The sequence below is a fragment of the Oratosquilla oratoria genome, chromosome 2 (assembly GCF_046742065.1).
Source record: "Oratosquilla oratoria isolate Oo_2021 chromosome 2, ASM4674206v1, whole genome shotgun sequence".
Classification (NCBI taxonomy): Eukaryota; Metazoa; Arthropoda; class Malacostraca; order Stomatopoda; family Squillidae; genus Oratosquilla; species Oratosquilla oratoria.
In genome coordinates this window covers 20,084,216-20,155,444 of record NC_134778.1, presented here as the reverse complement: position 1 = coordinate 20,155,444, position 71,229 = coordinate 20,084,216, and the positions used below count along the sequence as shown (strand labels likewise).

The 71,229-nt window shown below is 38.3% G+C and overlaps 1 protein-coding gene across 1 annotated transcript; it reads left to right on the top strand.

Moving 5' to 3' along the window:
• The first annotated feature begins 11,847 nt into the window (after positions 1 to 11,847).
• On the top strand, positions 11,848 to 67,619 carry LOC143034597 (uncharacterized). The gene is made up of 11 exons (XM_076200898.1): positions 11,848 to 12,220; positions 12,555 to 12,586; positions 19,227 to 19,391; positions 19,508 to 19,586; positions 19,936 to 20,088; positions 39,473 to 39,608; positions 40,107 to 40,234; positions 64,458 to 64,583; positions 65,200 to 65,364; positions 66,202 to 66,414; positions 66,847 to 67,619. The coding sequence occupies exons 1-11, from the start codon at positions 11,848 to 11,850 to the stop codon at positions 66,963 to 66,965; spliced, it is 1,689 nt and encodes a 562-aa protein (XP_076057013.1). The 3' UTR covers positions 66,966 to 67,619.
• The last annotated feature ends 3,610 nt before the right edge of the window (positions 67,620 to 71,229 follow it).

Sequence of the window (71,229 nt, the reverse complement as noted above, 5' to 3'; positions counted from 1 at the left end):
ATGCAAGATCAGGCAGAGACAAAGGCCACCGCTCAGCTCGTGTCATCGTCAGACAGCAGTGCTGAAGCCAGCGATCAAGGGAGGCGTCCCAACCCGACCGCCCCAAAGATGTCATGCTCTGCGAGGAACATTGTAACACCGAAACATATGCATGGATATGCATAAACACACACACGTGTGTGTGTGTGTGTGTGTGTGTGTGTGTGTGTGTGTGTGTGTGTGTGTGTGTGTGTGTGTGTGTGTGTGTGTGTGTGTGTGTGTGTGTGTGTGTGTGTGTGTGTGTGTGTGTGTGTGTGTGTGTGTGTGTGTGTGTGTGTGTGTTGGTGAAGGTGGGTAAGGAAGACATAAATCAGAATCCAAGTTTATTTCTGACTAGTTTCGCACAAATCTTATTCAGAGAAGCCTATTTGTGCGAAACTAGTCAGAAATAAACTTGGATTCTGATTTATGTCTCCCTCACCCACTTTTACCAACCTGTCATAATGCCTCAACATATATATATATATATATATATATATATATATATATATATATATATATATATGTATATATATATATATATATATATAAACATATTGCTGAAGTGGTTATTTGAATTCTCACCCTGAATTTCGTATTCCGAGGAACGATCTTCTACTTCCATGTGCAGAGGGAAACAAACAGAAGTGGTGAAGATGAAGATTACAAATGACGGGAAGGAGGGAAAGTAGTTGGAAAAGGAGGAAGTGAAAGTGACAGGGAAAGAGAATCATTAATGATTGTGAAACGCAAGAGAGGATCGTGTGGCAGCGTGATGTGGACCATTAGTAGAGATGAGGGAGTATAGTGCCGGAGTGATAAAGAAAGTAGGAAACGTAGAGGTGGGAAGAGTTATCAAAGATGCTGAAAGTAGAGGATAATGACAGAAACTGTTACTTCGTGTTTCACTGGCTGAAGACTACAATCCGATGATAGCTAGCAATGGCCCTACAATTGAAATTTTATATAAGATAAAACAAAATAAAATAAACTTAAAATAAGAAATAGATAAATGAACTGCTATCTGCGCTACACATGTGTGGATCTATTTTTAAAAGGAGAAAGAAGAGGAAGGAATGCTGTTGCCAACTGTCAACTCATTTCATAAGATTGGAGGAAAAACAATAAAAATTGACAAAGAGAAATGTTGGATTCAGTCCGGGGACCGAGTGTCATCCATTCTGGGGTGCACTTCCAGATAGAGGTATGTATTTTGATAGGATTTGGAGATGGTCTATGGAGAGATGGTTCTCTCTACCATTACCTTTAGAGAGGGCGTAATGTGTCCAAAGAGTTTTTGAAAGACACAAGAGAGGGGAGATGATTCCAGGTGACTGGAAGAACACAGGAGCAACACAAAACGCGGTAAGGGAAGCGAAGTGAGTGGGGGAAATCTACCGAGAAAAATCCATTGCGGAATCAGTCTGCCAAATATTCCATGGAATACACATAAAGATTACTAATTGAGAATATAATGAGAATTGGTTGTGGGGTGTTCAGAAAATGAATAGGAAGTGCTGGTGTTTGCTTTCATTGGCTACTTCATTTCTTCCTCTTTTCACTCTCTCTCTCTCTCTCTCTCTCTCTCTCTCTCTCTCTCTCTCTCTCTCTCTCTCTCTCTCTCTCTCTCTCTTTCTCTTTCTCTCTCTCTCTCTCCAATGACCTCATTATGTACCGAAAAGTCTTCTGTTCCATGGGAGCAAAGGAACATGAGATACAAAGGAGATGATGTTGTACGTCATATTTATGGACCTGGAAAAGACTTATGATACAGTGCTTGGGAGAGTTCTGTAAGCGCTGGGAGAAACACTGAAGTCAGAAGAGAGAAAATGTGAAGGGAACGAGAAGAGCACAATATATAAATAAGATGACATGGTGCTTCAAAACGGAGACGGTGTGTGTGTGTGTGTGTGTGTGTGTGTTTGTGTGTGTGTGTGTGTGTGTGTGTGTGTGTGTGTGTGTGTGTGTGTGTGTGTGTGTGTGTGTGTGTGTGTGTGTGTGTGTGTGTGTGTGTTTTTGCTTGTGTGTGTGTGTGTGTGTGTGTGTGTGTGTGTGTGTGTGTGTGTGTGTGTGTGTGTGTGTGTGTGTGTGTGTGTGTGTGTGTGTGTGTGTGTGTGTGTGTGTGTGTGTGTGCTTGTGTGTGTGGGGTGGGGGGTCGAAAAACGTCTGAATGATAAAACGAATTTTGGTGAATTTACAAACACTCTGAACACCAAATAAACAACTTCATACCCAGTTCAACAATCCTCTCAATGCCATAGACTTCAATAAATATTGTATCCTAAATGACATCCCCCTAGAAAATAGACAACTATATCTGAACTTGCATATTTTTGTATAAAACTCCTACGCACTTTTGGCCTTCACGGTAAATATTGTGATTATTTTCGGATAGATTTCCTTTTTTTCCTGTTAAGACGTGGGTGAAGGTGTACATTCAGTGATCCCTGGACCCTGGTTGCTGGTTCCACACCTGGACACCTCACGAGGGAGCAAGAGGTGTAACGCACAACCTGGGAGGGGTGAGATTGGCGGTGAAATTACTTTCACCCAATATGTTGGGGAAGCCAATGGGAAATGACCTTGTGTCAACATTGTTACGAAGCGAATTCAAAGTTCACATCAGGCAAAAAATAAAATAAATAAATAAATAAATAAATAAATAAATAAAAAAATGATAATAATAATAATAATAATAATAATAATAATAATAATAATAATGATAATAGTAATAATAATAATAATAATAATAAACATAAACATGATAATAATAATAATAATAATAATAATAATAATAATAATAATAATGATAATAGTAATAATAATAATAATAATAATAATAATGATAATAATAATAATGAAAATGAATTAAAGAGAAAAATTATTCTGGTTGTTACAGTGACATATGTTATGAAGCGGATTCAAAGTTCGTACGAGCCCAAAATAGGAAGAAAATAAATATATAAATAAATAGATAAATGAATAAACAAAATAATAAATAAATAAATAAAAATTAATAAATAAATAAAATAAATAAATAAGATAAATAAACAAATAAATTAATCAAAATAAATAAACAAATAAATAAATAAATAAAAAAGATAAATTTTATTATGTTTGTTGCTGTGACATATTCTATTCAATTACCCTAATGTCTCCCACCCAGCCCCCCCCCTACCCTTTCCACAACGTTTGTGCATGTGTACGTTACAAAGGATTACAAAGGAGGAGCATACTGACAGGAGACTTTTTGGTCCATAACTAGGTCAGATACGAAAAAATTATAATAACAATGAATAAATAAAAATAATAATATAAATGATAATAAATAGAACAAATAAGTACATAGATAAAGTTAAATAATAAACAAACACGTAAATAGTAAATAACAATAAATGGACAGATAGATAATATTAATAATCAAATAAATAATAATAAACAAACAGACAAATACACAAATAATATAAAATAAATGGCAGGCATTACAGCATCTTGCTTGGGTGTTTATCTAAACGAATCTTAAACCTTCGAACTGAACTACATTGCACTGCCTCTGCTGGAAGTTTATTCCATTTATTAACTACACGGTTGGCAAAGTTGTTTCTACCCACTTTCAAATTAAATCTATTTCTTGACAGTTTGAGACCATTATTTCTTGTCGGATTCTCATTCAGTAAAAATTTTGTCACTTTTGATGTTGCCAATTCCCTTTAAAATATTAAAGACCTGTATCAAGTCACCTCTGAGTCTACGCTTTTTTAGGGAAAATAGATACATATGTTTTAGTCGATTTTCGTATGATTTATTTTTGATATTTGGAATCAGTTTTGTGGCTCGCCGTTGTACTTCTAATCTGTTAATGTCTTTAATGAGATTCGGTGACCATACGGATACCGCATATTCCAATTTTGAACGAACTAGCTTGTTAATAAGAGATGGACTTTTGAAGTCAAAAGATCGCGCAATTGGCCCTAGAATCTTATTTGCTTTCTCAGAGGCTGAAATACACTACTTAGATGATTTGAGATCGTTACTGATGATTATACCGATATTCTTTTCACTATCCACTTTTGTTAACGAATTTCCAAATAAGTTGTAATCGTACTTACTGTTATTTATACCTACGTGCATAACCTTGCATTTACTTGTATTAAATTTCATTAGCTACCTTTCAGGTCATTGCTGTAGTTTGTGTAATTCAGTGGTTCTCAACCTTTTTTTCTATACCCACCTAATCACCTTTAAAATCCTGATGGCCCCCATGTGGTGATATACAATTCTTATCATTTGAAAATAAACTCCCCTTCAGCTGAAAAAGCATAAAACCTTGGTTTAAAACCACTTTAAAAGAACAAGGCATCAATGGAAAATAAAAAAACAAAAAAGACAGTTAATGTTTTTAACAAGAAATTAAAAAAAAAGAATCATATTGCTCGCCTGAAAAACTGAATTGCCCACCTGAAAAGTCGAATTGCCCACCTGTGGGGGCGTACGCCCCACGTTGAGAAACACTGGTCTAAATCTTCTTGAATATCTAATTGGTTTAAGTGACCATTTGCCATTCCGTACAATTTTGCATCATCAGCAAACTTGGAGACAATAAATTTCAGTTCGTGGTCTATATCATTTATATATACTATTAATAGAAGTGGGTCAAGAACGGAACCCTGAGGAACTCCACTCGTAATATTTTTCTATCTAGAAGTTTTGCCATTTAGAACAACTCTGTTTTCGATCGTTTAACCAATTACTAGTCCAACTTAGTAGGCTACTACTTATTCCATGTGAAGCTAATTTAGTAAGTAGCCTTTCGAGAGGGACGGCATCAAAAGCTTTTGTAGTCTAGATATATTAAAACATATTTTGTTTCTTTTGTCATAATTCGAGATGACTGTGTTGTAGAACTCGAGTACGTTTGTCATGCAAGAACGCTTCCGTCTGAATCCATGTTTGCTATCATTTATCGAACAGTTACTTTTTAAATAGTGTTCGAGAGCATCTCTGATGTGCGTGAATGCGTATGTATTTTCTGGTTGTATTTTTTTTGTGTCCATGACTGCGTATATTTATTTCATTGCATGTGTGTGTGTGTGTGTGTGTGTTAGGGTCGGGGGAATTTATACTTTTATTTTGTATATATACACAGTGGGAGCTCTTCTCGTCGTGAACGTGTGCAAACTGGAAACGAGTCTTTGATGTCAATGTGAACATGAGTACATTTCAACGACTTTATTATGGACGCATGACAATCATGCAAGCAAGGAGTCCATTGGCTATGAACGCTGACTCATTTACCCAATAATAAAAGAATAAACGCGCTCAGGCAAATGCGTACAAACGCGTTTAAGTGTACAAATGCGTGTAAGCGTGTGAACGCGTGGTCATGCGTGAGTGTAGACGAGTACGCAAACATAGGCGTGTGTGTCTGTGTATGTACTCATTCGCAATTGTGCCATCTCGTGAAAGTGAAAATTCGGGGAGGGAAAGACATCCTACTACGTAACTATAATTGCATGTATTATGTTTAATGGTGGTGTGGCTCACTGGCGCAAAGTTGGCTTTCGTTTACCAAGTCTCGGGTTCGCATCCCAGTCGATTCAGCTGGACGTGGAGGTAACGAGAAATGGTAAGATAATGAGAAGTGGTGAGGAGGCGATTATATCTCCACAAATACTGACAACTAATTGGGTACTAGAATGAGCCGCCTTGTCAGTCTCAGCGACTACTCTAACTGTCGTTATTGATAGGGACGCGCCGGGACGGCAGCCCGTCAGGTCACAAGGCCATCGCTGATTGGCATATGGGACTACCGCGTGATCCCGGAGCTCACTATATAAGCTATGTCTCTCACACAATAAAGCAAAATAGATGTGGAGAAGGCATTCGATACTGTCTGGCAGTAAGTACAAATTGTACCACAACTTTGACTTTGCCCTGCCCTTCACAAGGTTGCTCTGCAACTACCTGGACAACAGGACAATAAGAATAAAGTGGCGGGGCTGTCTGTCCAGACCGTTTGTTTGTACCGAAGGCTGGTCTACCGCAAGGGTGAGTCCTTGCCTCCACTCTGTTCAATCTATACACGAATGACCTGTCAGAGCCGGCTTACCCACACAACCGAGCTCTATTTCGTATGCGGACAACATTAATCACATTGGACAAAACGCTGCATGGAGCGTTACAAATAATGCAAAACATACTAGATGGGGCACACTCGTGGGAGTAACAGTGGCGCATTAAGACCAGTGCGTCGAAATACAAAGCTGTATACTTCCGCTGCAAGCACACCAACAGAACAATTACAAACACTCCTCTTAGAATAAACAACACAAACGTCTCAGTGAAAGATCATGCCTATGTGCTGAGTTTCAGACTGGATAGTGGCCTTACCTGGACCCCACATTTCCGCAGACAGGGAGCGAGATCTAAGACTGTATTGTGAAGGCTAAAGTGCTTCAAAACCGTAACACTGTTCACCAAACGTCGATTGTACCTAGCCCTAGTCATACCGATTCTATGCTAGTCCCCAGGATTGGACCAGCTGGCATGTCCCAATAACAACTACGACCATCAGAAGGTTCAGAATGTCGCAGTCAAGTTCATCACGAGTTCGCGATGGAGCGACTTCAGAACTGCCGAGTCCCTGCGGCGTTTCTAGCAGTCTGTGATGCATATATATGGGGAATAATCTGAACATGTATCAAAATACACAACAATTAACTACGTTTTTACCCAAGACCTAACAGAATTATTTACACCTTAGGTGAATGTTCTTACCTGTCACACTCATGGGTCTATTACAGCGACTGTGACGAGACTGCGCTGGCCTGAATGGTTTACCAGCGTTTTTGGCACTCCTTAGAGATCCTTTCCAGCCCAGGAAAGGACAAGTTGAGGTCATCTGCTATCTTCTGTCACTCCTGCTGTCTCTTCAATGCAGTGCAACCCGGTGTGGAGAGGGAGGGGGTCAACATCTCTTGGTTATCTCTGAAGAGGTGAACAAGCTGTGTCATCGTAGTGTCTGGGGTCCAATTGGCCTTCCTCGCTCTCTTGGGTACTTGATGTATGTTTTCCATAATTGTGGTAAAGTTTTGGGGAATCTGAGTGATGCTGTGCAGGTGGTCTGTAGTCAATTGTACCGCCAATTGTTTGTTTACAAAGCGTCGTTGTCATGACAACGCGTTAATTTTTTTTTTATAAAACAGAAATATTTATATCTAAATACAAACATTTCTTTAAAAATATCAACTGTGGAGTAGAAAAGTAAGAATAATGACTTAATATACGAAATATTACGTTTTTAATATTCCCTTGTTTTGACTTTTTTTTTCCCATACCGTATTCATGGTGACGACATAACTACTCGTATGTCGAGACATAGCTAGGTAAATATCATAGTTATGTCTCCACGCAATGATTACACCATAACTAAGAAGGGACTTATGTCTATAGATAGGATCTTTTATATATTCGGGCCCTGGTGCCCAAGACCAAGCCATGCAAGTGTTTAGACATGTTTAGACATGTTTATGGGACATTTTACGGTACAATGGAAAACCGTACCAACAAGAGATCAGTTGGTCCATATCAAGGTAATAATTGCTTAATTAAATAAGTAAATAGACGAATTGAAAATGTCGAATAAAAAAAAAATACTAGTGCGTTCATCTAAGTCCCCAAGAGGTTTCTCTCTATGCTGATGTTATCAAAATGAATAAATAAATAAATAAATAAATGGGTAAATGAATAAATAAATGAAAATAAATAAATGAAATAATAAGTATAAAAAAAAAATTAAAAAAAACTTTGGACTGTGGCGGTTTATCAAACTTGTTTTGATCCACCCAGATATCTCTCAATTAACGGAACAATTTCTCTTAGCATTAGGAAAAAGAGAAAAAGAAATAAAGAGAAAAGAAAAGGAGAGAAAGGGAGAAAGAGGAGAGAAAGATGGAGAAAAGAGAGATGGAGAGAGAGAGAGAGAGAGAGAGAGAGAGAGAGAGAGAGAGAGAGAGAGAGAGAGAGAGAGAGAGAGAGAGAGAGAGAGAGAGAGAGAGAGAGAGAAAGAGAGAGATTGCCCATTCTTCCTCTTGCTTGTTAGATTGTGTGAAGGCATGTGATTAAAGACACCTTGGAGGAAAGAAAAAAGAGAGAAAGGGAGAAAGAGAGGAGAAAGGCGGAGAGTAGAGAGAAAGAGGAGAAAGAGAAAGGAGAGAGAAAAGAAGAGGAAGAAAGAGAGATCGCTCATTCTTCTTCCTGCTAATTAGCTTGTGTGAGGGCGTGTGATTAAAGAGAGCTCGGAGGATACTCACGCCCACGGGGAGGAAGGGCGTGTTCCCTTCGGCAGGGCTACAGTGGGCGACCCGCGTGAACTCCTCCAGGTATACGCGCATGCGCAAACCCGGTCATCCAAGGGTTCCCTGTTTTTACTCGCTCGCTCAAAACAGTCCAATGTTTTCAGTTTTGAGTTCAAGTCACGTGACCAGTTCGTGTTCTTACACACACACAAACACACACACACAAACTCACACACATACACATACAAACACTCACGCACAAACACACATACAAACACTCACGCACAAACACACACACACACGCAAACAAACATACACACACGCGCGCGAACAAACATACACACATATACACACATTATTCAGCGATCTGAGTTCGATTCTCGCCCAGGGCAGAAATACAGTAATTTCAGCATTGCTACACTGCGAGCCGGCACTCCAATTCTCGTGGGCAAGGAGTTGTGTGTGTGTGTGTGTGTGTGTGTGTGTGTGTGTGTGTGTGTGTGTGTGTGTGTGTGTGTGTGTGTGTGTGTGTGTGTGTGTGTGTGTGTGCATATATATATATGTGTGTGTGTGTATATGCATGTGTGTGTATATTCATGTATGTGTATGCACGTGTGTGTGTGTGTGTGTAAGGTCACAGCATTACCCATAGATCGGGCATACATGAACTCTGAGTTCTTATCCGGAAGGGTAATATCTGCCGATCATGAGTCCAACACGTGATCTAAGACCATGGCGGTGAATCAAACACTCGGCTCGACGGTGCAGTGGCACTGTACTCTACCGATAATCCAGTGAAGTAAGTTCGAGTCCCACCCAAGGATGAATGAATTTCAGTATGACTGCACTACGAGCCGGCACTCCAACAACTCTAGTTAGCAAGGTCACAGCACTACCCATAAATCAGGCCATATATGAGCTCTGAGCTCTCACCCGGGAGGGTCAAAGCTGTCGATCACGAGTCCAGCACGTGTTCCAGGACCGTGATGAGTCACAGATGAATGCGAGCGCGGATCCGTACACGCTCGAACGGATGTCCGTCCGCGAACATAGTGAACAGTGCGGCGTGACTTGCACTGCCGCCGCCGCCGCGTTCTGTAACACGGGCGTGGATGGGTGACTGCCATCACTCACTTTCCCTACTTGTACTCTCAGCTGTTCTAATCCGTGCCCTTTCCCCCATTCCCCCCCTTCTCTTCCCCATCCGAGAGAGAGAGAGAGAGAGAGAGAGAGAGAGAGAGAGAGAGAGAGAGAGAGAGAGAGAGAGAGAGAGAGAGAGAGAGAGGCGGGGAAGGGGAGGAAGAGAGCGTGAAAGTGGAAGATGATTGTTTTTTCCTATCTATATTATAAGATTCAGCACTGATGTTACAGAAATCTTCCACTTGTTGGCGACTCTCACGTGGAGGGGTGAGGGGGGGGGCTGAGGCAAAAACATTGATTAACCTTGCGAACAGGAGTAAGTTGAATTCAAGTTTCGTTTCGAGTCCTGGTGCTAGTATCTCACCTCTTACAACAGCATACAGAACCCATGGACATTTCCTCCACCTAATGATCATGTCGAATCCCTTTTCTGTCATGGTCACAACGTGAGCTTTCCTCTGTTTCCTCCCGTCACTCTACAAAAGGCAAATGAGAGAGTAGGTAGAGGGAGAACAAGCGAAGATGAATTGCAAATCAATTTAATGTTATAACGTTTCAACCAACATGGTCTTCTTCAGAGAGCGGGTCTTCTTCATGGTCTTCTCCATAAGCGGGGTTCAACAATCCGTCAGGTTAAAGGACATAGGTAGCGGGCTTTTGTCCGACACTCTCCATCCTGTCCCACCATATCCAGGATCAGGACTATTTGCCACCCCTGACAGAGAAACACCCAAGACACCTTCTGTCATTATTAATGGTATTCTCATGTCCCTTTATATAAGCGACTTCAACCGTTTTTTGTTTGTTTGTTTTTTCGTTTTTCTCGTACAACAAATGGAAGTCACTTCCAACCCAGGGTATATCATACCTGGTTACTGCTCTTTCCATGTTCTGCGTGGTACACTGGTATCGCGTGGGGCTCATAGTCTATGAGAACCCAAACCAAATCTTCACGACAGCCGGGTTTGACTATTTGAAAGACTTCACTGTCACGAATAATTTGTTCCTTTATAGTTACAACAGCGAAGCGGATAAAAGCTTTTGCCATGTGCCATTGTACCACCCTGAAGGTGTAGGAAGCTGTGTAGATCGGGAGATATCGGACGGCAGATGGCAGTCACTTCCAAACCAGAGTATATGATCATAAATAGTTACGTCTCTTTTGATGCTCTGTGTGGTACATCGGTAGCGCGTGTGACTCGCAGACTGTGGACACCTGGATCGAAGCTTCGCGATGGACGGGTTTGATTATTTGAAAGATTTCACAGTAATGAGTGATTTGTTCCATAATATATATATATATATATATATATATATATATATATATATATATATATATATATATACACAGGCCGTTTTCCCCAATAGGCTTCTTCAGAGAAAGCTTAGGTTGAAAAAGGAAACACGAGCCTAGTTTCGGTTTCACCCTAAACTTCTTCCTCTGAAGAAGCTTATGGACGAAAACGGTCTCTGAACTAGACACGTGATTTCAAGTTATCACAATGTCTCAACATATACATGTATTTGTATATGATTTGTATCAAAGGTAGGTACACCCTTGTAGTTATTTAATCTATTCGTATTTCCTGCTTTTCTAATCATAATTCTTCCTTTTGAAGGGTGATAATCAACGAGTTCTCCGTATCCATCCATATACGCATGCATGTATGTATGTATGTATGTATGTATGTAGGTAGGTAGGTAGGTAGGTAGGTACGGATATATGTATTTTTGTGTGTATGTATATATATATATGTATATATGTGTGTATATATGTATGCATGTATATATGAATGTGTGTATATATGTATGCAAGCATATACTGTATATGTCTATCTATCTGTATGTATGTATATTTGTATGTATGTGCGTACGTATTCCTCCACTTTCCATTTCCTTATCTGAGGCTTAACGCCATGGCACGCTTTACACGACCACCTGAGAACCGCCCAGTTCCGAGCGACTTCTCTCGTACTCTCTCTTCGCCGACCCGAACTCGAAAACGACTACAACGGTCACTGGTGTCTACGCGCGCACCGCGAGAAGGTGTCTGCAGTAACCTTCTTTTTTCCCTACAACGCGGTGTGCCTGACGACTAAGTTAACGTGAAGGATGTTTAGAGAATAGGTTTAGTCAATTATCATATTTTTTCTGGAGTAGAATACAGAAACTACATTCGATAACCAAGCGTTGTTTTTCTGTTTTGTTTTGTTGTTTTTTCGGCGTTATTTTTGTTTGACCATTCCGGACAGTTGGAGAACGTGTGTGCTTGAACGGACGAGTGTAAAAATACCTTCCCAAGACAGAAAACCATTTACTGTGAGCCCAGTCCCCAGGTACGAGCTAATTTATAACCAGGCCAATAAGAAAATAAAGTAAAATAAAAATTAAAATGGCTTATTCGATCGCACTTCTCTTCGTCTGTCTCTTCGCCTTGGCGCTAGAGACATCAGGTGGACGAAGACGAGACCAGTCGTTCTATATAGACCGTTGGTCCAGCAGCCACAACATCCACGTCAACCATCTACCTCAACGTCCACCTCAATTCTCAACCACGCAACCCGGCACTGGAGTGACCTCCAGCTGGCCGGGAAGCTTGGCAAACGTAACAAGAGAGGAAATAGCTCTCCCGTTGGAGACCCATCGAAGCGTAGTTCTAGCCCAAGAGACAGCCCGCCAAACAGCGACCTCGCCTCCTTTGTCGACACAGGTGGCAGCTCCCTCGAACATGGTGGGCAATAGCACCAGTAGGCGGGATCCTCGATGTGAGTATATGTTTCATGTTTCACCTCCGTGTTTCTGTTTTCGAAAAGGTTCAGCCAGGACAGGCATTTACTAAATCATATGAGCAAAATAATTTGGAAGTAGAGATTAAAGATTAACCAGCCCATTACCACGAAGTGGGAAGTGAGAAACCTCTGGTAGGGCAAAGTCCTATCAGTTGCGGCAAGACGCCGTTTTTTTTTTGTTTTTTTTTATAGGCCGATGTTGTGTCACCTCCCCGCCTGGCCAGGGCTGTCGAGAAGGAAGTGGAAACATTACTTGTTATTGCAAACATGTTCTGTGTATAAATGTACATCAGAGTTATACTGTTCTCAGTATCCACAATGGCGACCACAACTAAATCTAAGGTAAAGCTCAATCAGACCTGAGTGGAAAGACTAAGGTAATTGATTTTTGTAATCAGCGGACAATTTCATTTGCCTGAGAGAAACTTCTGCCCCACGTGACCAGATCTTAAACATGAATGACATCTCGAGTTGTTCCTACCCGATTCCACCACCATCCCCACCCCCGCCTCCGCTCAGCCTTTAAGAACACCCAAAAATCATCTGGAAATGACGAAACTCCAGCAGAACGAAGACACTTGTCCTTTACCAACACAAGCAGATCCCCCCCCCCGCCTCCTTCCTCCCATTCACGATAGGGATGTACTGTACAGTCTTTATTCTAGCTGGCGACAGACGGTTCCCTTTAGCCTCGGGCAAGTGATCGTCGACATGAAGTTAACCTCAGCAAAGGGGTCTTTGACCCCTTTGCTATCATGACGTCCCAATAACTGAATAAAATCGTCTTGTACAAGTAAGATTAATCGATAAAGAAGGTCATCAACAGCAATGAGATAACCTTAACCTAACTTCATTCATATTTTTTATTCCGTCTGTCGCTAGACCGGCCATTTTATTCACCTTAGGGAAACTTCCAAATATGAAACGATAGAAAAATCAGCATTACTGCACTACGAGCCGGCACTCCAACGCTGGTGGACAAGGGGTTTTGTGTGTGTGTGTGTGTGTGTGTGTGTGTGTGTGTGTGTGTGTGTGTGTGTGTGTGTGTGTGTGTGTGTGTGTGTGTGTGTGTGTGTGTGTGTGTGTGTGTGTGTGTGATTCACCATGGTCTTGGATCACGTGTTGGACTCGTGATCGACAGCTATTACACTTCTAAATAACAGCTCAGAGCTCATATATGCCCGATCTATGGGTAACGCTGTGACATTACACATACACACTCAACTGCTTGCCCACGAGAGCTGGAGTGCCAACTCACAGTACATCAATGCTGAAATCATTTCAATCCTGGGCGGGAATCGAACTCGGACAGTTGGATTAGCTAGCAGTTGTGAACGGTTCCGTCGAGCCGTGTGTGTGTGTGTGTGTGTGTGTGTGTGTGTGTGTGTGTGTGTGTGTGTGTGTGTGTGTGTGTGTGTGTGTGCGTGCGTGCGTGTGTGTGTGTGTGTGTGTGTGTGTGTGTGTGCGTGCGTGTGTGTGTGTGTGTGTGTATGTGTGTGTGTGTGTGATTCAACATGGTCTTAGATCACGTGTTGGACTCGTGATCGACAGCTACTTCCCTCTCGGAAGAGAGCTCAGAGCTCATATATGACCTATCTTTGGGTAATGCTGTGACCTTACACGCACGCACACCACCAACTCCCCGCCCACGAGAGTTGAAGTGACGACCCGCTGGGCAGCGATACTGAAATTATTTCAGCCCTGGGCGGGATTTGAACCCGGACCACCGTAGTGGCAGCCAGGAACTCTACCACTGTGCCACGAGTTGTGTGTGTGTGTGTGTGTGTGTGTGTGTGTGTGTGTGTGTGTGTGTGTGTGTGTGTGTGTGTGTGTGTGTGTGTGTGTGTGTGTGTGTGTGATTCACCACCATTCACCATGGTCTTGGATCACGTGTTGGACTCGTGATCGACAGCTATTTCCCTCCCGGAAGAGAGCTCAGAGCTCGTATGACCGATCTATGGGTAATGCTGTGTGTGTGTGTGTGTGTGTGTGTGTGTGTGTGTGTGTGTGTGTGTGTGTGTGTGTGTGAGAGAGAGAGAGAGAGAGAGAGAGAGAGAGAGAGAGAGAGAGAGAGAGAGAGAGAGGTCACAGCTTTACCCATAGATCGGGCCACATATAAGTTGCGAGCTCTCATCTGGGAAAGTAATAGCAGTCGATCACTCGTCCGCCACGTGATCTAAGACCGTGGTAAGTCACGCGTGCACGTGAATGACTTGTCATACTTGTAGTATCGCTAACTAACGTACACCTTTCTAGACTACAGACCATGACACATGAGCCTTTGTATCAAAGTTGGCAGAAAATAATATTTCGAAAAAGCGCTTACCAGAAGCGAGCATGATTCCAAACACTATACGAACCAGCCCATCTAGCGGAATAATGCTATTCTTTAGCGCTCTTCAAGCCAATTGGTGTCGTAACGTTATCTGTCAGTAGCGTGGCTTACCGCTTGCCTGTGGATTTAGATATACACTTTCACCGCTTCCAGGTCTGTCTGTATATTATGATCCGACTGAACTTGTTGAAGAAAGATTGCGAGATCTGTTTCATAGCCCCATGAAAACTGACCAAAATAGAATGTCAAACCTAGAAACAGCACTATGTTTCGCAGTTCCAGTTTCTAATTATCATTGTGGATTGTCTAATACCACTGTACAACGACAATCTTCCTAACGCGAGCCCCTCCCTCCAGATGAATAAAATCGTCTGCCGTCAGCCTGAATCAAGATCAGTAAAGATCCGTTCATGGGTTCGAGTCTTGTATAGTGGTTGACTACTTCGTAGGATACAGATTCACCTTTGGGTCTTCTTCAGGTCAGATAGGCAGGGATAAGTGGCCACGACCGGTGGTTACCAGGAGGCACGAACTAATAACACCTTGTTCAACGAAGAAAGAGTATTAACGGATGCACAATCACCCACACATGTACATAGGGGGAGTCTGCGCGTGTCTTTGTTATAAGATTCTCTCTTAAGACTTCCTGGACCGCAAGCGATCTGCCCGTATACTCATTTAGTTACAGTTTTGTTACGCTGATCTATAGCGTATGTTCGCGTGTCAGACACAACCTGGCTCTACACAGACTCGATGTCCAGAAAGGGTGGTGTGTCGAAGGATGAGTGTATATCCTGAGCCCTATGAATTTTGGCGAGCTGCATAACACAGCACAAAGTATAGTTATCATATAGTGCACTAATTATACCCTTTCAAAATGGCGCCGTACTTCACATAATTTGTTCTAGATAAAAACGATTTTTTTCTGATGGGAAAGTAAATACTAATCTGAAAGTTGTCTAGATTGATGTACTCCCTCCACCTCCCTTCAGGCTAGATTTCATTCAGCTGGGTGGAGCACCCCCGACTCCTTAAAGGGGTTCGTGTTTGATAACACCATCCCCCACATCCATTCCTGCAACCACTGTCACTCTTCCCAGCCTTTCTAATTCCCTTAATTTCCACTTGTTCTCCCACCCATTCCACTTCGTTGGCGTCATCACACTTCAGATGCGCCTCCGTTAATGACGTTCCCTCAGGTATTCACGGCAATCGACGTAAATTTCAGTTTATTTCACACTTTCTCCCCTTCGTTACACGCACACTCCCACAAACTGCCTGCCACCAGATGCTAATGAGGAAAGAACTCCTGATGAACCCCTCTGATGACATCACGCGCGAATCGAAACATCTCATTGGACCTTGAGGTCCATTGGCTCCGCCCATCGCTTCAATGGAGACAGATGATTGGTCGGTCAACTGGGCAGAGGTTTTGGTCTGTAGCTAAACTTCCGTTGGATTTTGTCTCTGCCAACGAGATTCTCAAATTCTAACGGATACTACAATATCTCGCCCATTAATTAATTATCAGGCTGTTTTTACACATGCTTAGAGGCAACAACTCTCTATGCGTAGCATATACTCACAAGCATATCGCAAACAAAAACACGACTACATACACAAAACATCTACATAAACTTTTCCTTCTACTGAAATTATTTTCATTTCTAACACTCTCTCCTACTGCATCTCATATTAGTTTACCTACCGCTAAAACTCTTTCCAATTTTTTATCTTACCCTTCGACTAAGCCTCCTACTCATTTTCTAACTTTGTTGGATGAGGTTAAGATGAAAAGATATCCCTAAAGTTACCTCACAGTTACATATATTAATTTCAGCCTCCAGCCCACCTCTCCTAAGCCACGACCCCACGAAATAGATATCCCTATAATCGCTCGGTGGCAATGGCCCTCATTTATACACAAGTATTTCTTTTTATTTATTTTCATACATACATCTCTTCTACGAGTACAATAACCGATACCGCGCGAACGGTTGGTCTATCCAAAGTAGTTCATAGTCCATATCCTCTTAAGCGTCCTCTCGCGCTTTTCTTCTTCTTGTTTCCCCCTAGTTGTTAATTTATTAAGTACGATTCTTCCATCTTTGATGTACCAGATACAAAACTGTTGTATCAGATACAACCTTTTAAATTTTGTTTTATTGGTGGATCATGCTTGCCTTTGACAAGGTCAGTTATTTTGAACTCTTTGATAAACTCTTGGGCTGTAAGAATTTGTCCTATAGTGCCAACTGATTTGATATGATGAAAAATTTATATATGTTGGTTGAGGTTGTGGAAGATCTACACATTTCAGGATGGATAATGTATATCTATTTATTTAATCATGTGTAAGTTGTTTCATAATTGTCTAATTTGTACACAATATGTAGTATGCATTCGACCTGACCATTGCTTTATATCTGGTATATCTAAGATCGTTTATATGAGCATTTTGCTCTGTAAACATTCTCAAGGTTTCAAACCTCCATTTTACACCCGAGATGATTAAACTAGTTATTTGATACACTCATCATCCTCGGATAAATCATACCTTCGACTTCTAGGATGATGTTAAAAAAAAAAAGGTCGGGAAAAGCCCTGTCGGTTGCAGATATATATATATATATATATATATACATATATATGTGTGTGTGTGTGTGTGTGTGTGTGTGTGTGTGTGTGTGTGTGTGTGTGTGTGTGTGTGTGTGTGTGTGTGTGTGTGTGTATATATATATATATATATATATATATATATATATATATATATATATATATATATAAATATATATATATCCAACGCTTGTGCGTCCGTGACAATGTCCTTATCTGTAATTATCCATATATGTACAGGTATATGTGAAGTATAGTATGTACGTACTATATGTATATATGAATGCACGCATGTATTCCTTCACTCATAAATACTACAGTGACTGGTGACTCCTGTGGAGTTTTGTGAAACGTATTTTATCCGTAGGTCGTAGATCAACGACGTGAACGCGTCTTTTATGACCTTCTAGACATTATCGTAAAAAATCGACGTCGCAAAGTACGAGGCAATGGCAACTACCGTATAAATGATCATCGAAGCCAGTTGCATGTAAATTCTGTAGCATTTTCAAAATATTTTGTTATGAGTTATACTGTAATGCACTGTGACATTACAAGCTCGTAAATATGAACGAGAAAATTTGATAAATTGTTCAGGTCATCAATCTCTCACACATTTTCCTAACTTTGAACGTGAAACAAATAATTATTCTACGAACTGAATAAGACGAGAGCCTATAGTTTCAGGCACAGGTTGGAATAACGTAACTGATACCAATTAGACGGCGGGTGTGAGGTCTTGTGTTAGAGTGTGTGAAAGCCTCATATGTAACCCATTCAACTCCGATGACAAGATGTCTTGTCATTTGGTCAAATAAAACAAAAAATCATAAAACACCAAAATGTTTGATCAAACACCAGAAAAATATGACGTCAATCCTCGCTTCGCTCGCAGCGAAGCGAGGACTGACGTCATATTTTTCTGGTGTTTGATCAAACATTTTGGTGTTTTATGATTTTTTGTTTTATTTGACCAAATGACAAGACATCTTGTCATCGGAGTTGAATGGGGAACTACAACCACTAACTACAAGAGGAACCGTGCAGAGTGCAGACTGGCTGCCTCGTCGTGCAAGCGAGCTAGCAGCCTCAGAAGGAAAATACGTCGACATTCTTCGACTTGTCACGCACATGCGCGGTGAAATAGTCTTGGGCAATTGGCATCAACAAGAGTCCCCGGTAGCGCCATTGTTGACATGGCATCACGTGGTGCTCAGGTTTGATCAATCAGATTGAGACAGCAGTCAGGTAATGCCTGGATCAACTCTTGTAGCTTAGTTATTAGTATTATTACAATACAATTGAAGTGATTCTAATACCAAGTACTTGTCTAGTATATGACGAGAATCAAGATTTGTGTGTATGTCTGTATGGCGTAAAGTGAAATACAAATCATCCCAGGTTTGTCCGAAGATAGATTAAACATGGTATAACATCGTGAGAACGGGGTAAAGACGACTGGACAATTCCCATAATGTTTCGCTATGCTTAACCTATCTTCGGACAACCCTGGGAAGATATTTTTGTCTTTCACTGTATACACGTGAATATATATATCTATATAAATTCCGTTTGTTTTAGTTACACTGTTTCAATCAGTTTTGTATTTTACCTTTTTATGTATCTTTATATTTACAACTTTAGTATTTCAACTTTTGCACAGCATATGTACCTGTGAAACAGTTTTAAACACCTGCCAGCCAGTCTACCTACACCACTGTCTGTTTATATATATCCATAGCTGTCTACCTAATATCTACATGAAATTGTCTGGCGTTAGAAAGAACATGAAAAAACAACAATAGTTTTCAAAATCCCCTTAACGTACTAACTGCATGAAACTTGAACCTCCATCACACCTACGCGACTTGAGTGAGTTCGTTTGAGTAGAAACGACTTTGGTTACAATCTTTTATTTTTCGGATCTCCAAATGTCAAATCACCTTTGCGTCATATATTGAGAAGGTAAATGAGGAACCAAGAGAAGTTAAACCAATATGAATATTAGACACGTTTTCGAATTATCTTTAGGGAAGTTTAGAACACTTTGTAAGCGAAGTCGTCTTCCAGCTTTTCAAATTCACATTTGATGAGAATCTTGAAAGTGTGACCAGGATGCACACTGGGCTGAGACGAATGAAATTTATGATGGCAATTAAAGTAGAAATTAACACTGACTTCATCGAAGCAAAGAGGGTAAGCCAGGTATGCATTTGAATCCACTCACAAGTGTCGACCTCGTTTTCCAGTCATTGCACGATTGTTATCACCCGAACGATTCCAGTCACTCCTAAAAAGACGTAAAACCAGAGGTTCTCTACCTTTTGGCACCCGAAGTCATCAAGACCATCGACCCGTACCTCCATGAACCTGACACAAAATATAGAATATGTTAAGACTAATTAAATATACAATGGTACCGCAGTGGATATCAAATTCTAATGACTTAATTAATCAGTTATGTATTAACATAATAAAAAAAAAACAATGTACAGTGATACTACACATGCAGGAGTGAATCTTTCGCTAGTCATCCAAGTACACTTGTCAAGAGTGCCCCAAACCCCAGGTTGGGAACCCTACGTAAAACCAACCTCGACTGATACGTTTACGAATGTTGTTGTCATACACACGTACGGTACTCTTCTCGCGCCAAAACAATTTTATTCTGCTGATTAAAATAATAATAATAATAACAACGCTCATGGGAAAATAACCTTTGATTATCTCTTTATTCCAGTCTTCCCGCTCTTCGCTTTCGTCACCATCAACAACAACGCCTGCACGGCAGCGTCAGGCGACAATGGTACCTGTTACACTGCTTCCCAGTGTACTAGCCTAGGAGGTTCAGCATCCGGCAACTGCGCCAATGGATATGGCACCTGTTGTGTCTGTAAGTATTGCCATAGAAACGAGGGTTATGGCACCATCCCCTACCATACCACCTGGGCACCTCGTGATTCCTTTGGAGGGTAAAATGAGTCACGAGGGGAATATAGAAAACGTGACTTGTTCTTTTATCTTAACAAGCTCTGACATCTTCCATTCGGTGATGTATTCAAGATATTTCATTCTGGCTAACGCTGGACAGGTGTATTTGGGTCAAGGGACGAGAATCCCTCTCTATATCTCTTCGTCACGACGATGAGAACATAGACACTTCAGTCAACTTAATCCCATACAACTTCATTCGCTTGGGACAGACCACAAAAATCAGAGGGTTAAAGTCTGCGAACCAGTGTTACTACAGCCGAGTAAAATCGCCAGGAGACAGCTAGACATAATAAAAAGATGAACAGGATCTCAGAAGGTTCTGATTATTCACAGAATTATTTTTTGTAATGACGTGATCCAACTGACTTGTCTCTTGTTTATCTTTTCAATACAAGGCTGAATAAAATCACCTGACGTTGGGTTGAACAACATTGTAGAGTGCGTTATGACAGCAAAGATGATGAATCACATATTTTCATATAAACTTAATCACTATAGAATATCCATTGATTGTACAGCCATGTGCAAAAGTTTCAGTTCTCGCAACGTTAATATTCTCTTTCATCGAGTACGTGGAATATTTTTCCATTTAGTATTTAGCTTACAGTTGGGTAATTTTCTTGAACAGATAAAAAAAAAAGTCGGACAAATATTTTCATTTTTATCATGAAAAACTGTTTTTTTTTTTTTTTTTTTTTTTTTTTTTACACTTTGCGTGAGCTTCACTCAAAGGCACCAACATCTAAAGGTCGCTTAGGACCTCGTTCTTCTGCTCTTGTGTGATTCACCCCGGTTTTATAATCACGTGTTGGACTCGTGATCGACAGTTACTACCCCTGCGGATAAGAGCTCATAGCTCATATATGGACCGATTTATGATTAATGCTGTGACTTTACACACGCGCAACTACTTTGGTGCCGCCTTAGTGTCGTGATGTTTCTTCAGGCCTGGGCGGGGACTGAACTCCGATTGCAGAGTTAAAAGGGAAGCACGGTACCACTACACAAGCAAGCCGTGCGTTCATATTCGTGTGTCTGTGTGTTTACCTAATTGCAATATACAGAAAACGCTCGTGGAGTCTAGTCTCATCCTTTCCAATTAAAATTTTTACATTTGTCTGGAATGCTCCGCGTGAGTTCTTATATGTCTATGCGTCGGCCTTGAGTGTAGGTATGTGTCCATGTATGTACAGTATGTGCGAGGGGGCCCTGAAAATTTCCTGACTTTAAGAGTATCGTGAAAGGGTAGACCTGATACTTTTATAGGGGAGGTAGGACAACTATATAGAAGATAGGCAAAAAAAAAAAGCATGATGGTATACTGTCAATAGGGGGGTTCACACACAGGTTTATGACTGTATTAGAAAAAGGCGTGAGAGGTTGAAACACACGATAACACCAAGATGTGTCTTTATTGTAGATTAACACAGAGCACTATCCTAACAATATGAATATCACCAGTGTGATATCTACAGTCTACAAATTATATAAAAAATAATCATACACAAACCACCTTCCTCTGCTCTGCAGGCGTGAGGCCGATGTGTCCAATTCTCCTCGAGTAGGTCGATCTCCTCCTCGTGATCTCCTGCGTCCTGGTGCCCTCCCTCTGTAGAACTGGGAGGGGGGGGGGTCCGCCCTCAACGGCGAGCAGCCGTAAAGTACCAAGATTCTCCATGCCCTTCCTCTGCGGATCTGGGAGGGGGAGGGAGAATGGTAGAGGGGTCGATCTGCGCATGCGCGCAGCGGTGGTGACCGCGAATAGTTCGGCCTAGTTGGCAGCCCTGGGAAGTAGTGACCCCACGCTATGGTCAATTTCCCCCCGGTCCGGGTCAGGTGCTCACCGCGCCGACCGGATGCAAGCTCTATCTTGGGATCACGTGGTCAGCAGGCGAAATGTCCACGCTGGCATATACAATATATCTTTTTTCCTTTTTGCAGGTTCAACGCATGATGGTAACGCCTACAGTGGATTTTGGTAAAATTGAAGCACGGGCGGTCATGAAGTTCTTCTTCTTGCAAGGCAAAGGGGCGGCGGAAATCCATGGCGAGATGAAAGACGCCTTGAAGGATGACTGCCCATCATACTCTACAGTGAAAATGTGGGTTTCAAGGTTTCGGACTGGTCATTTCGAGGTCACAGATGAACCCCGGTCAGGACGGCCAACTTCCGCAACCACAGAGAAGGAAGCCGACGCTGTGCACGGCATGATTCTCGAGGACCGCCGGATTTCAGCGAAAAAGTTGGCCATATCATCCACAACATTCTGGACATGAGAAAGCTTTCCGCAAAATGGGTGCCGAAATTCTTGAGCGCAGATCAGAAGCGCATCAGAGTGATAACATCAAAGGCGATTTTGGACCGGTTTGCAGCGGGGAAAGCCGATTTTATGGCTCGTTTAGTCACTATGGATGAAACTTGGCTTCATCACTATGATCCCCTGACCAAGCAGCAATCAATGGAGTCGCGACGCAGCGGTTCACCGCATCCCAAGAAGTTTCGGACCCAGAGGTCAGCTGGAAAAGTACTGGCTTTTGTGTTCTTGGACAAAGATGGAGTACTCCTCATAGAATATCTGCCAAAGGGTCACACCATCAACGCAGAATACTACATGTCTATGTCGGACGAATTGTGTGAAGCTTTGAAGCAGAAACGCCGTGGAAAACTAAATCGTGGTGTCCTCTTTTTTGCAGGACAATGCACCAGCACACACAGCACATGAAACTCTACGGAAAATACGCGACTTTGGCTTCGAATTGGTAGACCACCCACCTTACTCCCCAGACACCTCTTTCCGCAACTGAAGAAACATCTCAAGGGAACGAAATTTCACTCCGATTCGGAAGTGACCACTGCTACATAGGCCTAGTTGGAGGCACAACCTTCCGAGTTCTTTTTTCAGGGCTTAGAAAATTGAAGGACCGTTGTAATAAGTGTGTGAATCTGAGAGGGGAATATGTTGAATAAAATCATAATTAACTGATCTTCCTGTATTTTCTTTCACCCAAAGCCAGGAACTTTTCTGCATCCCCTCGTATGTGTATGTCTATGTGCGCATGTATGCATGAATATATATATACATATATATATATATATATATATATATATATATATATATATATATATACATACATACATACATATGAGAGAGAATTGGGTGGAGAGGGGCAAACGAAGATATGTTGGGGATAGAGTTTATTGCCCTAACGTTGCGACCAAGTTGGTCTTTTTCATAGGACTCGCTGCTATACAATCAGATCGCAAGTCTTATACTCGTAGCTAGAGGGAACCCGTCAAGCTATGAGTGGATGGATGTGTCAAATTTTCCCTTTGGCTACCAATTTAATTATCAAGACATTTGCTGCTTTTGAGAGGCATGTAAAACCATCTCTGTTGTTGTTTTCCCTGATGACGATATGTGCAGCTTCCACATTTTTCTCATCTTCCCAAGTCCCTCGTGTAGAATTTCCACGCGACTCCAGTCAGGTAGATGTCCGCATTGGTCTAGGTGACGAACCAGGGAGTTAGATGTTCTATGCATACTAAGGTCGTTTTTTTTATGCTCACTCAAGCGTTTCTTGATCCCTCGACCTGACTCGCCGAAGTATGGACAGCCGCTGCATGGAATGCGGTAAATGACACTGAGGTTATTCCGAATATTTAATATTCGTAATAGACAGCAACATTACTTACGAGGCAACCCCTCTTCGCTGCATCGTCCAGCACCATACAAGGCTAAACCCCGCCATCACGGACAAAAGCCCTACCCTGCCCCTCTACCATGCGCGGACAAGTTGAACGCCTACCTGTCATCGCCCAGCACCACGGACAAAAGCTCCGTCCCAGGTACACGATCACGTGCGGACAAGTTGACTAATCACCTACCATCGTCCAGCAACACGAACAAAAGCCCCGTCCCAGGACCACTACCACGTGCGGACAAATTGACTGCCCATACACCATCGCCACACACAAGCCTACATCCAGACTCGTGTTTCCAATACCTCCACGGGCCCTCCACTTCTCAAAGGAAGTATCTTTCCACAGTACGGTTCCCAATATATATATATATTGTTGTTATATATATATATATATATATATATATATATATATACATATACATGTATATATATATATATGTATATATATATATATAAACTGTATTACATTATAAATTTTCACATTTCCTCTTATACACATATATTCATACTCATTTTGTTTTACAGCACTGTACCATCTGTGTTCATCTCACCTCACTACAAGCCAAAATACCTCATCACCCAGGAGCCAGACCATCACCATATCATCTTTGATAAGTAGATATAATATTCGTGATAGGTTTCACTTAGTGGCTACTCTCTGATACCTTTGTGTTTACATTTTACGACGCGATCCCAAACATCTCAACCCACACACAATTATAGTACTCGTTCCCGTTCTGCCAAAATCTCACCTACTCAAAACATGGCTACCACTTCTGATAACAACTTTCCACACTTCCTCACCGAAGACACAAAATCTTATAACATTATCAAATCAAGGATAGATCTCAACGACACACTCGCAGGTGATATAATCCAGTCCGACATTTCTGAGGAAACAGACACATATCCAGAGTTTATTCAACGTTTCAAAAACTCCTTTGCAGCATTTATCAATTTGGCTCACTTTCACCCCTCTACTCATTGGCCACAGCGTACAATACCAACCCATATAGAACAAAGGAAAGAACAGTAAAAAAAAATTGCATCCACTTTCAAAAGCGAGATCAGGGAAAGCCTCAAAAACTCAGACTGGGTTACAGACAACAAAATCTCACTCGAACACGTAGTCTCACTGCTAGCCTATTTCTGACTACTTTCTCAATTACACCCAGACACACTCCAAAAAGCTGGCACAATTCCATTCACACCAGGCACCACACTAGGAGAATTTTCCAGGAAATTCTCCGATACGGAAAGAACAATTGCTCACATCCACAGTCAGTCTGTACCTATCACCCCCACCCACACGATCAAGTAACACGATCAACGTCACATAACACTACGTCAAGACAGATGTCTCGTACTCGCTACAGCTCACGTCAGCGTTCTCCATCACGAACACCATTCTTTTGCACCTACTGCCAAAAACCAAGACACAGCACAAACAGATGCTACTACAGACAGCCGTCCCAGCCAAATCGCTACTGCGATTACCACGGAACATGTTACCACACGAGTGACTACTGTCGCGTGCTCTTGGCACAAAGACAACAAAGACCTGCTTCACCACAACGCTTCCCCACCAGAGACACACATAACACACCTTCCGTATGACTACAAAACACAAACACAACACGCAAATCCACACAAGGCACTCCATACCTGGAACTTCCCTCACCAACCCTACCTGTGCTTACCCTGAACACCCCGGACACAACCTCAAACAGCACCAAACTCACCATATTTCTAAACACTGGATTTCCTTTTAACATTATGCCCACGTTCAGTTTTAACAAACTCTGTTCGGAGCGCAAGAAAGTCACCCTCCTAGAACCCCCTGATATCCAACTCGCCAACATCGATGGTGTACCATTTCCTATCCTTGGAATTTTTTCCTTGGATATTAACTTTAAAGATCAATGCCCATCCATTCCACTTACTATCTACGTAGCTGACGTGCATTTTCCCGCTGACATCCTCATAGGTTTGAACTTGATGAAGCAACATAATATATTTTTATATTACGCTTAGATTGGTATAATTTATGCAAACCATTTCCTCCCTGCGTTGTATTCAGACACCCCCAGACCATTGGCAAAATACACGTGACCTAACTCCAACAGCCAAACACAAACAGCTCCAACACTTGCTCAACCACTCCAGCCCCCAAGATTCCACCTCTCCTTCCTTGCTCACAGCTGTCAACATGCATTCCAAACATAACAGACGTAAAAACTCCTCCCACATGTGCAAATCAGCAAAACGGCATAAAAAAAAATCTCATTCAATACCGTCGACAATTCATCGACTGAGAAAGATGTCTTATCTCTCATTGAATATTTCAACCTTCAATCCACCCCAGTCTCACAAATGTTATCTACTTTCAAACACACTCATGCAGTAATCATTAGCTCAAAAACGCTGTTCCTTCATGAGTATACAAAATTACACATACGAGTCTTCCAAGCCCCAAACACCGATGTAATCTGTATGCCAGAGACAAGCCGCATGAATGGTATCTCCCTACTTTCCGCTATTAGTTCATCATCAAAGGCCACACGTGCATACTGATTGCAAATAATGCTAATGTCCCGATCACAGTTGGCACTAATATTTGTAATTTCTTGGTATATCCCTCACGTATACATCACATGGAGGACAAATTCTCCACTTCACAAGTGAGTACCACAACTTCCGATGTGCTAAAAGCACAGGAATCCATTCATACCTCGCGTTTCAACACCGTAGATTCCCCCACACACGTATACTTATTTACTCTTTGCAACAAATTTAGACATACCATCGCATTGCCAGGTGAACCTCTTGGAGTAATAAACCTTATTCAGCACCATGCACCTTTGGGAAAACGCAAAACCACGTTACATTCCCACATATATATTACCACACAGTAAACGCACGATTGTAGAAAACCTCATAATAGACATGATCGATCAAGACATAATCAAACTTTCAATCTCTGAATGGAATTTCCCTCTTTTTGTTGTTCCCAAACACAATGGTTCCTTCCGCCTAGTTGGGGATTTCATAGAATTAAACAAACTATCCCAGAAATACACCTCATTCCAGTATTACACATCTTTCACAACCTTGGATCTCATGTCAGGATATTTCTAGATTCCCTTTGATACAGAGCCTAGACTTCTCACAGCATTCAGCAGGAACAATGGACACTTTCAATTCAAACACCTTGATATGGGTCTTGTTTCAGACCCCTCTGTTTTCACACGTCTCATGCACACAATACTTGGAGGCCTCCTGGACACTCAGTTTTTAAGTATCTTGATGACATTATCATTGTTTCCAAATCTGTTAGCGAACACCTACACACGCTTAACACTGTCTTCTCACGACTAGCAAAGGCATGTCTCAAACCGAAGCTTAAGAAGTGCTCCTTCCTTCAGAAAGAAACACGCTTTCTAGGGCATGCCCTTAATTCACAAGGAATTTCAACCTTGCAGGACAAGGTCAAGGCAGTCATTGATTTTCCACACCCTATCTCTATTGATCACATACATTCGTCCCTTGGTCTATCAGGTTTTTACAGACGGTATATCAAAGATTACGCTGGTGTAGCAGCACCCTTACCCGCCTTACTTAATAAAGACACCCCCCTTTAACTGGACATCTGATCAAGAGAAAGCTTTTAATGACTTAAGATGAGCCTTAACGACGGCACCTACCCTTAGTTTTCCAAAACACAAGCTTCCTTTCACAATATACACGGACGCTTGCTACACAAGCATCGGCGCAGTCCTCAGGCAACAACACGACACAAAACCCAGACCAATTGCCTATGCTAGCCGCACACTCAACAAACATGAACAAAATTACTCAGTAACGGAAATAGAAGCACTAGCTGTAATATACGCCCTTAAGCACTTCAAAGAGATTATCCTTGGTTACGAGATACATATCCACAGACCACCAACCAATCTTATACCTCTTCAAAGGGAAAAACCTTGCAGGCAATTTAGCACGTTGGTTTTTCACCACACAATAATTCATGCCAACATTCCATTTAGTTTACGAATAATCGAACGTGGTGGCAGACGCCCTCAGTCGCCACGTCGCTTTCATCGGTCAAGATCCCCCTCCTGTCAACCTTACGAAAGCGTGCATTGCCACTGCGTAAAAGTCAGATCCCTTTTGGAAACGTGTTATATACTTCCTCACCTCTGGTGATACAACAGGCACAGATGATTTTCCTCCAAATACTGACAACTACATCTTAATAGACGAAGTACTCTATCACACCACAACACGGAAGAACAAACACGTACCTAATTGTTCAGTGCTTCAGCTTGTTGTTCCTACGGAACTCATTCCTGAAATTCTAAAACTTGTACACGATTCACCCATCACTACTCACCCAGAAAAGGACAACTGCTTGACACAAACCAGATTACAGTAGTTCTGGTTAACCATGAGGAAAGATATACACTCCTATATTGATGCTTGTCATTCATGCGCTGCACACAAAGGTCATATTAGCGGCCATGTTCTCATCTTAACTTATCATGCCCCTTGCAATCCATTCGACACAGTAGCTATTGACCTTCTTAGTTACCACTCACCCCAGCGGAAACCAATACCTCTTTCTTTGTGTAGACATTTTATCCCGATTCTGCATTCTTTCACCCTTACCAGACAAGACAGCACAACACGTTGCACAAACGATTGTTGACGAACTCATATGCCTCTACACTACTCCCAAAACACTCATTTCAGACAACGGAACAGAGTTCAACAATGAAATTCTTTAACATCACGAAATGCAACACTACTCCTTATCACCCTAGCTCTAACGGTTTAGTCGAGAGATAGAACCGCAAAAACCTAAATGTTCTCCGACATCTTGCCTCTGACATATCCTTCTTGGGATGAACATGTACCAATGATCCAAGCTTGCATTAACAGTGCCATTAACAGGTCAATATCGGAGTCACTACATTTTGTCCTCTTTGGCTCGGACAAAAAACTCCCATATGGTCTCCTTACGTCAGACTTACCCCCATATACAATTTCAACGAATATGTTAAGGTACAAAATTTCGACACTCTCCAAGAGACAATATGGCACGACTTCATAATACAGGAGCGAGATATTGCATGGTTGAAATTGGTAACATTGTGTACATCAAAATTTTCTCCTAAGTTCACATGACCCTTTCGCGTCATTGGTCTAGTGCCAAACAATAATAAAATCACTTAGTTTGCAGAATTTAACACGGTCATACACAAAATATCAAAGTAGTACCTCGAGGCCTAGAACTCCAGCATATCCCATCTTCATCTCCAACAACTATTCCATCACAAGATTCTCCCATCTCCTCTCCAGCCCCTTTTCCTAGATACAGCTTTCGTATACATATATGTGTATATATATATATATATATATATATATATATATATGTGTGTGTGTGTGTGTGTGTGTGTGTGTGTGTGTGTGTGTGTGTGTGTGTGTGTGTGTATTTACCTAGTTGTATTTACCTAGTTGTATTTTACGGGAAGGGGAGCTATGCTCGTGGGGTACCGTCTTCATATCTCATTTTATCTAAACTATTTTTAAATTCATGTATTGTTTTTGCACACACCACTTTCTCATCTAACTTGTTCCAACTGTTTATTACTCTGTGAGGAGAGCTGTTCTTTTTCAAGTCTCTTCTATAGCTGTCTTTTTTTATTTTCTTTCCGTGTCCTCTTGTATTTCTGTTATCCCATTTTATCATATTCTCTCTATCAGTAATTTCTATGCCTTTCATGATTCTGTAAATAGCTATCAAATCTCCTCTCTCTCTTCTTTGCTCTAGTGTCTGTAGTTCAAGTTTTTCTAGTCTCTCTTCATATGATAGTTTTGAGAGTGTTGGTGCCAGTTTTGTAATTGCTCTTTGTATTCTTCCAAGTTTTTTTTATACATTTTTTTGTACTTGGTGACCATATCGTTGCTGCATATTCCAATCTTGGTCTTATCAGGGTGATTAGGATTTTCTTCACCATTTCTTCATCCAGGTATGTAAATGCAACTTTGATTGTTCTTATTAAATTATAAGTTTCTCCAAAAATCTTATTTATATGTTTCTCAGGTGACATATTATTCATAACAATGACTCCCAGGTCCTTCTCATTTTCTACTTTTTTATTCCTTCTTCTCCCAATTTATATGCTCTTGTTATTCTGTTTTTGCTTTTTCCAAATTCCATTATACTACACTTTTTTGTATTGAGCTCCATCTCCCACTTCCTACTCCATTCCTGTACTATATTTAGATCTCTCTGTAGTGATTCACAATCTTCTTCAGTTTTCACTCTTTTCAGTAGTTTTGCATCATCTGCAAAGAAGCTCATATAGCTTTCAATTCCTTCATCCATATCATTAATATATATAGCAAACATTATTGGGGCCAGAACTGTTCCCTGCGGAACACCGCTTATTACTTCATCCCATTTTGAGTGCTGGTTTCTTATCACTACTCTCATTTTTCTTTCTTGCAAAAAGTCTTCCATCCAATTTAGTAGTTTTCCCTGTATTCCTCCTTGAGTTTCTAATTTCTTAAGCAACTTCTTATGTGGTACTTTGTCAAAAGCTTTCTTTAGGTCTAGAAATGCACAGTCCGCCCATCCATCTCTTTCTTGTATTATATCTATTAGCCTTGAATAGAAACATATTAAATTGGTGACGCATGATCGTCCTTGTCTGAATCCAAATTGCCTTGGATTTAACACTTTGTTTTTTTTTTTCTAAATATTTTACCCATCTACTTTTGATAATTCTTTCACAAATTTTTGCTATTGTACTTGTTAGAGAGACTGGTCTATAGTTTGTAGGTTCTTCTTTATTTCCTCCTTTATATATAGGTACTATATTTGCTTTTTTCCAATCTTCTGGAACTTTTCCTTCTTTCAAGGAACTGTTTAGTATGCTATGTATTTTGTCTGCCAGTTCATTCCTGCATTCTTTCAGAATCCAGTTTGCTATATCATCTGGTCCATGCGATTTTCTGACATCAAGATTACTCAAGTGTGTCAATATTTCATTTTTGTTACTTCTATTTCTTTCATAGGGGGGACTTTCTCTTTCCATTCAATTTCTTCAGGTTGTATGTTCTCCCTTGTAAACACTGATTTAAAATGTTTGTTCATAATTTCTGCCATTTCCATTTCCTCAGTGTATTCAACTCCCTCTTGTCTTAATTTCTCCAAGTCTTGTTTGTTTTTCAGTTTATTGTTTACAAATCTGTAGAATAGTTTTGGTTGATCTTTACACTTTTCTATGACATCTTTTTCATATTTTCTCTTTTCCTCTCTGCACGTTTGTACATATTCATTTCTATAACCGGTATATATTTTCCATTTTTCAGGTCTTCTGTCTTTTTTCCATCTGGTCCAGGCTTTGTCTCTTTTGTCTTTTAACTCCCTACAACTTTTGTTGTACCAGCATTTTACATATTCTTTTTCTTGTTTTTGTCTTGGGACATACTTTTCCACTCCTTTTTTGTACATTTTTGTCAAATATTCCATTTCTCTTCCACTGTTGTTTCTTCTTTGTATATTTCTTCCCAGTTTTCTTGTTGAAAGAATTTTCTTATTTTATCAAAGTTTGTTTTTTCATACATCATTCTTCCTTTTCTATATTGCTCATTTCTTTTCCTATATTTTTCTTCATTAAGTTCCAGTTCAATCAATATGTGGTCACTTTTACTTATTGGTGTTTTATATTCAATCTTGTCCACTATTCTAGGTTCAGATGTGATTATTAAGTCTAGTCTCGATGGTTCTTCTTCATTTCTATACCTGGTGTTCTCCTGTATCCATTGTGTCATTGTATGGTCAGTAATCATCTCAAGTAGAGCGTTTCCCCATGAGCCGTCTCCACCCTTTACTGTCATTTCTTCCCAGCAGATTTTTTTGCAATTAAAGTCGCCCATTATAACTATTCCTCCTCCATCTTCCATTATTTTATTTAATGTTATCTTTGTGTCCTCTAACATACTTTTATATTCACTCTCCTCCCATGAGGCTGTTTTCGGAGGCACATAATTTATCACAAATTTTCTGCTCTTCTTATCTCTGTCTTCCACTTCTATCATAATCATCTCTACTGTATTCTTTCCATATATGACACCCTTCACGTTTATATCCTTCTTAGTCAGGAACATAACTCCACCCCCTTGTTTTTTCTCTCTGTATTTAATCCAATAATTATATGCATTATGTCCTACACTGTTGGGTGGTAGTGGGCCTTTTAATTTTGTTTCTACAATTCCCATTATGTCCGGTTCTTTTTCTTTCAAATAATCATTCAGCTCATTCAATCCTGTTATTAATCCATCTATATTTGTGTAAGACACTCTTAGTTTTCTGTCACTTCCATTGTGTTCTCTGTTTCCCTTTTGTTTTTCTCTTGTATGTCGAACTGCCTTAGTTTCATATTCACTACTCTCCAATAGAATCTCTCTTTCTCTGACTCCGTTCTGCTCTCGTTTTTTTTTTTTTTCTTAGCTTCAAGTCTTTTCTGCTTTTCTTCCTCTCTTTCCTCTTTATTCATTTCCCTTTTTATCCATACCTTTTTATATTGTTCACTTGTTGCTAGTTTCCCTGTTTTGGATAAGATATTGTCTACCGTCGTTTGTGACCTGAATTTAATCTTAATTGGTCTGGTCTTATCTGTACTATACTTTCCAAGCCTGAATTTTTCCTCAATTTCCTTCATAATTTCTGGTTCATCTTCCTGAACTAATTTTAGTAAACTGCTTACTTTTTCATTTTCCTCATTGGTTCTTGAGGTTCTATCTGGGTTATTTTTCTCTTCCATTCCTAATATAATTATACATTTCTTTTTGTCAGCTAAGTCTTTTACTATATTCTCCTTCTGTCTCATCACTTTAATAACTGAGTCTTCAGTTCGTTCTCTCATTTGCTGTTTAATTATATCAGTAAATGCAACTTTACTGTTTTCTTTTATCGACTTCCATCCCTCTCTGTTTTCTTTACTATTCCTCTTCAATTCCTCATTCTCCACCTTTACTTCTTTTAACTGTCTTTTCAGGTTTTCTATTTCATCAGTTAAGTTTTTGTTCGCCTTCTCTAGTTCTTCCAATTTTTCAACCCTTTGTAGAATGTTGTTAACATGACCGAACCTACGCTCCAAGTCCTCGATCATCTTATCGACCTTCTCTTCTAGTCTTGTCAGTCGAGGGGAGGGGGGGGTTGTGTCCCCCCACCCTCTTTAAATCCCTGGAAAATATTCTCATCACTTTCTACTGTATTGCTCTTATCTATACTTCTAATCTTTACATTTTTATTAGACATTTCATCGTCGCTCAGCTGATCGGGGGGCCATTTGTTTACCTTTCGCCTGTCTGCCTGGGCCAAGTCTACTCCTTCCTCATTTCCTTCCATTTCCCCAGTAATTCCTCCCCTTCTCCTCTTTCCCTACTTTCCCACTACCCCACGAGCAATTTTCCCCCACCCTGCAAATACAATAGGCACTTCTCTTTGCTTTGGGATCCACGAATCTTCAATTTTCTTCAGAACGTCTTCTATGCCGTCCGTTCGTTGAAGTGTGTGTGTGTGTGTGTGTGTGTGTGTGTGTGTGTGTGTGTGTGTGTGTGTGTGTGTGTGTGTGTGTGTGTGTGTGTGTGTGTGTATTTTGGGAGCAGGTTTTCTTTAATACAGGCTTGAATAAATACGACAACATTCTGGAAGTTGTTGATTTTCCTTTGTGCGTTTTCGATTTTTCTAATTATACTCTTCCCTTGGATGGGGTGAGCATAAACTAGTTCCTTAAAGTTTTCCATTTTATTACACGACATTTCGTCTTTATCAAGACATCTTCTGGTATTTCTGTTTTAAAGATACAATAAATATTTGTGATATTACAAGTTGGAATTTAAATTACATTAATGGTTGTACATATACAAGATTATATATACAAATCAAAGTTTAGAATTACAATTAAGTTTAACATAGTAAAATGACATTTTAAATTTGACGAAAAATGAAATTACTACTACATGCCTTGTAGGTGAAAGGTTTCCTTAATTTAAATAACTGGCGGTTACATCTTGACCCTGGATGACCTTCGCTTGGGAAGGTGTGAGGTGATTAACGGATTACCCGTGATCTCTGGGATTTTAAACTGTTCGGTGGTCACATGAGGAGAGGGGTTGTGTGGTGGGGAGGAGGAGGGGGAGGAGAAGGTGATGGGGGAATGGGGCTGAGTTGTGCTGAAAGGGAGGGGGTGGAAGAGGCGAAGGAGTGCATTCTATGACTGTACAGGGGTATACTAGATGTTAGGTCGCATAATAGATTGATGGAGGGGCTTTTTCTCTAATGCACATGGAATCTAAAAGTTGGAGCTTTCTGGAGTTATTATGGTGGCCTATGATTTTGGTATGCTTTGATATTAATTCTCTGGTGATTACAATGTTGTGGTATTTCTTTAAATGTTCCTTTATCGCCCCCGTTTGTTGATGGCACGATAATCTTCTGCCTAACGTGCATTGGGTGATCAATATAACTGGCTGGAAGTGCAAAGTCTTCCTCTGGACAAAAAAAATAATAAATTACATTGGTCCTTTGCAATGCCTCTGGTTTGAACAAGTTATTCTTCATGACCAATCAAGATGTTTTGGGATTTTTATAATATATGATGACTTTTATTTCATCATCCCTTTTTTTACGGGGTGTCAATTTCTTTATTATATCTCTATACAATATATAGATATAATAAAGAGAAATTGCCATAACTTATTGTGTATTGATTTCCGCCAAGAAAAGAAAAACGTATACTACGTTGATGTATTATATTTTAGTGTTATCATTCAATTTTCTAATGGTATGTCGAGTTGGTGTGCACTTCTAAAATTTTACCAAAATAAATCACAACTCTTCATTCACACATGCTATCCACAGAAAATATAATGAAAAGGCAAGGCAAAATTTGATTAGCATAGTCCCCGCACCGTGCTGCACTCCATACTTTATTGTTTTCGCTAATACGTATCTTTACAGTTCAGTCTTCCGATGAATGACACGTCTTGTCGTCTGAGCCCAAATCTATACTAAACTACTAATCTGCCGCAACAAAGAAATCAAACTAAACAGCACTTGATAAAAAAGTCTCTTTGATTTTCCAATTGCCTGATTATTTTCGGATGTGGTAAAAATCAAGAACCCCAAAGTACCCATGTAGAGATAAGTTACCCTGCTTATTAGTTTGTAAAGAGTAGCAAAAGTGTTTGTAACTATTAATCGCCACAACAGTGAAATAATTTAAAGTTCGGTTAGGTTAAGCTTGTTAGGATCAGCCACCCCAAACACTGGGGTTGAGAATCTTTGCAACATCTAATTTTCGTCACTAAGCACAAACTGATCACTCTTTACACATACCCTATTCTTCGTTGTTACAAATGTAATACAATGTGTCACCAACACTAAGTTAGACTGTTTTCTACGCAGGTATAGCACATTTTCAATTAACACTGACTGTCCGATTTCTTTGCTTCTGAGTAAAGTGTTCTAACGTCACAGCTTGAACCGTTGGGCACCACAGTTCAAACTATGTATCAGAACACTCCGTAAAAATAACTGTCGTTTACGAATGCATCCGTCTGAACCCTTCATATCTTAGACTTTTATGTAATTATTTTTACTTTCGTCAGGTTTTTCCATTCTGCGTGGGAATCTTTAGCGTGTGAACGGCGTACACACGCACACTGATACACACTCATGCACATCCACAGTACACTCACGCACAAATGTACTTATGTACAAATGCACATTCATGCACACATACACTTATACTCATATATATGTACCTACATATACCCGTAATTATACTTACAGTGCATACATACGTTTTGCGCTGTAGGCGTGTGCATTTGTGTATGGATATTTGCATGTCTGCATACTTTAGAATATAATGTATGCATTTCATGACTGTATGCATGCCTAGGTGCACTTTTGCTAAGTTAAGCCCCCTTTACTACATTGCCTAATCTACATGTAACGACACGAACCGAGCCGTACAATTAAGTTTTTGATACCGTCCCACACGAAAGACTACTTACTAAATTAGCTTTACACGGAATAAGTGATAGCCTATTAGGTTGGACTAGTAATTGGTTGAATGGTCGAAAACAGAGAGTTGTTTTAAATGGAAAAACTTCTAGATGGGAAAATGTTACAAGTGGAGTTCCTCAGGGTTCCGTTCTTGGGCCACTTCTATTCATAGTATATATAAATGATATAGACCATGGACTAAAATCTACTGTTTCCAAATTTGCTGATGATACAAAACTGTGCGGAGTGGCAAATGATCACTCAAACCAATTAGATATTCAAGAAGATTTAGATCAATTACAAGAATAGTCTGAAAAGTGGCTAATAAAATCTAACACAAGTAAATGCAAGGTAATGCACATAGGTAAAAATAACAGTAAGTACGATTACAAGTTATTTGGAAATTCGTTAACAAAAGTGAATAGTGAAAAAGATCTCTGCGTAATCATCAGTAACGACCTCAAATCATCCAAGCAGTGTATTTCAGCCTCTGAGAAAGCAAATAAGATTCTAAGAATGATTGCGCGATCTTTTGATTTCAAAAGTCCATCACTCATTAACAAGCTATATAAATCGTTAGTTCGTCCACATTTGAAATATGCTGTTTCCGTATGGTCACCGAATCTCATTAAAGACATTGACAGACTAGAAAAACTACAACGGCGAGCCACAAAACTGCTTCCAAATATCAAAAATAAATCATACGAAAATCGACTAAAACATATGAATCTGTTTTCCCTAAAAAAGCGTAGACACAGAGGTGACTTGATACAGGTCTTTAAGATTTTAAAGGGAATTGACAACATCAAAAGTGACCAAATTTTCACATTGAATGAGAATCAGACAAAAACAATGGTCTCAAACTGTCCGGAAATAGATTCAATTTGGAAGTAGGTAGAAACAACTTTGCCAACCGTGTAGTTAATGAATGGAATAAACTTCCTGCAGAGGCAGTGCAATGTACTTCAGTTCGAAGCTTTAAGAATCATTTAGATAAACACCTAAGCAAGATGCTCTAATGATTATAATTTATTTTATATTATTTGTTTTTGTTTTGTTATCATTTGTCTGTCTGATTTTCATTTATTATTAGTTATATGTCAATTTATTATTTACTATTTACCTGTTTGTTTATTATTTAACTATACCTATGCATTTATTTATGTATTTTATTTGTTATTTACATTATCATAGTTTTTATTTATTGTTTTATTATTATTGTGATTTTTTTCGCATTCGACCTAGATATGGACCAAAAGGTCTCCTGTCGGCATGCTCCGCCTTTGTAATCCTTTTTATTTTTGGTAGCTAGTGTGGTATATGGTCCGAGGGCCTCAGGTTGGATTTTCTCTTTTGGAGATAGTTATCTCTATTATCATTAACGGTGGTCAACTAATGGGTGTAGTGTTCCAACCCGACCAGAGGGATTTAAAAAAGAATCAGTTATGGTTACCCGTGCTACTCTTATTCTCCAGGACGGGAAAAGTAAAATAAAAGTTAAAGGGAATATATATATATATATATATATATATATATATATATATATATATATATATATATATATATATTTTAGGAACTTACATGTATGTTCCATTCACAACCTTGAGAGGGAAAAACAAACACACACACACACACACACATATATATATATATATATATATATATATATATATATATATATATATATATATACATATATATGTATATATACTGTATATATATGAGTAGCTGATGTATATATATATATATACATATATATATATATATATATATATATATATATATATATACACATATGAGAGAAATTTGCTAGTAACAACGACATCAATCCGATAAATTTTATGACAGTCGCATGCAGGATTCGAACCCACTGCTATCGGCCACCTGTAAGATCACTTTCATAGAGCCTTAGACCACTACAACTGCCAACTGGTGCACTTGGGCCTTATGTAAAACAGGAATTGCGGTTGCAGATTAGTGATCATTCCTATCCTCGGGAATCAGTTCGATTCCAGGTTACAAGGGTTTTATAGTGTCTGTTGGTGTAGTAAAGGTACCTTCTGATAATGTAATTCTTGTAATATATTCTATGCACTCCCCCTCTACGCCTGCAACCTGTAGGCAGCGAGGCATGTCTCAAAGTCAAATACAATATTATATATATATATATATATATATATATATATATATATATATATATATATATATATATATATATATATATATATATATATATATATATATATATATATATATGTATATATCCATATTCCATTTTATCTTCAGTTATATTCCAGAACAACTCCTGCCTTACCTGTAAGCAGCGAGACGTGTCTCAAAGTGGAATATGGACTACCTAGGACAAACCACCCGCTCGCGCGGGATCGATACTTGTAGGAGGGGAAGAGATGTCTGTATGAAAACGAGAAGATAGTTGTGTACAATAGAGGGCTACTGCCACCGGGTGATTAGGGTTATTTGTTTCATGGTGTCGTGGCTTTGGAGGGGTGGACAGGAGACTTGGCGTTGGAGGCTGGGGTCAATTCGTGTAACCGTGAGGTTACGTAGGGATATCCAATCTTCTTCACCACATCCAACGAAGTGATGCTTCGCCCCTGCTAGTGGGCACGCTATGCCCTTCTACTCGTCCAAACGCCTTAGGGCAGGGGTTCTCAGCCTTGCTTGGCTCATACACCCCTTTCACCCTTTGCCAGAATGTCATTCCCCCCTCCTTTCCAAGATTGCCTGTTTCAAAAGGTGCATTCTAAATAATATGCAGGTATTATCGCACTGCGTAACACTTTTCTAATCCTAAGATTAACCTGGGTCAGCACTGGTATAATTCCAGCCCAGGTGACAGGCCAGATAGGCCAAAGCCTATATTTGCTTTCCTCACTCCGTAAACTTAATGTGGTCACAATTCAGCCCCAGAAAACCCAAAATTCCCCCTAGGGGTGAATTGCACCCCTAATGAGAACCCCTGCCTCAGGGCATCCGGCTATAGTTCAAGTGTGGGGAAGTTGGACTTCTTAATATAGTCTATTAATGCGAAAGGAACCTTGATAATTGTTCCCGGAAAATCGTCTGACCGGAATCCTGATCTATATGGCGAGAATTTTTCTTCCGGCGTTTCTGATCTATCATAAGGACTATTGCCACTATCTCAACGAGGCTGATGACGTCACTTCCTTGGCGCGACGAGCCATGGCGCGAGTCGACTTAGTCATGTACACACAAAAAATAATCCATGACAAAGCATCGAAAATAGAATTTCCATCCCCACATACAGACTCCATTCTTGTGGTTTTATGCAGATCAGAATACGTTAGTTCATCGAAATAAACACCAATGAAGTCGATATTTTCCTTACATGAAATATGTTAACATCTCTGAATTAAACACATATATCTAATTACACTAATATTCATTTCTCTACCACTCATCTGAATTCCATCTATCTATTTATTTATGTATACATTTATTTACCTTATATCAGTTCAGAAAACCTGCGGAGAGTCTTCAAACAACAACTGCACTTATTTTGTAAACACAAATTACCCGAAGACGTTCAACGGTGTCTCTTCTTGCCAGCTCACCATCAACAAGAAGGACGCCAACGTCTGCCAGCTCAGGTAGGTTCCGCCTCCAGGCCTCTCGACACTTCAAACCCCTTGGGGGATATACTTGCAGTATTCTATCTAAACTGTAAACTAAACTATCATATACTTGCAGTATTCTATCTAAACTGTAAACTAAACTATCATATACTTGCAGTATTCCATCTAAACTGTATGAAACGCACATCAATCCAATCGAATGATGAAACGTGACGATACAAAATAATAATTATAATAAAAATGGAAACAAACAAATAAAATTACATAAAAATAATCATAATTAATAAGATAAAACAAATTCCACTTTAATCCTGGGGACTGCCGAGGAAAAACCCCAGCAGTCAGTAAAAAAGGCTAATCCGTCTTAGTTTGGCTAACACAAGACGATTTCTTTTTTTCCAGTGAGGCAAAGAAAATAAACCAACGAAAGGTTTAGAACTCGCTCTTATCTATACGTATAATGACATGAGAGTGAAACTTATGTATATATACATATATTTTCCCCTTTTACAGAATCGACTTTGACATTTTTATGATATCACAACCCGAGGCCACAGACCACGTATGCCTGAACGACCGGTTCACGGTCTCGGGCGGAGACTCAGTGCCAACGATCTGTGGCACAAACACAGGCAACCATAGTAAGTCTATTTACTTTTATATTAGTTCTCTTCTGTGGCGCATAGGCGATTGTCTAGGGATACGCATTAAATTATTTCCTGTAGAGTTTTTTTTTTTTTTTTTTTTTTTTTTTTTTTTTTTTTTTTTTTTTTTTTTTTTTTTTTTAGGAGGTGGGGGTGGAAGTAGGTTACGTAAAGGTTTCCTCTCAAGATGCTTGTTTATATCATCCTTTGTGTATATATATATATATATGTATATATATATATATATATATATACATATATATATGTATATATATATATAAATATATAAATATATATATATTCGTGAAGCGTGGCAGGAGATTCTCTTTTAAGCATATTCTGTTGAAAACGACAGCAAATTCATTAGAAATTAATTTCTTTCTAGCTTTCGGAAAGTAGATTTCTGGGGAAATGAGAGGGGAAGAAGCAAATTTCCAATTGACATTGGTAACTTATATTAACACAGAAGTCTATGTTATATACAAAATAAATGAAAATAAACAAAACACAGTATAATAAACCCAAGACGTTTCGCAGATCGTTCTGCATCTTCAGTTGGAATGAAGGGAAGTGTGACCAAGACGAGTATAAATATGTATAAAGGCAAAACTTGGAGAGGTCACTTAATGACTCTCCTCTGTTTGGTTGGTTCCTAAGCCTAGCCGATCGCCTAAGGCATGACATTTTATCCTCTGCGGGGATATTTTGGACCTTTATGGGTGTTCTCTGATCTGGTGGTTGTATTTTGGTGAACAAATGTCTCCTACGTGTAGGTTTCATGCTGGGGAGGAGGGAGAAATCATTTGTTTGTACATTAATAATTGGTTGTAAATCTTTTATGATTACAGCCTCCAAAATGGTCAAACGTTGGAGGTCCTTCTCCTCTGCGACGATTTCTGTGTTGTGTACCATGGTTTCCCTGTCGAGATGGCGTCTGTGGTGGGTCCAAAGGTGTTGTTTCGGTCCTCCTTGTTATAGGTGAAGGGTGATTCTTCTGGACAGGGTGGTAGTTGTCCTTCCCACGTAGGTAGATAGGGGCGTACAGTCCTCCTCTGGGCAGGTGAATTTATATACTACGTGGGATTGACGTATACCACGAGGAGGACCGAAACAACACCTTTGGACCCACCACAGACGCCATCTCGACAGGGAAACCATGGTACACAACACAGAAATCGTCGCAGAGGAGAAGGACCTCCAACGTTTGACCATTTTGGAGGCTGTAATCATAAAAGATTTACAACCAATTATTAATGTACAAACAAATGATTTCTCCCTCCTCCCCAGCATGAAACCTACACGTAGGAGACATTTGTTCACCAAAATACAACCACCAGATCAGAGAACACCCATAAAGGTCCAAAATATCCCCGCAGAGGATAAAATGTCATGCCTTAGGCGATCGGCTAGGCTTAGGAACCAACCAAACAGCGCCAGCCAAACAGAGGAGAGTCATTAAGTGACTTCTCCAAGTTTTGCCTTTATACATATTTATACTCGTCTTGGTCACACTTCCCTTCATTCCAACTGAAGATGCAGAACGATCTGCGAAACGTCTTGGGTTTATTATACTGTGTTTTGTTTATTTTCATTTATTTTGTATATAACATAGACTTCTGTGTTAATATAAGTTACCAATGTCAATTGGAAATTTGCTTCTTCCCCTCTCATTTCCCCAGAAATCTACTTTCCGAAAGCTAGAAAGCTTAAGAAAGAAATTAATTTCTAATGAATTTGCTGTCATTTTCAACAGAATATTATATACATATATATTTATATATATATATATATATATATATATATATATATATATACTTATCCGTATAAATCAACGTATACATATTCGAACACACACACACACACACTTCAACGAACGGACGGCTTAGACGACGTTCTGAAGAAAATGTGAAATTTCATGGATCCCGAAGAAAAGGAAGTACCTATTGTATTTACAGGGTGGGGGGGAAATTGCTCGTGGTGTAGGGGAAAGTGAGGAAAAAGGAGAAGGGGAGGGATTACTGAGGGAAATGGAAGGAAATGAGGAAGGTGAGGACTTGGCCCAGGCAGGCAGACGCCATCTAAACAAAAGAGGTCCGGACCAATTTTGCAACGACGAAATGTCTAACAAAAATGTAAAGATCAGAAGTATAGATAAGAGCAATACAGCAGAAGGTGATGAGAATATTTTCCAGGGATTTAAAGAGGGTGGGGGGGACACAACCCCCCCCCCCGATTAACAAGACTAGAAGAGAAGTTCGATAAGATGATCGAGCACTGGGAACTTAGGTTCGATCACGTTAACAACATTGTTCAGAGGGTTGAAAAATTGGAAGAACTAGAGAAGGCGAACAAAAACTTAACTAAGGAAATTGAAGAATTAAAAAAACAGTTAAAAGAAGTAAAAGAGGAGAATAAAGTCTTAAAGGAGAATAATAAGGACAACAAGGAGGGTTGGAAAAAAATTCAAGAAAACAGTAAAGTTGTATTTACTGACATAATCAAACAACAAATGAAAGAACAAAATGAAGACTCAGTTATTAAAGTGATGAGACAGAAGGAGAATATAGTAAGAGACTTGGCAGATAGAAAGAAATGTATAATTATATTAGGAATGGAAGCGAAACATAACCTAGATAGAACCACAAGAACCAAAGAGGAAAATGAAAAAGTAAGAAATTTACTAGAATTAGTTCAGGAAGATGAGCCAGAAATAATGAAACAAATCGAAGAGAAATTCAGGCTTGGGAAATATAGTACAGACAAGACCAGACCAATTCAGATTAAATTCAGGTCACAAACGACGGCAGAGAATATCTTATCCAAAACAGGGAAACTAGCAACAAGTGAACAATATAAAAAGGTGTGGATAAAAAGGGAAATGAATAAAGAGGAAAGAGAGGAGGAAATAAGGAATAGACATGAAGCTAAGAAAAAAAAACGAGGCCAGAACGGAGACAGAAAAACAAGAATTCTACTGGAGAGTAGTGAATATGAAATTGAAGAAATGGAACATAAAAGAGAGAAACACAAAAGAAACAGAGAATAAAATGGAAATAACAGAAAGTTAAAAGTATCCTACACAAATATAGATGGATCAATAACAGGACTGAATGAACTGAACAAATATCTGAAAGAAAAAGATCCGGACATAATGGGAATTGTTGAGACAAAATTAAAAGGTCCACTACCACCCAACAGCATAGGACACAATGCATATAATTATTGGATTAGAAACAGAAAGATAAAACAAGGGGGTGGAGTTATGTTCCTGACTAAGAAGGATATAAACGTGAAGAGAGTCACATATGGGAAGAATAGAGTAGAGATGATTATGATAGAAGTAGAAGATAGAGATAAGAAGAGCAGAAAGTTTGTAATAAACTACGTGCCCCCAAAAACAGCCTCATGGGAAGAGAATGAACATAAAAGCATGTTAGAAGACACAAGAGTAACACTAAACGAGATAATGGAAGATGGAGGAAGCATAATTATGATGGGCGACTATAATTGCAAAGAAATATGCTGGGAAGAGATGACCGTAAAGGGTGGAGAAGACTCATGGGGAAGTGTTCTACTTGAGATGATTATTGACCACACAATGACACAATGGATCCAAGAGAACACTAGGTATAGAAATGAAGAAGAGCCATCGAGACTAGACCTAATAATCACATCAGAACCTAAAATAGTGGAAAAAATAGAACACCAGGCACCAATAAGCAAAAGTGGCCACATATTGATAGAACTAGAACTAAATGAAAAAAAAATACATGAAAAGAAATGAACAATATAGAAAAGGAAGATTGATGTATGAAAAAACAAATTTTGATAAAATAAGAGAATTCTTTCGAAATGAAAACTGGGAAAGAATACACAAAAAAGATACAACAGTAGAAGAGAAATCGAATATTTTGACAAAAATCTATAAAAAAAAAAGTAGAAAAGTATGTCCCAAGACAAAAACAAGAAAAAGAATATGTAAAGTGCTGGTACAACAAAAGTTGTAGGGAGATAAAAGACAAAAGAGAAAAAGCTTGGACCAAATGGAAGAAAAACAAAAGACCAGAAAAATGGAAAATATATACTTGCTATAGAAATGAATATGTACAAGCGTGCAGAGAGGAAAAGAGAAAACATGAAAAAGATGTCATAGAAAAATGTAAAGATCAACCAAAACTATTCTACAGATTTGTAAACAACAAACTGATAAACAAACAAGAATTGGAGAAATTAGGACAAGGAGGAGTTGAATACACAGAGGAAATTGAAATGGCGGAAATTATGAACAAACATTTTAAATCAGTGTTTACAAGGGAGAACATACAACCTGAAGAGAAAGAATGGAAAGAGAAAGTCCCCCCTATGAAAGAAATAGAAGTAACAAAGAATGAAATATTGAACCACTTGAGTAATCTTGATGTCAGAAAATCACATGGACCAGATGAAATAGCAAACTGGATTTTGAGAGAATGCAGGAATGAACTAGCAGACATAATACATAGCATAATAAACAGTTCCTTGAAAGAAGGTAAAGTTCCAGAAGATTGGAAAAAAGCAAATATAGTACCTATATATAAAGGAGGAAATAAAGAAGACCCTAACAACTATAGGCCAGTCTCTCTAACAAGTACAATAGCAAAAATTTGTGAAAGAATTGTCAAAAATAGATGGGTAAAATATTTAGAAGAAAAAAACAACGTACTCAATCCAAGGCAATTTGGATTCAGACAAGGACGATCATGCGTCACCAATTTAATATGTTTCTATTCAAGACTAATAGATATAATACAAGAAAGAGAAGGATGGGCTGATTGTGCATTTCTAGACCTAAAAAAAGCTTTTGACAAAGTACCACATAAGAAGTTGCTTAAGAAATTAGAAACTCAAGGAGGAATACAGGGCAAACTGCTAAATTGGATGGAAGACTTTTTGCAAGAAAGAAAAATGAGAGCAGTGATAAGAGATCAACACTCAAAATGGGATGAAGTAATAAGCGGTGTTCCACAAGGAACAGTTCTGGCCCCAATAATGTTTGCTATATATATTAATGATATGGATGAAGGAATAGAAAGCTATATGAGCTTTTTTGCAGATGATGCAAAACTATTGAAAAAAGTGAACACGGAAGAAGATTGTGAATCACTACAAAGAAATCTAAATATAGTACAGGAATGGAGTAGGAAGTGGGAGATGGAGTTCAATACAAAAAAGTGTAGTATAATGGAATTTGGAAAAAGTAAAAACAGAATAACAGGATCATATAAATTGGGAGAAGAAGGAATAAAAAAAGTAGAAAATGAAAAGGACCTGGGAGTCATTGTTATGAATAATATGTCACCTGAAAAACATATAAATAAGATTTTTGGAGAAACCTATAATTTAATAAGAACAATCAAAGTTGCATTTACATACCTGGATGAAGAAATGGTGAAGAAAATCCTAATCACCCTGATAAGACCAAGATTGGAATATGCAGCAACGATATGGTCACCAAGTGCAAAAAAAATGCATAAAAAACTTGAAAGAATACAAAGAGCAATTACAAAATTGGCACCAACACTCTCAAAACTATCATATGAAGAGAGACTAGCAATACTTGAACTACAGACACTAGAGCAAAGAAGAGAGAGAGATGAGATTTGATAGCTATTTACAGAATCATGAAAGGCATAGAAATTACTGATAGAGAGAATCTGATAAAATGGGATGACAGAAATACAAGAGGACATGGAAAGAAAATAAAAAAAGACAGCTATAGAAGAGATGTGAAAAAGAACAGCTTTCCTCACAGAGTAATAGACAGTTGGAACAAGTTAGATGAGAAAGTGGTGTGTGCAAAAACAATACATGAATTTAAAAATAGTTTAGATAAAATGAGATACGAAAACGGGACACCACGAGCATAGCTCCCCTTCCCGTAAAATACAACTAGGTAAATACAACTAGGTAAATACACACACACACACACACACACACACACACACACACTTCAACGAACGGACGGCTTAGAAGACGTTCTGAAGAAAATTGAAGTTTCGTGGATCCCAACGCAAAGAGAAGTGCCTATTGTATTTACAGGGTGGGGGGGAAATTGCTCGTGGAGTAGTGGGAAAGTAGGGAAAGAGGAGAAGGGGAGGGATTGCTGAGGGAAATGGAAGGAAATGAGGAAGGAGAGGACTTGGCCCAGGCAGACAGGCGAAATGTAAACAAACGGCCCCCCGACCAACTGAGCGACGATGAAATGTCTAATAAAAATGTAAAGATTAGAAGTATAGATAAGAGCAATACAGTAGAAAGTGATGAGAATATTTTCCAGGGATTTAAAGAGGGTGGGGGGGACACAACCCCCCCCCCCCCGACTGACAAGACTAGAAGAGAAGGTCGATAAGATGATCGAGGACTTGGAGCGTAGGTTCGGTCATGTTAACAACATTGTACGGAGGGTTGAAAAATTGGAAGAACTAGAGAAGGCGAACAAAAACTTAACTAAGGAAATTGAAGAATTAAAAAAACAGTTAAAAGAAGTAAAAGAAGAGAATAAAGTCTTAAAGGAGAATAATAAGGAGAACAAGGAGGGTTGGAAAAAATCCAAGAAAATAGCAAAGTTGCATTCACTAAAATAATCAGACAGCAAATGAATGAACAAACTGAAAACTCAGTTATTAAAGTGATGAGACAGAAGGAGAATATAGTAAGAGACTTAGCAGACAGAAAGAAATGTATAATTATATTAGGAATGGAAGAGAAACATAACCCAGATAGAACCACAAGAATCAAAGAGGAAAATGAAAAAGTAAGAAATTTACTAGAATTAGTTCAGGAAGATGAACCAGAAATAATGAAACAAATCGAAGAGAAATTCAGGCTCGGGAAATATAGTACAGACAAGACCAGACCAATTAAGATTAAATTCAGGTCACAAACTACGGCAGAGAATATCTTATCCAAAACAGGGAAACTAGCAACAAGTGAACAATATAAAAAGGTATGGATAAAAAGGGAAATGAATAAAGAGGAAATAGAGGAAGAAAAACAGAAAAGACTTGAAGCTAAGGAAAAAAACGAGATAAGAACGGAGTCAGAAAAAGAGAGATTCTATCGGAGAGTAGTGAATATGAAGCTAAAGAAAGTCGACATACAAGAAAAAAACAAAAGGGAAACAGAGAACACAATGGAAGTGGCAGAAAACTAAGTGTCTTACACAAATATAGATGGATTAATAACAGGATTGAATGAGCTGAATGATTATTTGAAAGAAAAAGAAACAGACATAATGGGAATTGTAGAAACAAAATTAAAAGGTCCACTACCACCCAACAGTGTAGGACATGATGCATATAATTATTGGATTAGAAACAGAAAGATAAAACAAGGGGGTGGAGTTATGTTCCTGACTAAGAAGGATATAAACGTGAAGTGTGTCACATATGGAAAGAATACAGTAGAGATGATAATGATGGAAGTAGAAGACAGAGATAAGAAGAGCAGAAAGTTTGTGATAAATTATGTGCCCCCGAAAACAGTCTCATGGGAAGAGAGTGAACATAAAAGTATGTTAGAGGACACAAAGATAACATTAAACAAGATAATGGAAGAGGGAGGAAAAATAGTTATGATGGGCGACTTTAATTGCAAAGAAATCTGCTGGGAAGAAATGACAGTAAAGGGTGGAGACGGTTCATGGGGAAACGCTCTACTTGAGATGGTTACTGACCATACAATGACACAATGGATACAGGAGAACACTAGGTATAGAAATGAAGAAGAGCCATCGAGACTAGACCTAATAATTACATCAGAACCTAGAATAGTGGACAAAATTGAATATAAAACACCAATAAGTAAAAGTGACCACATATTGGTTGAACTGGAACTTAATGAAGAAAAATATATGAAAAGAAATTAACAATATAGAAAAGGAAGAATGATGTATGAAAAAACAAACTTTGATAAAATAAGAGAATTTCTTTCAAAAGGAAAACTGGGAAGAAATATACAAAGAAGAAACAACAGTAGAAGAGAAATGGAATATTTGACAAAAATGTACAAAAAAGGAGTGGAAAAGTATGTCCCAAGACAAAAACAAGAAAAAGAATATGTAAAGTGCTGGTACAACAAAAGTTGTAGGGAGTTAAAAGACAAAAGAGACAAAGCCTGGACCAGATGGAAAAAAGACAGAAGACCTGAAAAATGGATAATATATACCTGTTATAGAAATGAATATGTACAAACGTGCAGAGAGGAAAAGAAAAAATATGAAAAAGATATCATAGAAAAGTGTAAAGATCAACCAAAACTATTCTACAGATTTGTAAACAATAAACTGAAAAACAAACAAGACTTGGAGAAATTAAGACAAGAGGGAGTTGAATACACTGAGGAAATGGAAATGGCTGAAATTATGAACAAACATTTTAAATCAGTGTTTACAAGGGAGAACATACAACCTGAAGAGAAAGAATGGAAAGAGAAAGTCCCCCCTATGGAAGAAATAGAAGTAACAAAGAATGAAATATTAACACACTTGAGTAATCTTGATGTCAGGAAATCGCATGGACCAGATGAAATAGCAAACTGGATACTGAAAGAATGCAGGAATGAACTGGCAGACAAAATACATAGCATACTAAACAGTTCCTTGAAAGAAGGAAAAGTTCCAGAAGATTGGAAAAAAGCAAATATAGTACCTATATATAAAGGAGGAAATAAAGAAGACCCTAACAACTATAGACCAGTCTCTCTAGCAAGTACAATAGCAAAAATTTGTGAAAGAATTATCAAAAGTAAATGGGTAAAATATTTAGAAAAAAACAAAGTATTAAATCCAAGGCAATTTGGATTCAGACAAGGACGATCATGCGTCATCAATTTAATATGTTTCTATTCAAGACTAATAGATATAATACAAGAAAGAGATGGATGGGCGGACTGTGCATTTCTAGACCTAAAAAAAGCTTTTGACAAAGTACCACATAAGAAGTTGCTTAAGAAATTAGAAACTCAAGGAGGAATACAGGGAAAACTACTAAATTGGATGGAAGACTTTTTGCAAGAAAGAAAAATGAGAGTAGTGATAAGAAACCAGCACTCAAAATGGGATGACGTAATAAGCGGTGTTCCGCAGGGAACAGTTCTGGCCCCAATAATGTTTGCTATATATATTAATGCTATGAATGAAGGAATTGAAAGCTATATGAGCTTCTTTGCAGATGATGCAAAACTACTGAAAAGAGTGAAAACTGAAGAAGATTGTGAATCACTACAGAGAGATCTAAATAAAGTACAGGAATGGAGTAGGAAGTGGGAGATGGAGTTCAATACAAAAAAAGTGTAGTATAATGGAATTTGGAAAAAGCAAAAACAGAATAACAGGATCATATAAATTGGGAGAAGAAGGAATAAAAAAAGTAGAAAATGAGAAGGACCTGGGAGTCATTGTTATGAATAATATGTCACCTGAGAAACATATGAATAAGATTTTTGGAGAAACTTATAATTTAATAAGAACAATCAAAGTTGCATTTACATACCTGGATGAAGAAATGGTGAAGAAAATCCTAATCACCCTGATAAGACCAAGATTGGAATATGCAGCAACGATATGGTCACCAAGTACAAAAAAAATGTATAAAAAAAACTTGAAAGAATACAAAGAGCAATTACAAAATTGGCACCAACACTCTCAAAACTATCATATGAAGAGAGACTAGCAAAACTTGAACTACAGACACTAGAGCAAAGAAGAGAGAGAGGAGATTTGATAGCTATTTACAGAATCATGAAAGGCATAGAAATTACTGATAGAGAGAATCTGATAAAATGGGATGACAGAAATACAAGAGGACACGGAAAGAAAATAAAAAAGACAGCTATAGAAGAGATTTGAAAAAGAACAGCTTTCCTCACAGAGTAATAGACAGTTGGAACAAGTTAGATGAGAAAGTGGTGTGTGCAAAAACAATACATGAATTTAAAAATAGTTTAGATAAAATGAGATATGAAGACGGTACCCCACGAGCATAGCTCCCCTTCCCGTAAAATACAACTAGGTAAATACACACGTCGGTCGAAGTGACACAAAAGTTTGGAACTCCAGGAAAATTCAAGTTTCATGGACCTCAACAACGAGGGAGTACCTTTGTTGTATAAGTAGGGAAGGGTAAATTCGTGGTGTTGTGGGAAGGTGAAAAAAAGGGTAAAAGAGAGGGATTACTGAGGAAAATGGAAGGAAATGAGAAAGGGGACGAACGGCCTCCGGATGTTAGAAGGGGTGTAAACAAAAAGGGTGCAGAGCATACAGACGAGGAAGAACAAGGAAGCAGAAGTGTCAAAAGCAGAAATATAGATAATACCAGATCAATGGAAAGAGAAGATAACTGCTTTTATGGATTTAATAAGGGAGAAGGTGACAATCTCCCCCGACTAGTAAATCTAGAGGAGAGAAACAAATGAACGAAGCATGGGAGGTTAGGTTTAACCAATTAACACTAGTTACCCAAAGAGTTGATAAACTGGAAGAACTAAAGGAAAATCAAAACCTAACTAAAGAAACAGAAGAATTAAAAAGACAGTTAAGATAAGTAAAGGATGAGAATGAGGAATTAAAAAGGAATAATAAGTATGATAAAGAGTCCATAGCGAAGGAGGTAAGTGGTTGGAAAAAAAAAAGTACAAGAGAACAATAAAATTGAATCTATAGATATAATGAAACAGCAGATGAAAGAACAAACTAAGGACACAGTTATTAAAGTGATGAGGGAGAAGGAGAATATAGTAAGAGACTTAGTGGATAAAAAAGAAATGTTTAATTATATTAGGGATGGAAGAGAAGTATAATCCAAATAGGACTACAAGAATAAAGGAGGAAAAGGAAAAAGTAAATAAGATATTAGTAGTTCAAGAAGATGAACCAGAAACAGGGACACAAATAGAAGAAATATATAGTCTAGGGAAATACAATACAGATAAGTCCAGACCAATTAAGTTTAATTTAGGTCACAAACGACAGCAGAGAATATCTTAGCAAAAACAGGGAAACAGACAGTGATCAATATAAACAGGTATGGATAAAAAGAGAAATGAATAAAGAGGAAAGAGAAGATGAGAAAACAAAAAGACTGGAAGCTAAAGAAAAAACGAGAAAAGAACAGAGACAGAAAAAGAAAAATTCTTTTGGAGAGTAGTGAATATGAAAGTGAGGAAATGGTTCATATCAGAGAAAAACAGAAGGGAAACAGAAAACACGATGAAAGTAGCAGAAAATTAAAAGTGTCTTACACAAATATAGATGGCTTAAAAACAGGCTTGAACGAACTGAATGATTACCTGAAGGAAAAAGAACCGGGCATAATGGGAATAGTAGAGACAAAATTGAAAGGTCCACTACCACCCAACAGTGTAGGACATGGTGCATATAATTATTGGACTAGAAACAGAGAGGTAAAACAAGGGGGTGGAGTTATGTTCCTGACTAAGAAGGATATAAATGTGAGGAATGTCACATATGGAAAGAATAGAGTAGAGATGATTATGATGGAAGTGGAAGACAAGGATGGGAAGAGCAGGAAGTTTGTAGTAAATTATGTGCCTCCTAAAACGGCTTCGTGGGAAGAGAAAGAACACAAAAATATGTTAGAAGACACAAGGATAACACTAAATAAGATAATGGAAGATGGAGGAAGAATAGTTATAATGGGTGACTTTAATTGTAAAGAAATCTGCTGGGAAGAGATGACAGTGAAGGGTGGAGACGACCTATGGGGAAGTGTACTACTTACTATGATTATAGAAGATACAATGACGCAATGGATACAAGAGAATACTGGGTATAGAAATGAGGAAGAACCATCGAAACTGGACCTGAAACCTGAAACCTGAAATAGTGGACAAGATTGAATATAAGACACCAATAAGTAAAAGTGACCACATATTGGTTGAACTGGAACTAAATGAGGAAAAATACACGAAAAAAACGAACAATATAGAAAGGAAAGATTGATGTATGTTTTTTTATATAAAATAAGAGAATTCTTTAAAAAAGTAGACTGGGAAAGGATACACAAGGAGGAAACAACAGTAGAAGAGAAATGGAATATTTTGACAAAAATTTATAAAGGAGTGGATAAGTATGTTACAAGACAAAAGCAAGAAAAAGAATATGTAAAGTGTTGGTACAGCAAAAGATGTAGGGAGTTAAAATACAAAAGGGATGAAGTTTAGATAAAATGGAAAAAAGACAAAAAAAACTGAAAAATGGATAATATGTACTAGTTATAGAAATGAATATGCACAGGTGTGCAGAGAAGAAAAGAGAAAATACGAAAAAAATATATAGAAAAATGTAGATCAACCAAAACTATTTTACAGATTTGTAAACAACAAACTGAAAAAAAAACAAGAATTAGAGAAACTACGAGGAGGAGTTGAATACACAGAGGATATAGAAATGGCAGAAATTATGAACAAACATTTTAAATCGGTGTTTACAAGGGAGAACATACAACCTAGAGATATCGAGTGGGAGGAGAAAGTCCACCCTATGAAAGAGATAGAACAAGGAATGAAATAATGAATCACTTGAGTAATCTCGATGTCAGAAAATCGCATGGACCAGATGAAATGGCAAACTGGATTTTGAGAGAATGCTGGAATGAACTAACAGACAAAATATATAGTCTAATAAACAGTTCATTGAAAGAAGGAAAAGTTCCAGAAGATTGGAAAAGAGCAAATATAGTACCAATATATAGAGGGGGAAACAAGAAAGACCCTACTAACTATAGACCGGTCTCTCTTACAAGTACGATAGCTAAAATTTGTGAAAGAATGATCAAAATTAGATGGTTAAGGCATTTGGAAAAAACAGCGTACTAAATCCAAGGCAATTTGAATTTAGACAAGGACGATCATGCGTTGCAAACTTAATGTGTTTCTATTTAAAGCTAATAGATGTAATACAAGAAAGAGATGGATTGTGCATTTCTAGACCTGAAATTTTTTTTATAAGGTGCCACATAAGAAGTTACTAAGATAAATTAGAAACTGCAGGAGGAATACAGGGCAAACTGCTGAAGTGGATGGAAGACTTCTTGCATGAAAGAAAAATGAGAGTAGTGATAAGAGACAAATACTCTAATTAGGATGAAGTGATAAGTGGAGTTCCACAAGGAACAGTTCTGGCCCCAATAGTGTTTGCTATATATATTAATGATATGGATAAAGGAATTGAAAGTTATATGAGCTTATTTGTGGATGATGCAAAATTGTTGAAAAAAGTGAACACTGAAGAAGATTGTGAGTCGCTACAGAGTGATCTCAATAAAGTATGGGAATGGAGTTGGAAGTGGGAGATGGAATTCAATATTAAGAAGTGTAGTATAATAAAATTTGGAAGAGGCAAAAAAAATATAGTGGGATCATATAAATTTGGGAGAAGAAGAAATTAAAAAAGTAGAAAATGAGAAGGACCTGGGAGTCATTATTATGAATAATAAGTCCCCTGAGAAACATATAAACAAAATTTTTGGAGAAATTTATAATTTAATAAGAACAATCAAAGTGACATTTACATACCTGGATGAAGAAATGGTGAAGAAAATACTAGTCACTTTGATAAGACCAAGACTGGAGTATGCAGCGACGACGTGGTCACCAAGTACAAAAAATGTATAACAAAACTTGAAAGAATACAAAGAGCAATTACGAAATTGGCACCAACACTCTCATATGAAGAGAGATTAGCAAAACTTGAGCTACAGACATTAGAGCAAAGAAGAGAGAGAGGAGACTTGATAACTATTTATAGAATCATGAAGGGCATAGAAACTATCGATAGAGAGGATCTAATAAAATGGGATAGTAAAAATACAAGAAGACACGGAAAGAAAATCAAGAAAGGCAGTTATAGAAGAGACCTGAAAATGAACAGCTTTCCCCATAGGGTAATAGACGTTTGGAACAAGTTAGATGAGAAAGTGGTGTGTGCAAAAACAATACACGAATTTAAAAACAATCTAGATAAAACAAGACATAAAGACGGGACATCACGAGCATAGCTCCCCTTCCCGTAAAATACAACTAGGTAAATACACGACTTGTGGCGCATTGGTAGAGCTCCTAGCTGCCACTACGGCGGTCCGGGTTCGAATCCCACCCAGAGCTAAAATAATTTCAGTGTCTGCGCTGCGGGTTGTTACTCCAACTCTCGTGGGTAGGGAGTTGTGTGTGTGTGTGTGTGTGTGTGTGTGTGTGTGTGTGTGTGTGTGTGTGTGTGTGTGTGTGTGTGTGTGTGTGTGTGTGTGTGTGTGTGTGTTAGGTCACAGTATTACCCATAGATCGGTCATACGAGCTCTGAGCTCTCACCGAGAGGTTAATAACTGTCGATCCCGAATCCAAGACCTGATCGAAGACCATGGTAAAACACACACACACACACACACACACACACACACACACACACACACACACACACACACACACTATTGTCGGATGGACGGCGAGGATTAGAGTTCTGAAGAAAAAGTGAAATTTTCGTAGACCTCAACGCAAAGGAAGTACCTGTTGTATTTACAGGGAAGGGGATAACTCGTGGTGTCGTGGGAAAGTGAGGAAAAAGGAGAAGGGGAGGGATTACTGAGGGAAATGGAAGGAGATGAGGAAGGGGAAGATTTGGTCCAAGAGGCCAGACGTCTTGTAAGCAAACGGAGGACCGATGATTTTGGTGATGGGATTAACAAAAATGTAAAGATTAGAAATATAGATAAGAGCAGCACAATGGAAGGTGAGGATAATAATTTCCAGGGATTTAAGGAGGGTGGGGGTGATACCAACCTCCCCCGATTGACAAGACTAGAGGAGAAACTTGATAAGATGATCGAACATTGGGAAGACAGGTTCGGTAACGTAACCAACATTGCGCAGAGAGTTGAAAAATTGGAAGAACTAAAGAAGGCGAACAAAAAATTAACTAATGAAATAGAAGAATTAAATAGACAGTTAAAAGAAGTAAAAGAGGAGAATGAAGAATTAAAGAGGAATAATAAAGACAATAAAGAGGCCATAGCAAAAGAAGCACAGGGTTGGAAAAAAATCCAGGAAAACAGTAAAGTTCCATTTACTGACACAATTAAACAGCAAATGAAAGAACAAACTGAAGACTCAGCTATCAAAGTGATGAGACAGAAGGAGAATATAGTAAGAGACTTAGCAGATAAAAAGAAATGTATAATTATATCAGGAATGGAAGAGAAACATAACCTAGATAGAACTTCAAGAATCAGTGAGGAAAAAGAAAAAGTAAGCAGTTTACTAGAATTAGTTCAGGAAGATGAACCAGAAATAATGAAACAAATTGAAGAGATGTTTAGGCTCGGAAAATATAGTACAGATAAGACCAGACCAATTAATATTAAATTCAGGTCACAAACAACAGCAGAGAATATCTTAGCAAAAACAGGGAAGCTAGCAGCAAGTGAACAATATAAAAAGGTATGAATAAAAAGAGAAATGAATAAAGAGGAAAGAGAGGAAGAAAAATGAAAAGGAAAGAAGCTAAAAAAAACAACAACAACAAAAACGAGACCAGAACGGAGTCAGAAAAAGAAGAATTCTACTGGAGAGTAGTGAATATGAAATTGAGGAAATGGACCATAACAGAGAGAAACAAAAAAGAAACAGAGAATACAATGGAAATAACAGAAAGTTAAGAGTGTCCTACACAAATATAGATGGATTAATAACAGGACTGAATGAACTGAACGAGTATCTGAAGGAAAAAGAACCGGACATAATGGGAATTGTAGAGACAAAATTAAAAGGTCCACTACCACCCAACAGCATAGGACACAATGCATATAATTATTGGATTAGAAACAGAGAGATAAAACAAGGGGGTGGAGTTATGTTCCTGACTAAGAAGGATATAAACGTGAGGTGTGTCACATATGGAAATAATAGAGATGATTATGATAGAAGTAGAATGATAATAATAATAATAATTCCTTTATTCCAATTTTCATTGGGTATTCTTTACATTATTTACAATATTCACAAGAGCATTACATAGTGATACATATTTTTGTACACATAAAACATGAAGGTAAAAACTAAAGACTTTATAATAGTACAAAATGATATAAGCTTAAAAACTTGTGTTAGCAGTGCTTATCAACGCAAGAACATGGAGGTAAAAAAAAAAAAAAAATCACAATGTTACAAAATCGAATATGCTTAAAAACCTTGTGTTACTAGTGCATATTATACGCTAACAAATGTTTGCTGACTTACATTTGATTATCTAGAAAATATTTACGCAACCTATCTTTGAACACATTTATTGATGTTATGTCTCTAATAGCGATAGGGAGTTTATTCCATGTCTTAGGCCCTCTTACAGGTATCATTCTTGTGCCTATTTCAGTATTAATCCGATGAACATAGAGATTCTGTCTTTGCCTTGATGGCCTATCTCTTGTTATACTGATGTCGAAGATATTTCTATACAACCATTCGGGGAATCTCTTTTTTAATATCTTAAATATAAACATACATATATCAAATGAACACTTATTTTCTATTTTGAGCCAATTCAAACGTTTAATCGCCAATTCAAACGTTTAATCGCGGGTGAGACGTGGTCGTATTTACCTATTCCCCCTACAGCACCTCTAGCAGCAAAGTTTTGTAATTTTCGTACTCTTTCAATCTGGGTTTTATTAGCTGAGCCCCATACATTTGAGCAATAATTTATTATGCTGAATACCAGTGCGTCAATTACCATAACTCGCGTTTCATAATCAAGACAATCCTTTATTCGTGTGAGGTACATAAGTATCCCCGTGACTTTCTTATGTATATGATCTATGTGGCTATCGAAAGACAAATATTGGTCCATATACACCCCCAGATTCTTAACTACTTTTACAGGTTTAATGACTGAGCCGTTAAAATTTATGATCGTGTCTTCTGGTATTCTTGATATATACTGCCTAGAACCTACAAACATACATTGAGTTTTCTTTTCGTTTAATAGCAGTCCGTTAATTTGGAAATAGGTTTTAACCGTTAGCAATATATTTTCAGCTTTTCTTATCAACTCGTCTAAGCCTTCAATATTTCCTGTCATTATGATTTGCGTATCGTCAGCGTATTGAAAAACTAAAGTGTTAGGAAGTGATTTGGAGAGATCGTTTACATAAATAGAGAATAAAATTGGTCCCAGGATAGACCCTTGTGGGACACCAAAGTTTATGCTTTGTAAATTTGATGTGACTTTTCCTAAACGAACTGCTTGCAATCTATTAGATAAATAATTATCTATCCAAGTAGGGTCTATACTAACTTCCACACATTTCCTAAGCAAAGTATCGTGATGTACGCTGTCAAAATCTTTAGATAGATCAAGAAGAATAAGGAGGGAGATTTGTTTGTTGTCAATGTTATGGAAAAGAGTATCGGTAACTTTCAGGAGAGCTGTTTCTGTAGAGAGCTTTGAACGGAAGCCGTGTTGTGAGTTTACTAAGAGTTTATTGGACTCGAGGAATGAAGCTAGCTGCTTGGCTACTACCTTTTCTAGAATTTTAGATAGGACGCAAATTAGAGAAATTGGCCTATAATTATTTATATCAGCATTATTTCCACCTTTATGAATTGGAATGACATGAGTTGTTTTCCATATGTCAGGGAAAATGTTGGTTACAATTGACGTATTGATAATTAAAGTAATATAAAAGGCAAGAGATAAGAAGAGCAGAAAGTTTGTAATAAACTATGTGCCCCCAAAAACAGCCTCGTGGGAAGAGAGTGAACATAAAAGTATGTTAGAGGACACAAGAATAACATTAAAGAAGATAATGGAAGATGGAGGAAGAATAGTTATGATGGGCGACTTTATTTGCAAAGAAATCTGCTGGGAAGAGATGACCGTAAAGGGTAGAGAATACTCATGGGGAAATGTTCTACTTGAGATGATTATTGACCACACAATGACACAATGGATTCAAGAGAACACTAGGTATAGAAATGAAGAAGAACCATCGAGACTAGACCTAATAATCACATCAGAACCTGAAATAGTGGAAAAGATAGAATACCAGGCACCAATAAGTAAAAGTGACCACATATTGATAGAACTAGAACTAAATAAGAAAAAATACATGAAAAGAAATGAAGAATATAGAAAAGGAAGATTGATGTATGATTTTTTTTCTTTTTATAAAATAAGAGAATTCTTTCGAAATGAAAACTGGGAAAGAATACACAAAGAAGATACAACAGTAGAAGAGAAATCGAATATTTTGACAAAAATTTATAAAAAAAAAAAAAAAAAAGGAGTGGAAAAGTATGTCCCAAGACAAAAACAAGAAAAAGAATATGTAAAGTGCTGGTACAACAAAAGTTGTAGGGAGTTAAAAGACAAAAGAGACAAAGCTTGGACCAAATGGAAGAAAAACAAAAGACCAGAAAAATGGAAAATATATACTTGTTATAGAAATGAATATGTACAAGCGTGCAGAGAGGAAAAGAGAAAACATGAAAAAGATGTCATAGAAAAATGTAAAGATCAACCAAAACTATTCTACAGATTTGTAAACAACAAACTGGAAAACAAACAAGACTTGGAGAAATTAAGACAAGGAGGAGTTGAATACACAAAGGAAATAGAAATGGCGGAAATTATGAACAAGCATTTTAAATCAGTGTTTACAAGGGAGAATATACAACCTGAAGAGATCGAATGGAAAGAGAAAGTCCCCCCTATGAAAGAAATAGAAGTAACAAAGAATGAAATAATGAAACACTTGAGTAATCTTGATGTTAGAAAATCGCATGGACCAGATGAAATAGCAAACTGGATTTTGAAAGAATGCAGAAATGAACTGGCAGACAAAATACATAGCATAATAAATAGTTCCTTGAAAGAAGGAAAAGTTCCAGAAGATTGGAAAAAAGCAAATATAGTACCTATATATAAAGGAGGAAATAAAGACCCTAACAACTATAGACCAGTCTCTCTAACAAGTACAATAGCAAAAATTTGTGAAAGAATTATCAAAAGTAAATGGGTAAAATATTTAGAAAAAAAAAAAAAAAAACAGCGTGCTAAATCCAAGGCAATTTGGATTCAGACAAGGACGATCATGCGTCACTAATTTAATATGTTTCTATTCAAGGCTAATAGATATAATACAAGAAAGAGATGGATGGGCTGATTGTGCATTTCTAGATCTAAAAAAAGCTTTTGACAAAGTACCACATAAGAAGTTGCTTAAGAAATTAGAAACTGAAGGAGGAATACAGGGCAAACTGCTTAAATGGATGGAAGACTTTTTGCAAGAAAGAAAAATGAGAGTAGTGATAAGAGACAAACACTCAAAATGGGATGACGTAATAAGCGGTGTTCCACAAGGAACAGTTCTGGCCCCAATAATGTTTGCTATATATATTAATGATATGGATGAAGAAATTTAAAGTTATATGAGCTTCTTTGCAGATGATGCAAAACTATTAAAAAAAAAAGTGAACACGGAAGAAGATTGTGAGGCACTACAGAGTGATAGTATAATGGAATTTGGAAAAAGCAAAAACAGAATAACAGGATCATATAAATTGGGAGAAGGAATAAAAAAGTAGAAAATGAGAAGGACCTGGGAGTCATTGTTATGAATAACATGTCACCTGAGAAACATATAAGATTTTTGGAGAAACTTATAATTTAATAAGAACAATTAACGTGGCATTTACATACCTGGATGAAGAAATGGTGAAGAAAATTGTAATCACTCTGATAAAACCAAGATTGGAATATGCAGCAACGATATGGTCACCAAGTACAAAAAAATGTATTAAAAAACTTGAAAGAATACGAAGAGCAATTACAAAATTGGCACCAACACTCTCAAAACTATCATATGAAGAGAGACTAGCAAAACTTGAACTACAGACATTAGAGCAAAGAAGAGAGGGAGGAGATTTGATAGCTATTTACAGAATCATGAAAGGCATAGAAATTATTGATAGAGAGAATCTGATAAAATGGAATGATAGAAATGCAAGAGGACACGGAAAGAAAATCAAGAAAGACAGCTATAGAAGAGATTTGAAAAAGAACAGCTTTCCTCACAGAGTAATAGACATTTGGAACAAGTTAGATGAGAAAGTGGTGTGCGCAAAAACAATACATGAATTTAAAAATAGTTTAGATAAAATGAGATATGAAGACGGGACATCACGAGCATAGCTCCCCTTCCCGTAAAATACAACTAGGTAAATACACACACAACTCGTGGCGCATTGGTAGAGTTCCTGGCTGCCACTACGGCGGTCCGGGTTCGAATCTCGCCCAGGGCTGAAATAATTTCAGTATTGCTGCGATGCGGGTCGTTACTCCAACGAGGAGTTGGGGATGTATCTGCGCTGCGGGTTGTTACTCCAACTTTCGTGGGCAGGGAGTTGTGTGTGTGTGTGTGTGTGTGTGTGTGTGTGTGTGTAAGGTTACAGCAGTACCCATAGATCGGTCATATATGAGCTCTGAGCTCTCTTCCAGGAGGGTAATAGCTGTCGATCACGAGTCCAGCACGTGATCCAAGACCATGGTGAATCACACACACACACACACACATATATATATCTACTATAATAAAGTAGCCTCTGTTTGTCTGTTTGTTCACAAACTCCTAGGGTTTTGGAGATAGACCCCATAACCTTATATATTCTGATACCCTAACACTCCAGGTACTTGGATAACTATATTTCATAAAAAAAAAAAAAATGTTGGTTAGGATTGAGATTTGCCCACTTAGGTGGGCTATGGTGTGATAACATGCCACTTCTGTAGTGTCACCTTAATGTGCATGACATTTTTGTGACAAAAAATACTATAATTAAAGAAACCATTGTATGTGTCCATAAATATTATTCATATTTGTGAAATTAATGTTGCCACAAACTGTGATAGCCTTTGTAAGGAGAAAGCATGTAAATGTAAGATGATTGTATAATTTTACCAAATGTTGAAATATTGGTTACCTTTATTTGATTTTATTGAGGGCAGAAATGCAATAAAGGAGTCCAGCTGACATGTCTCACTAACAACTATGACCATCAGAAGGTTCAGAATGCCGCTGTCAAGTTCATCACGGGTTCACGATGGAGCGACTCCAGAACCGCCGAGTCCCTACACCGAGTTTCCAACATCCGTCCACTCAACCAACACAAACACAAACTTCACACGAGACACCTAGAAAAACTGTATGACAGACACAAACACCTAATACTACACATTACACCTAGACCACACCGTACAGACTATTTGTCAGCTGCGCCCCTCCCACATGCGGTGTACACGATAAGACGTGTATAGCTGTACTTATCAATAATGCATCCCTTCACCAGCTTTGACTGGTGATAACAACAATAATAATGATAATCTACCATTATCAACAACAACAATAACAACAACAACAACAATAATAATAATATTGCATGTAGCCCATTGTCAGGGTATAAGCATACACGTTGGAGGCATCAACCCTCTATGTGTAGAATACACACAAAACCATACTGCAAACAAAACTAACACAACTACATGCACAAACAGCTACATAAACTTTTTTTTCTAATGAAATTATTTTCATTTCCAACTTTCTTTCCTACTACATCTTCTCATTTCAGTTTACCTACCACTAAAATTATTTCCAATTTCTCTATCTTTCCCTAAGACTAAGCCTCCAACTCATTTTCTAACTTTGTTGGATGAGGATAAGAAGAACAGATATTCCACGGAACCTCACGGTTACACATCAATCCCAGTTTCCAACCTCAAGTCTCCTGCCCATACCTCCAAAGCCACAATACCACGAAATAAATATCCCTAATAGCCAAGTGGCAAAAGCCCTCTTTTATACACTACTATCTTTTCATTTTCTTATAGACTTTCTTCCCCTCCCTCAAAAACCGATCCCGCACAAGCGGGTGGTCTTATCTAGCAAGCCGCAAGTCCAAAGATATTTAAAGTTTGTTTCAATTCTTCTCTTACGGCCGAGTACCGTTCACCATGTAGTGTTAATAATCCACTACAATGGTTAGGTTAAAGATTATTCACGAACTCCTCCTAGGTTTTTGCAGATAGACCCCTATAACCATATATATTCTGAAACCTTATAACCCAAGGTACTTGGATAACTATCTTTCATTTGTCTGTTTGTTTGTTCACGAACTCCTCCTAGGGTTTTGTAGACCCCCATAACCATATATATTCTGATACCCTATCACTCCAGATACTTGGATAACTATATTTCGTTAAAAAATATATATATTTTTTGTTTAGGATTAAGGGTTAAAGTTAGGTGGGGTATGGTTAGGTTAGGGATTATTCATGAACTCCTCCTAGGTTTTTGCAGATAGGCCCCCATAGCCATATATATTCTGAGACCTTATAACCCAAGGTACTTGGATAACTATCTTTCATTTATCAGTTTGTTTGTTTGTTTGTTCACGAACTCCTTCTAGGGTTTTGGAGATAGACCCACATAACCATATAGATTCTGATACCCTATCACTCCAGGGACATACTTGGATAACTATATTTCATTTCCGAAAAAAAAAAAAAGTTAAGGTTAAGGGTTAAAGTTTGGTGGGGTATGGTTAGGTTAAGGATTATTCACGAACTCGCAGCAACGCGTGGGTAATTTGGCTAGTATATGCATGTATATATATATATATATGCATATATTTATATATATATTATATATATGTATATATATGTATATATATGTATATATATATATACTGTATATATATGTATGTATATATATATATATATATACATATATATATGTATATGTATATATATACTTCCCGCGTTCGTACACTTACCATATGCATTATCATAGTGGAGCTGGGTTGAACGCAAAACTTTCTTGTATGTGTATGAACTCGAGCATACAAATATAAGAAAACTTGCGCTCAACTTATAGCTCTCTTGATGGTGTATTGGTTTAAGTCACTGGGCACTTGTAACGTTCTCGCCGCGTGGGTTCGAGTCCTTGGGCGTCCCTCGTTACAATTTCTGCATGCGCCTATATGGCATAGAATTAAAGTGCATTGTGGTTGATAAAACGTATCTCTAAACACTGGGACCCATTCAGTGTCGTACAAATACTTCCCGCGTTCGTACACTTACCATATGCATTATCATAGTGGAGCTGGGTTGAACGCAAAACTTTCGTGTATGTGTATGAACTCGAGCATACAGATATATATAAGAAAACTTGCGCTCAACTTATAGCTCTCTTGATGGTGTATTGGTTTAAGTCACTGGGCACTTGTAACGTTCTCGCCGCGTGGGTTCGAGTCCTTGGGCGTCCCTCGTTACAATTTCTGCATGGGCCTATATGGCATAGAATTAAAGTGCATTGCGGTTGATAAAACGTATCTCTAAACACTGGGACCCATTCAGTGTCGTACAAACATATATATATATATATATATATATATATATATATATATATATATATATATATATATATATATATATATATATACGTCTAAATAGAAATATTCTTCTAAAAACGCTGTGAAAGTCGGGGACAGGTGGTATTATTACGGTGACACTTTGTCCTAAAAATATTCTTGAAAAAGCGCTTGGGTAAGTCGGGGTCAGGTGGTATTCTTCTTCTTCTTCTTCTTCGCGTTCCTCTTCTTCTTCTTCGCGTTCTTCTTCTTCTTCTTCTTCTTCTTCTTCTTTTTCTTCTTCCTCGCGTTCTTCTTCGCGTTTTTCTTTGCGTTCTTCTTCGCGTTCTTCTTCGCATTCTTCTTCGCGTTCTTCTTCGCATTCTATTTCGTGTTCTTCTTCGCGTTCTTCTTCGTGCTGGGGATCCCGTGTTGGGGTTCCGTCCCGAGGCCGAGGCCGAAGGGGAAAACGAGGGATTAGAGCGCGGAAAGCTTCGGCCGTAGGCCGCTGTTTGCGCAGCCAAGCCCCAGGCTTGTATATGTACATATATATATATATATATATATATATATATATATATATATATATGTATATATATATATATATATATATATATATATATATATACTGTATATATATATGCATGTGCATGACAAATATATATATACATTCATACACATACATTCATATGTATATATATATGGATACATATATACTGCACTATGCAAATGTATATACATACAGAATTTGTATATTTTGTTCTGTTTGCAGTGTACGTGAACCTAGGTCCAGGATCAACAACTCCATCTGTCCTGACGTTTGTCACGATGGGACCAGACTTTGACCGGAAATGGAAGGTTAAGGTCACGCAGATACCCTGCAACTCCAACTGGACCCGTGAGCATTTGGACACTGGGTTCCGTCTGGGTGGAGTGGGTTGGGTTGAGGCGAAGTTGAAGGATCTGGGAGGACTGGGATGGTGAAGTGGAAGGAACTGGGAGAACTGAGCTGGTAAAGTGGATGGAGCTGGGTGGACTGGCCTGGTGCAGAGTGGACTGCACCAGTTTGGTAGACTTGGCTAGGTTCAGGTAGATAGAGCTGGGATGAGGTGAACTGAGGTTGATTGGACCGGGACAGATTGGGATTGGATGGACTGGCATGGAGTGGATTAAGCTGGCATAAGTATTCTATGCTGAATTTCACAACAATAAGAATATGTCTTAGAATCTATTATTCTATTAATTGTTAAATTCTGTGAGGTAAATATTGCCTCTGTAGTTACTACTTTGAACTAGGAGGGGGAGAGATGTTACAATGGGTCATTCTCTCTCTTTTTTCAACAGCTTCCTTCCATTTTTATGACCCAAACCAATGTTAACATAAATTTGTAGCCATTGGAGTCAGTCTAACAACACTTGTACTGTGAGGTCACCATCTCCCCAGCATCATTGAATTTACTCTCGTGACATCCCTGATATCCATAATTCTAGTTCTGTCTTGTGATCTCTCACAGCACCATCTGGCTGCTTGCAGTACTTCCAGGGCGTGACAGGTAAAATAAGGAGCTACAACTATGACGTCTCAACGGGTTTGCAGCTTTCCAACCAGGACTATAGCATGTGTATTCGCACCGAGAAGAACTTTTGTGGCATCCAGTATCAAGCATGCACTGACTCAAGTGAGTAGTCTTCATTATTATCAAGTATTGGTACCTTTGTGAACACCCATGACTGCGATATATATCACAACTACACAAATACATTGGTCACCATTGAGTAATTCATATATTTCTACATGCAGTAGCTCCTTTATAATTACTAAGAAGATTTTGCAACAAAATTGTATTAATACAACAACAAAAATGGAAATGAATTAGCATAGTTCTAATATGTCATGGGCCAGAGTCAAGCATCTACAATGCTAAGTTACAGTTGCCAGCACTTATAACTTGTACAACACTGTAGTGCTTCTGCTGTTGAGGAGGTTTACCTTGGCTGAATAAATCAATCTTGCTGCAGCCCAAGATGGGTTTGAATCCTTTTCATGAAATGTTTTCCCACAGTTGCCGGGTGGCAACTGGAATAAGCTCTAGAATTGTAAAATGCAGTGATAGGATTCACCAAGACGGGCTCGAGATGCAGGGATGACCCGACATCCAGGAGGAGCCAAGATAAGGAGGGAGGGGGGTAAATGGGAGGGGAGTATGTGGGGATGGAATGGGTGGGAATGGATTTTATGCTTTTGTTTTTTGGCTACCTCCCTTGTAAGGGGGAAAAAGTCTTTGGTATATGTATGTATGTACATATTGTCTGGAAAAAAAGAATCCACAGGTACAGACATCATTGGCTACTCACCAGAATATGATATATTGATGAAAAACTATCTGGAGAGAGAGAGAGAGAGAGAGAGAGAGAGAGAGAGAGAGAGAGAGAGAGAGAGAGAGAGAGAGAGAGAGTGAGAGAAAGAGAGAAAGTTCATGATAATTTTTTTTTCTCTCTTGTTCCTCCTCCATCAGTCAATACTGATTCCCAAGCCTTCACGATCACTGGGAGTACGAACAACCCTATTGGTTCACGTGTGGGGGCTTCCAGTTGCACAACAGATTGGCTCACCATCCCATGTGTGTCTGACAATGCCCAGAACCCATTCTCAAACTGCCAAGACCGACTCTGTGGTGACAACATTAATGTTGTCCAGTCCAGTACTGCTGGCAATGTGGTTGTTTACAGTAAGTTTGTTTACAGTGATACTAATGCACTTGTTTTAGTCTTTCTCTTAGTAGAAATAATACAACTCAGAAACTGAACAACTTAGGAAAAGACACTTCTTTTTTCTATTTATAAGGAGTTATGATAAAAACTAGAAATTACAAATGGTGTACATAAACTGTGAAATAAGAATGTAATAGCGTGAAGAGGTTGAAATGGTGAACAAGGCTTGCATGAAAGAGAAGATCTGGAGCCTTCAGGGAAGGAGGGAAGCAACAAAACTACATGAGTTAGAGTGAAGGTCTGTTGTTTAATTTAAACACATTACCTACCAAAGTATAGCATAAGGATTTGTAACATCCCAGCCATGAAGAGAGACTGGGCCTGTGCAGGTCTCCCTGGCACTCACTCTCTCCTGATGAACTGACTGATGGGGTCTGCTTTTCTTACAGGTTACATCCGTCCCTTCCGCATTGTCTACCACACAGACTCTGCTGAGAGTAGCAGCACACCCTCTGAGTCTGGCAACCGAGGTTTCTGTCTGGACTATGTGCAGCAACCTTGTGCATAAATGACATGTCAATAAAATCACATCTATGTATGGAAATAGCCCCATACTCACACAGTACTGGGGAGAAAACAGCATTGCTTCAAGGTAAGATCTATGGTGGGAGGTTTGAGTATTGATGCCAGCTGCTGTGGGGATTGCAGATTTCCTATTAGAAAAGCTGGAGGATGCAATGGATTATGCATTGTATTGAGTGTATTAGACACATTACGAAGATCTCATTCTACTGGACACCAGACAATATTTTTATTCAGCTTAATGAATATCACTGCAGTTAAAGACATTGATTAGCCTTTCATTGAGATGACTCACTCAACAGATTTAATTTTGGCTTTTGCCAAGTGATTTTATTCTGCATAGGGGCAATTACTGTAGTGATGGAGCTAAAAGGTTGTTTATAACTTGGACGTCCTTACTTTTTTCTTTTACCTCTCCAACTACTACATTGTTCCTTCATGAACAACCTCCTCCTTCTCCTCCCTCAGAGTTTCCTTGTTTTGCAAACCATATCTCATGAGGTCTTCTTCAACAATTCTTTTCCATCCCTTTCTTTTCCTGAGTTCCATAAAATTTTCTACTAATCACCAGGACAAAATTTGTCAGGTGAGTTAATTTAAATAAGGTTAACTTTCAGCAGCCAAGAAATCAATCTGGTGTACCTTAAACTATAACATACATTAAACTATAAGGAACTGATATTACACAGTACTAATATTAAGCAGTCTCTAAACTGGATACAAGACATCCCTATGGATCAGTCATATAGTGATAGAGGCTAGTCTCCCCTCAAACACTGATAATTTTAACTTCTACCTCCTTTCTGCTATTTTCCTTAAATCTCTCCTTGACCAGTTCTACCATTCCACCTTTTCAGCAAGATATTGTACCCAAGGGATAGAAGCACTGTTTATTGGCAGTGAAACATTTACATAATTTAAGTGAATAGAAAACCCAAAATGCTGATTAAGTGCAATGTAAACAGACTTACATTTACATGTGTACAGTTTATGTACCTAATTGTTATATGTCAATTTATTGTTATTTACCTGTTTGTTTATTATTTAACTATACCTATGCATTTATTTATTTTATTTGTTATTTACATTATTATAGTTTTTATTTATTCATTTACTATTATTGTTTTTTCTGCATCCGACCTAGATATGGACCGAAAGGTCTCCTGTCGGCATGCTCCGCCTTTGTAATCCTTACAGGAAAGGAGTAATGCTTGTTGGGTCCCATCACCAACTTTCCAATCTTTTTCATGCCTAGCCTCAAATTCATTGATTTCCAATTATCATATTTAGATTTGAATTCATGTATTGTTCACGCTTGAGCTATATCACCTTCTAACCCATTCCAAGTATTTATACGTCTATGTGAAAAAATGTGTTTCATCACATCCTTTAGACATGTGGTCATTTTTAATTTGTTCTTGTGACTTCTTAAAGCCTCCTCATCTTTAATTATGAAATCTCTTCTGTCACTGCAATTTATCCCCATTAGTGATCATATCACCTCTTTCTCTTTGATCTTTCAAGGTTGGCAGACCCAATGCTTTTAGTCTTTCCTTGTATGGTTTATCTGTCAGACAAGGGACCAGTTTGGTTGCTGCTCTTTATAATCTCTCAATCTTGCTTATATCCATGTGTATTTACCTAATTGTAGTATACAGGAAAAGAGCAATGCTCGTTGGGTCCCATCTCCTATTCTCTAATTTTCTAACATAACTAGACTTAAATTCACGTACGGTTCCAGCTTAATCTATATCTTTGATTTAGATTGTGTGTGACTATGATTCACCATGATTTGGGATCATGTGCTGGATGCATGATCAACAATCATTACGTTCCCAGATGAAAGCTCAGGACTCATATATGGACCAATCTCACCCAATACCTTTGCTCAAAGGGGGCAGTAATGGCTTGAAGTGTTAGTGAAAATTTAAAGCTCTGAGTGAGGCTTGATCTTGGATCCTCCCATGTATGAGGTAAAGATGCTAACCACTACATCTACAAAAATGTGTGTATTTTCCTAGTTGTAGAATACAGGGTTGGAACAGTGCTAATGGAGTCCTATCTCTATACCTCCTTTAATAAAACTTTGCCTTAAATTTATATTCTAATTTATTTCACAAATTGGTGAATCTCTGTGGAAAGCTGTGTTACATAATATCTTTTAAGAAATATGTCAACCCTAATGATTTACTATGACCTTTTGTTGTTCTTTCATCTCATACCTTAAGATTCTTTTTGTCCATTTTTTCTAAGACTTTCTCTGATCTAAATACAATTATCATTTGACCTTTCTCTTTGTCCTTCCAATATAGGAAGTCCCTTTATTTCAAATGTCTTATCAGCCAGGCCTGGTATCATTTTGGTTGCTGCTCTTTGTATTCCTTCTATCTATTTATCTATCTACATACCATCCGTCTGAGTCCTCTCCCTCTCGAGAGAACAGAGTCCATCTGGCCGCCATCCAGCCCTTCTGAATTACTAGAGATGGATGGATGAATGCATCTTGGATATCTGTCCATGATGTAACATTTCACCCAATACTAATCAACACATTATGGAAGACTGCATTGTACATAATCACACACACCAACAATGCAACATATCCTCTATAAGGGATTTATGGGAAAACCCCATTCCAGCCATGGCTTTCCTCAGGGAGACAGGACTGCTCAGCCAAACAGCCTAGGGAATGTAATCATCATCATCATCCCCCTCATAAGGGAGGTAGCCAGGTCAAGGCATGCACCCATGCCACTTCCATCCATCATCCTTGTTTCCCTCTTATCTTAGTTCCTCATGGATGATCCCTGTCTCCTGTCCACTACCTGGATTAGAAGCAATCCAGCAGGGCCACTTCACTTGCACAGCAATCCACCCCATGCCCTATTTTTTTCATATCTTTATTCTGGATAAATAAAGTGCACTGGTGACACATTCAAAAGTGTATGAGTCTCATATCTTCCTAACCATGGGTTCTAGAGTCATGCACTTCTCTCCTATTCCCAGTAGTGACTGTCACCTGCCCCAGCAGTTCAAGTACATAGAACAGAGGTGATGGCTTCAGTCATAGACACATGCTAATTTTTTCTTTCTATAAGAAGAATAAATCACTGCTGCATATTCCACTATGAGGCAAGTCAGACTTTCAATTACATTTTTAATATTTCTCCATCAATGTCAATGAAATGCCACCCATATTCATTTGTAATTTAATTCTCTAGCATCATTCTCTTTATATAATTTTCCAGTGAAAGCTCATCTCTTAAGTTTCTAAATCCTTCTCCTCTTTTACCTCATCTCTGACTTTAAAACTTCATCAGTCTCTTCTTTTGGTCCATTTCCAATCATAAACATTTTGTATGTCTTCCTGTAGTAGTTTACAATCCTTCTCACCTTCATCTTTTTCATGATTTTAGTATCATCTGCAAATAAGTTTGCCTTGGTTAAAATAAAATCCATTCTTACTGGTGTATTTTGCCTCTACATCTTGTGTACATGTGTGTGTTAGTGTGCATTTACCTAATTGTAGTATACAGGAAAGGAGTAATGCTCAGGTCCTGTCTTCTATTATCTAATTTTCTAACATACCTAGACTCAAATTCATGTATGGTTCAAACTTACTCTATAATGTGTGTTTGTGCATATGTGTGTAGGTGTAAGTATCTGATGTTTTGTGAGTATATTATGCACATACCATTCAAGGATCTATGTATGTATCTGCTTCATGTTCCTTTACATTTGCATTGGCTGCAATTGCCCTATGAAATCATAGATGTGCAGTTACTTATATTAGAATTGCAATTTGTAAACAGGAGTAAGGCAATACCAGCCTATATTCTGTTTCAGCATATCTTAAAGTCACACTCACTTGTATGGCAACATCTCCAGCAGATTGGCTGAAGTTGTTACCTTAAAGTGAGTCCAACTTCTCTTAGACTTGATAAAACAGAGTAAAACACACTTGGGTGGAGATGATTCAGTTGAAAATAAAGATATTTCTCCTTGGTAATGATGTGCTGAAATGCTGGACAGAAATTCTGATACACAGTAAATGAAAATATGTCAGTTCCCCTACCCACCCCACCTCCAAGGCACTGTGAAATAGGCTTAGAAACAGATTATGTTAACAGGTTTATTGTGATGTAGTATAAAAAAAAAAAAATTACTTTTAGGTCAACTCACAAATAATGTTATTGTTAATATCTAATTGTTTATGGATGTTCTCATCAAGAGTGGTTATGATTCCTGTG

Bases quoted from the DNA above. Each gene is read 5' to 3' on its own strand.
- LOC143034597 (XM_076200898.1), top strand. From the start codon at position 11,848: ATGGCTTATTCGATCGCACTTCTCTTCGTCTGTCTCTTCGCCTTGGCG. The intron at 19,392-19,507 runs GTAAGCCAGGTA...GTAAAACCAGAG, and splicing joins ACTTCATCGAAGCAAAGAGG to GTTCTCTACCTTTTGGCACC. The intron at 20,089-39,472 runs GTAAGTATTGCC...ACCTTATATCAG, and splicing joins ATATGGCACCTGTTGTGTCT to TTCAGAAAACCTGCGGAGAG.